We start from the raw sequence: 72,089 nt of genomic DNA, 5'->3' as shown, positions 1-72,089 counted from the left end.
CCGGCCCAGGTGTTTCCCATGTAGCTGACGACCCTCCCAACTCCGCCCACCGGCATCCTAATAAGGAAACAAGAGCAAAGAGAGAATACGGCAGACAGAGTGGGAGGGTCGTCACACCCCCCCCCCCCATAAGACCGGGGACCAACAAGGACCCCGGACCAACGTACCAGCCCCTGCGTCCCAACCCGACAAATTGTACATGTTCACACCTCCACTTGCCCCCCCCCCCCCATCATCCTCCTCTCCAGACCTCAGCAACCTTTACACAGGAAGCAACCTTTAAGAGGAAAGAAGAACACAAGACTAGGAAGGGACAAACAGGAAAGATTGAACATGACAAAATCAAACAATGGTCGGTCACATCAATATTCATGAACAGGGCGCACGAGAGAGCGCATCAGCAATCACGTTATTCAGTCCCCCGGATGTGCCGCACATCTAGATGGAAGGATTGTAAAAATAAACACCATCTCATTATCCTCTGATTAGGGCACCTCATGGACCTCAAAAAGGTGAGAGGGTTATGGTCGGTGTAGACCACAATAGGTACTACACCCGACCCAACATACACTTCAAAGTGTTGTAGCGCCCATATAAGTGCTAATGCTTCTTTTTCAATGACCGAATAGTTCAACTGATAATGGTTAAACTTTTTGGAAAAGAAACTAACAGGCCTCTCAACCCCAGCCACATCTGCTTGCAGCAAAACTGCACCCGCCCCCACATGACTAGCATCCACCTGCAAGGTAAATGACAAATCCACACGAGGAGCAGCCAGTACCGGAGTTGAAGTAAGCAACCTCTTTGCATCTTCGAAAGCCTGTTGACAATGAGAAGACCATACGTACACAGCCTTAGCTTTCAGCAAATCTGTCAAGGGAGCGACCACAGTAGAGAAGTTCCTACAAAAACCACGATAATACCCAATCATTCCCAAGAAACGCATCAGTTCCTTTTTAGTAGCTGGTAGTGGAAAAGCATCAATAGCTACCACTTTAGCCCGAACAGGACGCACTTCACCCTGCCCAACCACCTTTCCAAGGTATGTAACAGTCGCCTGAGCAAACTCACATTTAGCCAAATTTATCGTGAGGCGACCCGCAGCCAGACGTCCAAACAAGGCTTGAATACGGGACAGATGTTCCTCCCAAGTATCTGCATATATCACTACATCGTCCAGATAAACAGCGCACCCGGCCAGACCAGAGACAACCCTGTTCATAAGTCACTGAAAAGTGGCAGGCGCATTACGCAGTCCGAAACTCATAACCGAATACGAGTACAGACCAAAAGGTGTATTCAAGGCAGAGATTTCACGTGCCCTACTCGTCAGTGGCACCTGCCAATAGCCCTTTAACAGGTCAAATTTGCTCACAAACTTAGCTGCGCCGACTTGATCAACACAGTCCTCCATCCGAGGAAGAGGAAATGAATCCGGCTTAGTGACATCGTTTACCTTACGGTAGTCCGTACAAAATCTATTTGTTCCATCCGATTTACTGACCAAGATACAGGGAGAAGCCCAACTGGAGAAAGAAGGCTCTGCTATTTTACTCTCCAGCATGTACCGACCTCAGCATCCAGACAACGCAGTTTCTCTGAAGAAACTCTATAGAACCGTTGACGAATGGGGTCAGCATCTCCAATGTCAATATCATGTTCTATTAAGTTTGTACGTGTAGGTGTATCAGAAAACAACCCTGGAAATCTCCGAATCAAACCAACTATCTCTTTCCGCCCATCAACAGGTAGATGAGTAAGAAGGCTATCTAAAATCTCCAGTGTCTCTGAATTTTTCAATCTACCCTGCAGTATGCAATCGTCGGGACCAGAAACATCTTCCTGCTCCTGCACAGACCTAGCATGACCAGAACTCTTGGAATAAACAGTATCAGCCAAAAGAACAGCCTTACCGTCCTCTGTAGACTCCCACTGTTCAGTCTCAGAGGAACGTGCATAATAGGGTTTTAACAAATTTACATGGCACAGTTGGTGTGCTTTCCTCCGTTCTGGAGTGGCAACTAGATAATTTTGCTCAGTGTACTGGCGCACCACTGTATATGGACCTTGAAACTTGGCTTGAAAAGGAGAACCAACAATTGGCAGCAGAGCCAGAACCTGATCACCTGGACTAAACTGACGAGGCTCAGCTCGGCGATCATATATGCTCTTCATCCTGTCCTGTGAAGATGATAGCTTCTCTTTAGCCATTTCACCAGCGGCATACAAGCGTCGCCGAAAATCACCCACATATGATAACAGGGACTGAGGAGGCTCGGGAGACTTCCAGTCATCCTGGAGAACAGATAAAAGCCCACGCACCCGATGTCCAAACACTAGGTCATTTGGGCTAAAACCCGTGCTCTCCTGTGAAACCTCCCTAGCAGCTAACAATAACCAAGGCAACCCCTCCTCCCAATCCTTTTCCATCTCAGTACAATAAGCTCTCAACAAAGACTTAAGTGTTTGATGGAAACGTTCCAGTGCTCCTTGACTTTGGGCATGATAGGCGCTAGACAAGTTGTGTTTAATATGGAGTTGTTGGAGAACCTGACCAAAGAGATTAGAGGTGAAATTAGATCCTTGATCACTTTGAATGACCTTAGGGATTCCAAACAGTGAGAGAAACTGAGTCAAAGCTTTTAACACAGCCTTAGTCGTGATAGACCGGAGAGGATAGGCAGCAGGAAACCTAGTGGTCTGACACATCACAGTCAACAAATAATTACTACCCTTTCTAGAACGAGGCAGAGGACCAACACAATCAATAATCAAATACTCAAAAGGTTTACTGAGTACAGGAATAGGGAACAGTGGTACCGGCTTAATAGCTTGATTAGGTTTACCAGTTAATTGACAGGTGTGACAAGTTTTGATGAAATCAGAAACATCCCTCTTTAATCTTGGCCAAAAGAAATGTCGTAATATACGATTGTAGGTTTTTCTCACACCCATATGCCCAGCAACGTCATTGTGAGAAGTTGTTAGCACCAACTCACGAAGCTTAACTGGTACCACCACCTGACTAATCGCCTCCCCCAGAAAACAACTACCATGAGACATCCACTTTCTCATCAGGACCTCTTCTTGTAGAAAATAGCCCTGTGCGTCATCTCCCAACTGTTCCACAGGCACAATTTGGTCCCGCAACTCTTCTAATGTAGGGTCAGTCCGTTGCGCCTCGATTAAATCGGAGCGGGATATAGATAACGGGATAACAGGGAAAACAGTAACAGACTTCTTTGTGGTATTCTCGTTAGCCAGCTCCATGACCAGGTCGTCATGGATCATAGAACGCGTCACTGCACACGCAGAAAACACCTCTGGGAAATTCTGCACACTCATCAGGAATCCCTACAATTGACGGCTTAGTGGAAACCACTAAAGATGGAAACGCGATAGGCCACACACGCTCCCCAGCCAAGTTATTTCCAAGGATCACGTCAATACCCTCAATAGGCAATGAAGGACGCACCCCCACAACAACCTCACCTTTCACCAGTCCACAATCCAACATCAGTTTATGCAATGGAACTGACAGAGTGTTCAAACCTATTCCCCTAATTAGAACACTATTCCCCGAATCAGTCTCCGCAGAGAAGGGTAACACAGATTCCAACACAAATGATTCAGAGGCACCTGTGTCTCTTAGGATCTTTACTGGCACTAGGTTCTTACTTCCTACCATAGACACAAAACCCTCCGTAACGAAAGGTAAATAGTCGGGATCAATATAACCTTTCACCTGGCTCTGGGCATGAGACAATGCGTCAGGAGTGAACTGATGTGGAACAGGCGCTGCTAACGCTGCAGGCCTCGATTTACCATAAGCACCTGTACTGAATTTACCCCTAGACCTAAGAATCGGACATTCATTTTTCCAATGACCTAATTCTTGACAGTAGTGACACTCTTGACCAACGTCAGTTTTACCACGGGTATCAGGCTCAACTCTAGTTGAATGAAACTCTGCCCGGGAACCGAAGTATCTCGGCGAGCGAGGCCCAAATCTCTGCGAACGCCCCCACTCACTCCGAATACGGGGTTCTGCAAAAACATTTGTGAGTCAACACATATTCATCTGCCAAAACCGCAGCTTCAGCGACAGTCTTTATTTTTCGTTCGTTAATGTACGTCGCTATACGATCAGGGATTGTGTCCTTAAATTGTTCTAACATAATCAGATCACACAGCCCTTGGAAAGTCATAACTGCAGAGGCAGAACACCAGCGATTGAACTGTGAAGATAATATTTGCGCAAACTCAACATGAGTCTGCTGATCATCCCTTTTTAAAGTTCTAAATCGTTGGCGGTAAGCCTCAGGGACCAATTCATAACTCTGTAACACAGCCGTTTTAACCTTCTCATAACTAACACTGTCTGCTACACTAAGAGCTGAATATGCTTCTTGCGCTTTACCAGTCAGCACACACTGCAACATCAAAGTGCGATCAGAATCAGGCCAACTCCTAGCGTCAGCAACACGCTCAAACAACGAAAATAATGTCTCCGGGTCCTTTTCATTAAACTGGGGCAACAACCGTAAATTCCCAACAATATCAAATGTGTCTGGATTACGACCAAAAGAGGAACGACCCCTAGGTAACTCTGGGTCACCTTCCCAGAGCAAACTCTCCCCTGAGAGCTTTCCTTCCCTAACCAACTCTAGTCGCTCTTGTTGCAGCTTGATTTTAGCACGCTCCATATCCTGTTTAAATTCCAATTCCCTTTCATATTTTACACGATCATGCTCCATTTTAGCTCTTTGTCCATTTCGTTCATGCTCCATTTTAGCTTGTTCATGCTCCAGCTGTAACAGAAGCAGTTCTTTCTGCTGTTCAAAAAGAAGACTACTATGACTAACCGATGGAGCGGTCATTGTAACATATCGGGGAGACAACGTGTCCTCAGCAGAGGCTGCCCCAGTGGTAACATCCAGAATACCACTCTCCATCAAATTGGCCTTCAATATTAACCTAATAGAATTTTTTAGGCGTTTATCACTAATTTCAACCTTGTAGTGTTCAGCAACCTTCAACAGCTGTTCTTTAGTACATAATTCTAACAGTTCTTCTGATGGAAAGCGAATGAACTCGTCTACATTAGACGCCATAATCAGGAAGAAAAAAAAAATATATATATATATATCATAATAATCTTGCTCAACCCCTCTGCTGAGCACACCAGACACAAGAGAAATGACAATCACACCGAGCACCACAGAAGAGAGCTGGGATATGGAGCTTCCCCATAACCTACAATAACTCAACCCTAGTCTTCGTGTGGATTCGCGGTGGGTAATTACGCACTGTAGCCCGCTGGCAAGGAATTAAACCCCCAGCACGCTGGTAGATTCCACCAAGCCACGGATGTGCCCCCGAGACAACTGCTCAGTCCACAGACACCACACAAAAATAACAAACATTTAACCATGCCCAACATATCCCAAAACAAAACACGTCACTAAGCCTATCAGGGGAAAAAGCTATAGCTCCGGGTAGAAAATGTCACTACCCTACCCAATCTCCCACTGAGGTACACAGCCGATTGTACTCACCTCCTCAGACCGATGCCCCAACAGCGAGTAGAGCAAGAGTTTCCAGGCTGGGCAGGGACTGGAAACTAACCAATGTACTCTCTCCAACGCAGTACACAACCCAAAGAAAACCAATACTGGGCCTATCAAACTCAAACAAACTAACAAAATTTACACAAAAAAAACCTACAGAATTGAACATTAACTCCACGTTCTCCCAAACACAACCAGTTCAAGATCCCGGACGAGCCCCCACTTGTCACGAACCGGCTCAAGTTCGTAACAAAAGGGAGACACGTGGAGACAAGGAATACTTAAAGTATATATTTATTAACTAAAGTAAACTAACTCAAATAACAATGGGGTGTGTAATCAGTAGTGTAAGTGAGTGTTTGCTTGCATAAATGTAATATGGAAAAGTGTTGAGAGGTGCCAAAGCAAACAACCAAAAAGACCACCAAAAATACCACAACCAAAGTCAAAGTATCTGCCTGGAGAGAGTTTCCTTCATGAATGTGGAAGAGGTCCATTTATGCTGGGACACACCCGGCCCAGGTGTTTCCCATGTAGCTGACGACCCTCCCAACTCCGCCCACCGGCATCCTAATAAGGAAACAAGAGCAAAGAGAGAATACGGCAGACAGAGTGGGAGGGTCGTCACAGTATGCACTCACTAACTGTAAGTCGCTCTGGATAAGAGCGTCTGCTAAATGACTAAAATGTAAATGTAAAAGAAGGAAACCTGTACATGCATTGTGTTTGCAATAAGGCACTAAAGTAAAACTGCAAATAATGTGGCAAAGAAATTAACTTTATGTCCTGAATAAAGAAGTGTAATGTTTGGGGCAAATCCAACACAACACATCACTGAGTACCACTCTTCATATTTCCAAGCATGGTGGTGGCTGCATCATGTTATGGGTATGCATGTCATTGGCAAGGACTAGAGACTTTTTTAGGATAAAAAGAAACCGAATAGAGCTAAGTACAGTCAGAATCCTAGAGGAAAACCTGGTTCAGTCTGCTTTCCAACAGACACTGGGAGACAAATTCCCTCTTCAGCAGGACAATAACCTAAAACACAAGGCCAAATATTCACTGGAGTTGCTTACCAAGATGACATTGAATGTTCCTGAGTGGCTTAGTTACAGTTTTGACTTAATTCGGCTTGAAAACTTATGGCAAAAAAAAAAAAATGGCTGTCTATATAATGTATATTGCATATATTTTACAATCCAGTTGTGCAAAGCTCTTGGAGACTTACCCAGAAAGACACAGCTTTAATCGACTCAGGGGTGTGAATACTTATGTAAATGAGATATTTCTGTATTTCATTTCCAATACATTTGCAAAAATGTCAAAAACGTGTTTTCACTTTGTCATTATGGGGTATTGTATGTAGCTGTGTGAGAGAAAATATTATAATTGAATCCATTTTGAATTCAGGCTGTAAGAAAACAACATGTGGAATAAGTTAAGGGGTATGAATACTTTCTGAATGCACTGTATATCTGCAGGAAAATGATAAATATGTGAATGTTTGAAAGGGGGTCATATAAACATTGCCTTATTTATATTTTTACAGACAATATTAAGTGAATTCTGTCTGAATTAGTCTATAATGGGCATAGTTTCTCAGACCAAATTTCCATTCTGGCTGAAACAAAGCAATCTGATCATGCTCCAGTCAAATACAGCTATAGGGAATGCCTATACATTGTCCAATCTCCTTCCACACATTGATTTCATTCTTTGCATCTTTATTCAGAAACAAACAAACTTGAAATTAAGTGCTGTTTCAGTGTCTTGTTGCAGGTTGTGCAATGTTCAAAAGTGTGTGTGATATTAGCATTAACTTGTGTGTGTGGTGTCAAGTGTGGATGGTCCTATGTATGCAAATAGCCGAGATTGGATATTTCAGCACCATGGACAGCAGCGACATTGGGATAGCGAGATCTGTAATTCAGCAACACATGACACTGGATAGCGGCTGTCTCAGGTGAACTTGGCATTGGGAAAATCCCATCTAATAGGAAACGAGGCATAGGAGGCAAAAAGACTGAAGGAGAAGACTCCCACAGGAACTCTATGCTTAACTGTTCTGCCACATTCATTTCAAATGTTACATTTTTCGATTTGTAAATAAAAGGGAACACATCTGCAAATAATGTAAATTGACTTTTCTAACTACACTGTACAGCTTTAGTGTGTCTGTGTGTCATAGGTACAACTGCAAGCAATTCGCTTCTCAAATCCTTCTCAAATGTCTGTTTAATGTGAGAAACTAAATTAAAAACAACCGTTAGACTAATACAATGCGTACTGTCACAAATTATTACTATTCCCAACAAGACAACGAAGTGATGGTCTTTACCCACCATGGAGACTTATAAAGGCTACTTCCCCCCCACCAAAAGTTCCCACGCAGAGCGATGTTGTTTACTACATCATTATGCAGGCCAGAGCTTTAGAACAATCACACACCTTGGCTTTTTCTCTGGACTCAGTCTCCCACTTGGTGACTGCAGTCTGTTTCTCTTCCAGTAGATGACGCAGTTCGTTCAGCTTGTCCTCTCTGCGATCTTTGTCCTGTCACAGAAAGCAAGCAATGATCACTATTTTTCATTAGGACATTATGGACAGGTTTAACTTCAAGAGCCCTCTCCGTACACAAACACAGCGATAACCATGAATGATAAAGGTCAGTGATGGTAACACCTTTAGCTCCAGTCTCTGATGCTCCTCCTGCTCCTTCCTCTCTCTCTCCAGCCTCCCCTGCTCCTCTTTCTCAGCCAGGAGTCAAGCCTCTACACAGCAGAGGTGGAAAGGAGTCATGGGTCAAACATACAGTACATGCTATTGAAGTAGCCCCATGAATGTATCTGATGTCTTACTGATGTATCACTGTGCATACTATTGAAGCATCTCATAATACAAATGGCAGTTCAATAGCACAGATCAAACGGTACAAATGCACACACAGACATACAACCATTAGCATACAACAAAGGTTTTGTCATGGATTGAATGATAACGAGAAATGACAGTACCCTCTTCCTTTTGTCTTCTCTCATCCTCCTCTTTCTGAAGTTGCTCTTTTCCAGCCTTACTGAGCTTGCCTCCTTTCTAAATCAACAATTCAACTTAATGAACAAATGTAATCAATTGTGATCATAGACACATTTGCAAACTAATGAATTATTGCAAGTTGTGTGCATTACAAAAGTTGAGTGTGAAGGTAAAGAACATAGCTATCTAAAGAACTTAGACTCAGAGATTCTGGGGAGAAATTGAGAACATGCTATTATATTCAATTTAGCTAGCTATATCTACTAGGTCTAGCATGTTATATCTCTCATGAATCGATATTATGCTATTCATAACAGTAGTTAACAGAGTCACCTTTGCATCCTTGGGTGGCTAACAAGGAGAGAACATACAGAATAGAAAGTTAGGGGATATAGTATTTAGCTGTAGCAAGATAATGCTGAAAGAAACAAAAAGAGAAAAATACAGACTTGCAGCAGCATCATAATTGCAGTAGCACTTGCAGTAAAGAGAAAGCTGATTTGCAGTGACTTGCTTGCTAGCTAGCTAACGTTAGCTAGATTACTTAGCTAGCTAAACCAGAGTTAGCTAACTAGCTATGTAGCCAGTTTGTTACTTGCCAGAGCAAGTACTTATGCAACTAGCTGTATCTAGCAACTTAATATCTTAACAACCTAACCAGATATTTATTTTCTTACTCACTAGCTACATAATAAAGTAGCTACCATTTGTTTGAAAACTGCTCACCATCTTCTCTTGGTGGGATATCTATCAGCCGTCAACTCTTTTCGCTTCCAAGTTACCATGGAAACGGTAACGCACGCACAGTACTTCAATATTTTGGTTTGCGACATGTACAACGATTTATGGCGTTGTTTATGAACTCGTGTTAGATTTTGATTGTATGACTTCATTTGCCCTTTTTATATATAAAAAAGGGGTCATACAATCAAATTAAGTGATAAAATCAAAACAAATAAGAAAAAAAGGCTAATTAATTAATACAATCAAAATCTTGACACACAGGTCCATGTATGCACGTGTTCGAGAGGATCAAAACCATAATGTACTTTATCTTATTGTGCTTTCAAGACATCTGGGAACTCGGAAAAATACGAGGTCAAATCATGACGTCAGTGATCTTCAGGCCGCAAAGTGTAGCTATGGGCCCGTGTAGCTCAGTTGGTAGAGCATGGCGCTTGCAACGCCAGGGTTGTGGGTTCGATTCCCACGGGGGGACAGTATGAAAAAATAAAAATATGCACTCACTAACTGTAAGTCGCTTTGGATAAGAGCGTCTGCTAAAATGTAAAATGCAAAGTCTGCGCTCTAGAAAGAGGCCTGAGTTCCCGACATGGAATTCCGAGTGGGATCACCGTTCAAAACTATTTATCCAAGTTGGAGCTCGTTTTTTTCGAGTTCTCAGTTGTCTTCCATGCTGTCACAGTCACTAGCCCATTTAAGCTTAATATCCTTGTCATCTGTCGCCCTCCAGGTTCCCTTGGAGAGTTCATCAATGAGCTTGACGCCTTGATAAGTTCCTTTCCTGAGGATGGCTCACCCCTCACAGTTCTGGGGATTTCAACCTCCCTACGTCTACATTTGACTCATTTCTCTCTGCCTCCTTCTTTCCACTCCTCTCCTCTTTTGACCTCACCCTCTCACCGTCCCCCCTACTCACAAGGCAGGCAATACGCTTGACCTCATCTTTACTAGATGCTGTTCTTCTACTAATCTCACTGCAACTCCCCTCCATGTCTCCGACCACTACTTTGTATCCTTTTCTCTCTCCCTCTCCTCCAACACTACTCACTCTGCCCCTACCCTCTGCTCAATCCTTCTCCCTCCAATCTCCTGATTCTGCCTCCTCAACCCTCCTCTCCTCCCTTTCTGCATCCTTTGACTCTCTATGTCCCCTATCCTCCCGGCCGGCTCGGTCCTCCCCTCCAGCTCCGTGGCTTGATGACTCATTGCGAGCTCACAGAACAGAGCTCCGGGCAGCTGAGCGGAAATGGAAGAAAACTAGACTCCCTGCGGACCTGGCATCTTTTCACTCCCTCCTCTCTACATTTTCTTCATCTGTTTCTGCTGCTAAGGCCACTTTCTACCACTCTAAATTCCAAGCATCTGCCTCTAACCCTAGGAAGCTCTTTGCCACATTCTCCTCCTGCTGAATCCTCCCCCCCCCTCTCTGTGGATGACTTCGTCAACCATTTTGAAAAGAAGGTTGACGACATCCGATCCTCGTTTGTTAAGTCAAATGACACTGCTGGTCCTGCTCACACTGCCCTACCCTATGCTTTGACTTCTTTCTCCCCTCTCTCTCCAGATAAAATCTTGTGACTTGTGACGGCAGGCCGCCCAACAACCTGCCCACTTGACCCTATCCCCTCCTCTCTTCTCCAGACCATCTCCGGTGACCTTCTCCCTTACCTCACCTCGCTGATCAACTCATCCTTGACCGCTGGCTATGTCCCTTCCATCTTCAAGAGAGCGAGAGTTGCACCCCTTCTCAAAAAACCAACACTCGATCCCTCTGATGTCAACAACTACAGACCAGTATCCCTTCTTTCTTTTCTCTCCAAAACTATTGAGCGTGCCGTCTTTAGCCAACTCTCTTGCTATCTCTCTCAGAATGACCTTCTTGATCCAAACCAGTCAGGTTTCAAGACTGGTCATTCAACTGAGACTGCTCTTCTCTGTGTCACGGAGGCTCTCCGCACTGCTAAAGCTAACTCTCTCTCCTCTGCTCTTGTCCTTCTAGACCTGTCTGCTGCCTTTGATACTGTGAACCATCAGATCCTCCTCTCCACCCTCTCCGAGCTGGGCATCTCCGGCGCGGCTCAGTCTTGGATTGCGTCCTACCTGACCGGTCGCTCCTACCAAGTGGCGTGGCGAGAAGCTGTCTCCGCACCACGTGCTCTCACCACTGGTGTCCCCCAGGGCTCAGTTCTAGGCCCTCTCCTATTCTCGCTATACACCAAGTCACTTGGCTCTGTCATATCCTCACATGGCCTCTCCTATCATTGCTACGCTGACGACACACAACTAATCTTCTCCTTTCCCCCTTCTGATAACCAGGTGGCGAATCGCATCTCTGCATGTCTGGCAGACATATCAGTATGGATGACGGATCACCACCTCAAGCTGAACCTTGGCAAGACGGAGCTGCTCTTCCTCCCAGGGAAGGACTGCCTGTTCCATGATCTCGCCATCACGGTTGACAACTCCGTTGTGTCCTCCTCCCAGAGTGCGAAGAGCCTTGGCGTGACCCTGGACAACACCCTGTCGTTCTCCGCTAACATCAAGGCGGTGACCCGATCCTGTAGGTTCATGCTCTACAACATTCGGAGAGTACGACCCTGCCTTACACAGGAAGCGGCACAGGTCCTAATCCAGGCACTTGTCATCTCCCGTCTGGATTACTGCAACTCGCTGTTGGCTGGGCTCCCTGCCTGTGCCATTAAACCCCCTACAACTCATCCAGAATGCCGCAGCCCGTCTGGTGTTCAACCTTCCCAAGTTCTCTCACGTCACCCCGCTCCTCCGCACACTCCACTGGCTTCCAGTTGAAGCTCGCATCTGCTACAAGACCATGGTGCTTGCCTATGGAGCTGTGAGGGGAACGGCACCTCCGTACCGTCAGGCTCTGATCAGTCCCTACACCCAAACGAGGGCATTGCGTTCATCCACCTCTGGCCTGCTGGCTCCCCTACCTTTGCGGAAGCATAGTTCCCGCCCAGCCCAGTCAAAACTGTTTCGCTGCTCTGGCACCCCAATGGTGGAACAAGCTCCCTCACGACGCCAGGACAGCGGAGTCACTCACCACCTTCCGGAGACATTTGAAACCCCACCTCTTTAAGGAATACCTGGGATAGGATAAAGTAATCCCTCTACCCCCCCCCCCCCCCCTTACCCCAACCCCCTTTTTTGTAAGTCGCTCTGGATAAGAGCGTCTGCTAAATGACGTAAATGTAAATGTAATGTCTTAAATGCACTGAAGTCGGAAGTCGGAGTTTTCCAAGTTCCCAGTTGTTTTGAATAGGGCAATACATCGGGTGCATGTTGTCTCACGTCAGATCAGATGGCGTCACGGAGGAGTGACGCTCCTCGTGCTATCTAACGTAAGATATTGGCCGTGTTCGAGAAGATCAAAACCGTATCATGGGTAAACTGTGACTGACTGACTCACACTGATCTACAAATAATAAAGAGTCGTTATTTAGGATACAAGGTGATTTGTAGATCAGTCAGTCTCAACTGGCTGCAATGTCGAACGCGCCCATTATTTTACCCATTGATCAAAGTATGCGTTTTTGATTAGATACCTATGTATCATGGGTAAATTGTGACTGACTGACTGGGTGCATTCGACATTGCAGCCGGCTTTAAAGGCGAGTCGAGACTGACTGATCTACAAATCACCTTGCATCATAAATAACTACTCAATATTATTTGTAGATCAGTCGGTCAGTGAAAATGTACCCATGATACAACACCGTTTTATGCTCTCGAACAGGGCCACTGTCTGACTCTACAAATAATAATGGGCGCATTCGAGCCGATCACTTTTGTCAAGTCGGTGACCAAATTGTTGCATTATGGGGATAAAAATTGTCCGACTTGCGCCTACATGTCGACTGCATGAACTTGACAAAAATCATGTGATCATGAAGTTTTGACTGCAGTCGCCTGCAAGTTTCTGCAGTTGCTCTTCACCAACTTCATCCTGCAGCCATCGCCTGCATTGTACTGTATATTGTCAATTAATCATTAGTTGTTGTTTTTTTACTCATGCAAAAGTAACCAAAGACATAATCGAAACAGGAACCAACTTTGCCGTGATTCATGTATACAGTGGACAAATTAATGTGATGTTTGAGGCCCTCACACTAATTGATTGTACAATGTACGCACATATGATTTCAGTTTGTTAGTGTATGATATGGGGGTTGAAGACATGTTTTTTTCGACATTATAAAGAAAAACCTATAAACAATGGCAACACTGCCATATTAATCTGAGCATTGCTGTTGGAAAACCACATTTGTGTCTGACTTTCGTCTGTCGCAGATGCACCTCCCCCGACTTCACTCCTCGACTTTCCTCTACAGTCGGTTGCTTTAGCCTTACCACTCAAACGCGCCCAATGAGTAGTTATTTATGATGCACGGTTTTTTGTAGATCAGTCATGCCGCGTTCATGTGCTAGTTGGAACTAGGAAACTCAGAAATGTCCTACTTGCTAACTGGTTGTACTAATACACGTGCCGCATTCAACGAATCAGCAAGTCGGAAAAGTCAGAGTTTCTTAGTTCCGACTAACATGAGAACGGGCATCAGTCGGCAGTCGCCTGCACTGTCGGTTGCCTGCAACGTCGAACAAGCCCAATGTCTAATAGTCAGAACGTGTCACTCATATGCGACGCTCGTCCCTCCACCAGGTGTAAACGGGTCACTGCTAGAACATTTACATTTACATCATTTAGCAGATGCTCTTATCAAGAGCGACTTACAAATTGGTGCATTCAACATATGATAGCCAGTGGGACAACCACCTTCTTTTTTTTCTTTTTTATGGGGGGGTGAGGGAAGAAGGGATCCAACTTTTGTCCAATTAACGTAAAAATGTCATTTTTTAAACCTTAACCCAACTATCCTAACCTGCTGCTTAAATTATCCTAACCTGCTATGAAAAGGCAAAATTTGATGTTAATTTGACAAAAGCTGGATCCCTTCTAGCCGTGACCCTGGAATCGACGCGATGTTTGACGTAATGCTCCCATGTAGCCAGTTTTCAGCATGGTAGACAGCTTTCAACTCTGCACTGCGAGGATTTATCGATAAGGGAGCCTAGCTATAATGTAATGAAAGCTAAATTATATCGTGTGAATAAATCGATTAATCACAAAGCTAATTAATGTTTTTATAACCGAGGGTGTTTAGCCAATTACTATTATTAGCTAGCTAATCATTCGGTTTCCCAGAGTTTTGCTACCTAGCCGCAGACTTTGTACTGTTACCTAACCTACCAGCTAAGTGAACCAAGGTAAAATAAGCTAAAATGCACTATACATGACACATAGCTAGCTAAAGATTGTAAGGCTCACATGATATTTGATGTGACAACAATCAGACATAAGCATATTTCTTTCTGAGCTGTTGTTTTACATAATCGGCTGCTGAATAGTAATTAACCTGTTGTATCTTCTGACCTTTTCTTCCATCCCAGTAGTGAAAGCTGATACAGTCTCAGGCAGTGACATGGCCAACCCTCTGAGGAGAGAGGTTAGACAGCTGTACAAGAATGTAAGTTCAACACTGATTGACTGCTGTCAATGCACCCACGCTTTGTTGTTGTTACCCACACTTACTTTCAATATGATATTTGCTTCCACTCATGCAATCTTTTGCTGTCTGTCCAAAACAATCCCCAAAGCACTGGGATTATCACTGGTAACCTGCCTCCTTCCACTGACAGCTACTGTATCTAGGACGGGAATACCCCAAGGAGCAGACTACTTCAGGAAGCGTCTGAACAGTGCCTTTATGAAGAACAAAACAAATGTCTAGCCTATCTATGGGTAACAGGGTTGACATGATATGCTCGATGCACTCTCATTCTGATTGAATGAAATGAGAAGTCCTAGAGTACCCTCCTCCTTTTGTCTTCTCATCTTTCTGAAGTCGCTCCTTCTCAGCCTTAATGAGCTTGCCTCCTTTCTTTTTGGCAGACTTGAACCAAATCAACAATTCAACTTAATGAACATAAATGTGACCATAGACACATTTGCAAGCTACTGTATGCTTGCAATTTGTGGGCATTGCAAAAGTGAATGAAGGTAAAGAACATATCTAAAGACTCAGATGCTGGGGAGAAATTGAAACTTATATTATATTCAATTTAGCTAGCTAGGCCTATATCTACTAGGTCTAATATCTCTCATGAATCTAATATAGAGAGAGATGTTATGCTATTCATAACAAAAGTAACAAAGTTACCTTTGCATCCTTGGATGGCTTACAAGGAAATAACATAGAGAATAGAAACTTAGGAGATATAGTATTTAGTTGTAGTAAGATAAGGCTGAAAGAAGCAAAGGAGAAGCACAACTGAGACTTGCAGCATGCTTGCAGTAAAATGAAGCTGATTTGCAGTCACTTGTTCACCTTGAGTCCTATCTAGCTAGCTAAATGGTAATCTAACTTACTCTGGCTAGTAACAACTGGCTACTAATGCAACTAGCTACTTGGCTTGTAAACATGTTAAACTAACCACAATATTCATTTTCTAACTCTGGTTAGCTTGCTAAATAGGTAATGAAATAACATTTGTTGGAAAACTGGTAATCTTCTCTTGGTGGGCATATCTGTCAACTCTTTTCACGTCCAAGTAACGATGGAAATGCCACCGGAAGCACGCGCAGTAGGTCAATGTTTTGGTTTGCGACATGTAAAACGATTTACGGCGTTGTTTATGAACTCCTATTTGAACTTGTGTGGACGAAGGGCGAAGTAACCAGCTATCGACACTACTTAACTGCAAGAATTTATCGATAAGGGACCTTATAATGTAATGGAATCTTAATTATATCGTGTGAATTAATCACAATTAATGTTTTTATAACCGAGGGTGTTTAGCTAATTACAGTGGTGTAAAGTACTTAAGTAAAAATACTTTTAAGTACTACTTAAGTAGTGTTTTTGGGTATCTGTACATTACTTTACTATTTATATTTTTGACAACTTTTACTTTTACTCCACTACATTCCCAAAGAAAATAATGTACTTTTTACTCCATACATTTTCCCTGACACCAAAAAGTACTCGTTACATTTAGAATGCCCAAGCAGGACAGAATTATGGCACCTATCAATATAACGCTTTGTCATTCCTACTGCCTCAGATCTGGCGGACTCACAAAACACACTGTCACAAAACACAAATACTGTGTCTGTAAATGATGTCTGAGTGTTGGAATGTGCTCCCTGTCTGTTCGTAATTAAAAATAATACGAAAATTGTGTGCCATCTGGTTTGCTTAATATATGGAATTTGATGTATAGCTTTTACTTTGTACTTTAACTAAAGTATGACAATTGAGTACTTTTTCTACCACTTGTACCTAAGTACATTTAAAACCAGATACTTTTAGACTTTTACTCAAGTAGTATTTTACTGGGTAACTTTTACTTGAGTCATTTTCTGTTAAGGTATCTTTACTTTTTCTCAAGTATGACAATTGAGTACTTTTTCCACCACTGGCTAATTAGCTAGCTGCGATTCAACCAATAATTGTCTGTTGACGTTGTGCTGGGAGACAATGTCAAAAGACAATTATTGGATGAATTGCAGATGCCAATTAACTAGCCAGCTAGCTAATCAATCGCCAATCGCAAGCTTGCCCTTTTGTACTGTTACCTAACCTACATGCTAAGTGAACCAAGATAAAGCTAAAATGTATGCATGACACAGCTAAGATTGTGAGGCTCACAGGATATATGATGTGTGACAACAATCAGACATATGCACATTTCTGAGCTGTTTTACATAATCATCAGCTGCTGTATACTAAATCCCCTGTTGTATCTTCTGACCTTTTCTTCCATCCCAGTAGTGAAGGCTGATACGGTCTCAGGCAGTGACATGGCCAACCCTCTGAGGAGTGAGGTTAGACAGCTGTACAAGAATGTAAGTTCAACACTGACTACTGCCAGTGCACCCACCCACCCGTTGTTGTTACCCGCACTTACTTTCAGTATCTGAGATTTGCTTCCACTCATGCAATATTTAGCTGTCTTTCCAAAACAATCCCCAAAGCCTGGAATAATCATTGGTAACCTGTCTCCTTCCATTGACAGCTACTGTTTTTGGGACGGGAATACCCCGAAGGAGCAGACTACTTCAGGGAACGTCTGAAGAGTGCCTTTATGAAGAACAAAGATGTCACAGACCCTAAGGAGATCAAGACGCTAGTCGACCGTGGGGAGTTTGTGATAAAGGAACTGGAGGCCCTGTACTATCTAAGGAAGTACAGAGCCATGAAGAAGCGTTACTATGAAGAATAATTGTCCGCCATGCTGAATATAGGCAGACCAATAGACTGATAGCCTAGATATTTGGCAGCTGAATCTTCAGTATGCAAGTTTTAGTTTAGCCGTCCATGAAGAAGAGTGTTATTAGCAACACAAACGTCCTTAGACACAAATGTTAGCTATATATTACAGAAAAAAGTGTTATGAGCTACACTTGCCACTCTTACACACCTCGAGTTGTGGAATCAAGTCCGCCAAATGCCTACAGTTCTCTCATGTGTACATAATTGTAAATAATACATGATAGAATGTATTGATAACTTGTACAATGTAATTTAATTATATAAGTATAAATATGAGACACAGCTATTTCAAATGAATGTTTATTTTAAGTGTACAACACTGATAGCCCTATCTTAACATAAATGACAAACATTTCACATAAAAGTCAAGCAAAGATATTTTATTATTAACAATCCTAACTTTTCAAGTTGGTGATGTATGCTACATTCATAGAAATATGAGAATATAGATGAGCTATTGATACCATCTGTCAGGACATTCATGAGTCGTGAAAAACAGCAGCACTGGGGAGGGAGAAATATGAGAAGAAAGAGAAACTGTTAAGTCATGGTTTTATCAGCATGTTATGGAAGACTGCTCTTTGTGAAATCCAACTCGTGGACGTTGCCGAAGCCGGGGTTATTGTTTCCAAATTTCCTCTCTGTTCTTTGTGAGGTCCAGCTTTCCTGCTCGTCTCATGGCCTAGGTATGGATGAGAGCTAAATTAATACAGGAAAATGGTTGGAAGAGAGAACGTCTTGGAGGTTATTTATTGAAAACACACATATCACTTACCCTTTCTTTAAAGTGCTTGTAAAAGCAAAATAACATTGTATCTTCTTTCATCAAAGTCACCCTTGGTTCCAACTTCAGCTTCATACCCCTGGAAAGAGACACATTTTAGTGTAAAATAAATATGTTAATTAGACATGAAATATGGCAAGAAGAAACACTACCATTTGGGAAAGAGTACCTGAAAGTAGACTGACCACAAGTCCAACAGCCAGTGTTGTAAGTGTCCCAATAGGACTGAAGTAGAGATAGGACAGGGAGTACCAGGTATCAGCCAGGAAGGGTCTGTAGATGAGACACATAGTGGCATCCAACAGCTATAACGTTGCATATATTGTTTACAGCTGAAGCAGTTCGCTATTTTAACATGACAAGGCTCCTAACATACTTGTTCCCTACAGCAAAAGTGTGACCTGTCCTTAACCAAAGATACTGAAGCCCACAACTTACCTCTCTGCTATATTTTGCTGTAGTACCGTAGTGTATAGGCTTGGTTCTGTTAGGGATGCGGTCCAGTTGAACGCGTCAGCTGCGGTTGTGAAGTTACAACCATGTGTGGTCAGACCTAGAGGCCTGCTCTGCTCTAGTAGAGGAGGGTAAAACTGGGCCCCTATCCCCACCCACAGAGACATACCCAGCCCAGAGAGCAGACCAGCCAAGCCCCCTGCAGCACAGAACACACAGATAGAACACATCAACACTTCAACATCAACTTTCAGAGAGATTAGCTAATAGTTAGCTTGGTTGTATGCTTATAATCCTGCTTTTGTTAAAGAGACTGTACTGACTCTGGCATTAGCGTATGGATAGAGGATCCCCAGTGAGAAGAGACCCAGTAAAGGCCCTCCGATGATCCCAAAGATACTGATAGCTGCCTACAGGGGGAGACAGAGACATATTTTAGAGTTGCGTACCTCAAGACTGAACACATTTTATGTAGAAGTACATACTCCTTTTGTTGTATCGTATACCTGCAGCAGACCTCCCATTAGTGAGGCTATGCCAGCCATTCCAATACAGAGAGCCCCATACAGAAAGCCTAGAATGAATCATAGGGGTAGCAGATAAAATCATGATAAATCATGGTTTATTCATTTCTAATATCAGCAAGAATATATCAATAGGAAGATGAATATATCATTAAACTCTCTGAGCTCTGTGGTAAATGCAAAGACACCTATTGATATTAGACACTCACTGAGGCCTTTAGAGCTCCAGGACAGGTGTTTCTGACATGTGTGTGTACGGTTTGATCAGATCTTCAATAGTCACGGCAGCCAGAGCATTGACACTGGACGATACCGTACTGTGGACAAGAGAGAGCAAATATAGTGCCATTATTTACCTAGAAATATAACATGATGTAAAATAACATTACAAACATGAACAAAATCTGTATACAGTGTGTGTGAGTGCTATGGAAATAGTAATCTTTGTGTCCCACCTTAGGCTGAGAGAGTAAATATTAAGTCATAGTAGTGATATTATGAACTTTGAGATATTGCATACAGTACAAATAGTAACAAAAAGGGTACTTAATCTAGTAGACATATAACAATGTAACATACAAACATTATAAACAGTAGCAATGATCAAATTTAAGATAAAGTATTAGATGGGAATAGTAACCTTAGCGTCCCACTGAAGGCTGCAGCCACAAACAATCCTGGTACTCCAGGGTAGTCTCTCAGGATGTCCAGCACCATATATGGCATCAGCTGTATAGAGAAAGAGGGCTGGTCAGTGTCTGTCTGAGTGGTACCACTGGGTTTGGGTTATTTGGGATATTTTTCCTGGGAACAATCTGGACGTGTGGCCGACATGGGGAAAAAAACAGGTTAAGGTGGTTACACTTCTGTGAATGTTATCAGTTTAAACAAATATTTTAGAAAATATATCTGTAAAGTGGCAGTCTGGCAGAATAGTAATATTAACAGTGCCTGGTATTTATGCAGGTTAGCGTTTTTCGTCATGAATCTTGTTCTGGAGGCAGCTCTACAGAGTGGCCACTAGCTGGCACAGCCAAAAAATCTGTCATAAAATCTTAACCCTAACATTAACCACACTGCTAACCCTAATACCTAACCCTAACCTGGCCCATCTAGCAGAAATCGCTCAGTTCTGCCTCCAGGACAAGACTCATCCCAATAAACGTCAACCTGCGGTTTTTATTAAAGTGTTATTTCCTGGTTTGTGTCCTCAACCTGATCTGGAGCAGACACCATGCCTGCTGTCCAGGGGTCACAGTGCTTGTAGACGGAGTACAGACAAGCCCCGCAAACACAGAACACAGCATGATGACCCACAGTCCTAATAGGTTTATGTAAAAAGACCTGGAAAAAAATACAGAGAGAGACCAGAAAGAGAGAGAGAGAGAGAGAGAAGAGTGACAGAAAGAGGGGATAGAGAGAAAGAGAGAGAGAGAATGTGTTTTATCAGAAGGACGAGTAGGCTACACTTCCCCATCGTTTATCAATGCAAGTTCGACGGCCAACTAGCTGAAAAAGTTTGAGAGGGTTTATCTAATGTTCCTTTGTTAGATTTTAGCTCATCTTGTTCTGGCTAGCATCTTGTTGTTGTTGATGTGCATAACTGAGGGAGAGAGAGCCTACCTTCTCATGGTTGTTTGATCAATAGGACTATAAAGTTCCCAAATGTAAGAGGACTCCCGTGGTGTTTACATATTTGCAGAAATCCATTCAGGTGTATTTTGTGGCTTTTGGCGAATGCGTTCTAGTTAACAATCTAAAGTTGCGCTGTTACAACTGCCTGCAAACACCAATGATGTAAAGTACTTCGGCAAAAATACTTTAAAGTACTACTTAAGTAGTTTTTTGGGGGGTATCTGTACTTGAATATTTATATTTTTTGACTACTTTACTTTTACTTCAATACATTTTCCCTGACACGCAAAAGTACTCATTACATTTTGAATGCTTAGCAGGACAGGAAATGGTCCAATTCACATCCCAGGTCGTCCCTATTGGCTCTGATCTGGAGGACTCACTAAACACAAAGTATTTGTTTGTAAATTATGTGTGTTGGAGTGTGCCCCTGGCTATCGCTAAATTAAAAAATCAAGAAAATCGTACCGTCTGGTTAACTTTTGATACTTAAGTATATTTAAAACCAAATACTTTTTTACTTTTACTCAAGTAGGTTTTTACTCGGTTACTTTCACTTTTACTTGAGCCATTTTCTATTAAGGTATTTTTACTTTTACTCAAGTATGACAATTGGGTACTTTTTCCACCACTGGTACACACACAGTCTAGTTCAAAGTGAATGATGGCGGGCCCTTGTGGCAAATGGCTTGTTTGTATAAAGGCCTACTGTAGCTCTGATTGGATATTGCGCACCGGTCTGTGTAGACTCCGGTCTTGGACGAGACAGATGTTTTTATTAGATTTTATTTACTGCAGTGTCTATTAATTTTCACAAATGCCTTAGTATACGTAATTCCCAAACATTCTAAGAATTTATGAAAACGTTAAAATTGCTCGCTTGTCAGATTATTTTCCCGAAAGTGTCATGTTCTTCCTGGGGGTGTATTTGAACAGATTTTAATAAGATTTCATGTTACTAAAATGCTGTCAGTTCCACTTTAAACACTGGGGCTGAACAAGAAACAGATCTTCATGCTCTACTCTATCCTTCCATGAAGATGATGCCTCACATTTTGGCGTGAGTCATGGATTTGCAGGAGATGTATCTCTGCACCTGGGCTTGGTTGATCCCGTAGATACTGGTCCAGACAAACGTGCCTCCAAACGTGATTGTCCAGAAGGTGTGCCTCCTCAGTGGACTAGCATCAAAGCTACAAAGGAGAGCTAGAGAGAGAGAGAGAGACATTCAGTACGCCCTTTTGCAATGTCTTATGCTGTATTTTGCACCAAAATACTGCACAAAGTCCAGGTGCAGACTCTTCTCCTGCTCTTTTACATCTATAATCTACATGACAATCTATTCACTCCCAGAAGTTGAGTCGTCCTCCGAACTCTGCGTGGTTGAGGATGTTGGAGACTCCTCCCTGCAGGACCACGGCTCTGATGATGACAGATAGGAAGCCTGCCACCATGATGCCCACCTGGAACACGTCCGTCCACACCACCGCCTTCAGACCGCCCTGTCAGAATACACACCCAGCCGTGTTAAATATATGGGTCAAAGGTCACCACACAGTGCTACACAAATCATGTCTCAATCTAACCTCCATCTGTATTTCCCTTACATCAGGGGATAAATGTTAATAAAATAAATGTTTATAGCATTATTTATTGACATCACTGTCTGTCCAGTACCATAGTGCAGTAAAAGGTGCAGACCACTCCTGTTGAAATGACAGCACCCCAGAGATCCATCCCAGTCACTGGAGAGAGACGGAAAAAGAGAGATGCAGAAAGGAAAAGCTAGAGAGATTGACATTAGCAGAGGAGTGGTTTCAAGTGCACTCAATGCCGATGGGGCATGAAATTAAAATATTTTATGAATTATAGAGACTACTGCACCTTGGTTTAATGCCAGAGCTGGAGCATAAATGACTATACCCGTGTAGAGTATCTGTGAGACAGAGAGACATAAGATGTGGCTCTTATAATCACCTGTAGTACAAGGGTTGTTCTCATGTTCATGTAATTCATAATATGGAGGGGAGAGTGTTGTGATAAGGTACTCACAGTCTGAACAATGAACATCACTGTCCCTAACAGACGTGTGGCTCTGTTGAACCGTATCTCCAGATACTGCAGAATGATGACAATGAAGAGAAAGAAATAAGAAATAATGAAATATGACACATTTCCCATGGAAAGGACAATTACATTAGTTCATGTGTGAAGCCCAAAAGACAAAGCAAGAGTATATTCAGCCAGAGGATAAGATGACACGACTGTGCCAGGATTGTTTCAGTCAGCTGATGAAGATAAAATACTGACTCATATTTGAGCTGTATGAATCATAATCATAATCTAATCATCAGCATCTCAACAAGACTAAGGAATGGACATGTGCAGAGATATTAAGTAATGGAACCGTGACTACTATGACTTTTACCTGAAACAGCAATCTGTTTGTTTTATAGAAAGATTACAAAATTTGGTCAGTATTTTATTTCCTGAATAGATTGCGTTGGTCAATTGGTCACTTTGAACAAAACTTTATGACCCCCAAGATATTTATTTCAGGGATTTAGAATTGCTTAGAATTTGCATTGCAATTACTCTGGCTAATCTCTACCAAACATGTTATACTATTTCTGTTGAATAGAACATAACTCAACTCAACAGAGTGGATTGATTCTCACCTCATATGTACTTGTGATGCCCAGCCTGTAGAAGACAGGGAGGAAGACCTCTGAGCTGACCACCACCACCAGCACATAGGAGAGGCTGAAGAGGCCGTAGCTTGCCCCGTATTGGTACACTTCGGCTGGGGTGGCCAGCACTGTGATAGCCGACATGAAGCTGGCAGTCAGGGACAAAGCCACAGGTACGGCTGTCATACTCTGGCCCCCCCCATCAGAAACTCTCTGGAGCTGCTCTGGCCCCTTCCGACGATGGCATAGTACACCCCGATGGCTGCAGACACCAGCAGCATCAGAGCAAAGACAGCATAGTCCCCAGCCACAAAGGATCCAACCACTGGAGAGGCTGCCATTGTAGCCTTCTGATTGTGAGGTATAGGCTACTCTACTCACTGGAAGAATGTCCTATTCCTGAACTTGTAGTCCCTTGTGGTTTCTGTTATTGGAATGCAATGAACTGCAGAGAATTAGTATTTCTCTATGACATCTATGGTAGCTTACAGTAGGCTGCTGTGCTTTCAGATAGAATGATGTCCTTGTCCATATGTCCTTGTCACAGACAGGATATGAGCTGAAACAGGATAGCAGTGAGCTCTGAAGTCTTCACTGTGCCTGTGTGTTTCTCAAAGACATTACTGGCAGGTAGCAGTGAGTGACTGTGTTGTTCTTGGGTACTGACTCACAAAAGTAAGAATAAACAGATTGGATATCATCATCAGTGGAGGAAAAATAAGAATGCCCCCACATTGCCCTCCTCAGAACGGAGGCTTTCTAGTTTTCCTGAGACCTGCCAGTCTGTCCACATCCAGGGTTCTGTCGCTGCCCAGCCTCACTACAGTCAAAGCTCTTGTGGCCCGGAGAAAAGCACTTGACGACAGCTGGTGCATCTGACAGTGAGCTTTGGTCCAGTGATTAGTGCTTCCACAGACAGCGCACTCATGCTGACGTTTGTGGAACTGTTTACGGGGCCCTCTACATTTAACATGTTTAAGTCATTTAGCAGACGCTCTTATCCAGAGCGACTTACAGTTAGTGCATACGTTACTTTTTTTTTTTCACACCCCCGATGGGAATCGAACCCACAACCCTGGCGTTGCAAACACCATGCTCTACGAACTGAGCCGGCCATTCCCTCCACTACCCTAGGCGACGCTGGTCCAATTGTGCGCCGCCCCATGGGTCTCCCGGTCGCGGCTGGCTACGACAGAGCCTGGATTCGAACCAGGATCTCTAGTGGCACAGCTAGCACTGCGATGCAGTGCCTTAGACCACTGCGCCACTCACAGACTGAGTATTGCTGAGTATTGCTGACCAGAGCCTTCTCTAACAAAGTCAAAACTTTCTTTAATGTCCCACCCTCAGATACAGATGGTGCCTGGTCTGGTTCACGGCCACATTGAGAAAAAGATGACACATTAGGTCTTTTCACAGGACCCACTCCCTCCTGAGGGCAGTCAAAAACAGCAGCAACCTGCTGTGAAAGTTGTGTTCTACATGCTTTACGTTCCCTTAACAGTTCATCCAACCGATCCTGTACCTCACTGGCTGTCCAGTCACGAATGGGTTTGCTCTTGAACACTTGGGCCAACTCTTTATCAGGACAGTTGCGTACAAACATGACTGCCAACTCTGAGCACTGATTGGGTAAGGTCCTGCCCTCACTCACAAGGTACTGTTCGGCTGCCTCTGCAGCTTTGTTAAGCCTAATCCAGAAATCTATTGGACCCTCATTAGCATATGGTTTGATTGAATAGAAATCAGCTAATGCCATACCTGAGCAGACAGTATCCCCAAAGTGTTGCTTGAAAACACTGAACACCGCCTTAACATCTGTGACAACAAGGTTGTTACGCTTCCAGACTTTGGTCACATCCCGTGCCCTCCCCATGAGCCTAGACATCACCTCCCCAACATTCCCAGACCCAATGGAACCCATCTTCTCTAGGTAGACTTCCATTAACTCCTCCCACTCCAGGACAGAGTACTTATCTGAGCCATCACCCCTAAAAAGAGGTGGAGCACTAACATCTGACTTCACAACCAGATTCACCTTGGACGCATCAATAAAGGTTGACCCACACTGCTCAGGCAGGGGAAACTGCTGGGGTTGGTGAGGGGGACGGGCAGGAGAAAGACTTGAAACCCCAGGCTGCAGTAAACTCGCTCTGATAGATTCTCCTATCTCTGAACCAATCTGCTTAATAAGGTCACTAAGCTGACTCGGAGGCGTCCCATTATCACCGAGTACTGTGGATGATGGTACATCAAAAGACAGAGGTGGGATACCCTGGTCAGGTGGAACAAACAGCCTACCCCTCCCAGTGCTTGCAAACTCAGGACTAGCAAACGCTCTACTCCCAGGAGCTGACTGTACAATTGGTGTAAATGGAAGGACACCCCTCCCTCTACCCACACTAAAATCCCCAGCATAACATGTCTTATGGATTTGAGAATCTTCCATGGCTCAACAGAGCACTAAAATACAATGTAATTTAGTGCATTCAAATACCAAAAAAAATAAATGCAAAAAACAAATTCATCCAAAACATACAAATAAGCACGAATACCTGTATCTAATGAATATGCTACATTCACTTTCACTGTTTACAGTATATATTCACTTACAGTAAACCATCAACAAATTCACATGCGCAGGTCGTGCACCTCATCCACATAAACAGCTCCAGCGGTCAGTCGGCAGGTCACGTAATTAGGACACTGCCACAACTGGAATTCTGATGGTTGGATCATTTTTATTCGACCTGCACACGAAGAGACAACACACAATATGTTAGCTCTTGGTGCAGCCACAGCTCTCGGGCACCTTGCTAGTTGAAGGTCAGGCAAAGAGAACAGGTGCTGCATGCACACATTCAGTGCCTAACAACACACTATCCAATACAAGTAAAATGATATACAACATAATTCTGACAAAATAAAAGACATACCTGCACACCACGAGACAACACACAATAGGTTAGCCCTTGGTGCAGCCACAGCTCTCGGGCACCTGCGTGAGCACATAGAAACTCACTCAAACACTGCCCCAAATACTCCCGAGTTACAATAGGTACACTAATTAGCGAGCTCGGTGAAAGTTGTTAACATACATCTTTATATTGTCCACATTGTAACAAAACCTGTAGTTGCGTAACAGCACTTTGTGTAACTTTACCACAGTTTTATATTGACAAATTACGGCGCCAAGGACAACATACCTTGCTAGTTGAAGGTCAGGCAAAAGAGAACAATAAGAGGGTACATAAATACAGATAACCCGCGATGGACCAAACCAAAATATACACAACTTTTACAATTAGGTGTATTTGCAATATAGATACATAAAAATGTTTGTACACCAAAAAATAACATTAGCTATGCAGCTGTAATTAAATAAAGAAACCACATTGAATTATTATTATTATTAACTTATTAACATCCCCTCTTGACCTGGCCTACTTGAACTGTCCTTGTGTGCAATTTGGTGCATAACCTAGGGGAACAACATCACACTACTACACATATAATTCAAGTCATACCTTTATTGTCATTCATGCTCTTATTTTTAACCTAGTAGTTTTGCAAAAGTGTAACCTGCGTCAATTCTAGGAAATATTGGAATAACGTGCTTAAGAGGAGCCCTGACACGCACAACAGGATAACACAACTACCACATTTTCAATTGACAATCATTGATTTAAATGGATGTGGTCAATAGATTTGTATAGGCAGAAATACTAATTTAATTTAACTTGTAAGCCAAGGTTGGATTAGTAGGTCTATGCAACATGCACCTGGATAACCGCGTCATGAATCGGAACGGGCTCCAACGTCCTCATATACACATTATGACAAAATAAAGATCTTAATATTTCACGAAATAAAGACATAGAAGAAAACAGGTTCTAGAAACTCAATTTCTCCATGGCAATAGAATGTAAACATGTAAATTGCGCCAAACATATCCAAATATCGCCTACAACTCAATTCTCAGCGCAGCATATTGGACGACTCCACAGGCATTGATCATTCGCGACTTTAAGTCATTCCTGTTATCTCTAGAGCATCCCGTATATTTATAGCGCTGCATTTCGTCCCCCTCTGACCATGGATAGGATTGGGAGCATTCCTGAGTTCACTTATGGTCCCACTAAGGTAATCTTAGGAGATATTCCTTTTGGCATACTGTAAATGCCTGTGCATAATGTACCTAATAAAGCATAATTATTTTAATTATCTTCAAAGGAATTCTGTAGAAGCAGCCTTTATTTTCAGACTCTGCAGGCCTGCTGGGAGGAAGCATATTACAATAAACAGGTAAGATTCATCCCACAAAAACAGTAACCACAGAAAAAAAGAGATAGATTTAATCCCAAAACAAGAGTTTTATTTCAAGACAGTTTAGAGAAGATGGTCATAAGAGTTTTTAATATCACTTGCAAATTGTGAGACATGAGCAGTTGTGAAATGTTGCGAGAGGCCCTTCTGAAAGCACATTATATGGTCTTTAGTGGCACGGTCTCACACCTTACCTCATCTTGCAGAAGAAGCTCATGGTCCACTATCTGCTGCTCCAGAGTCGAGGCCAGGTCTCGCCCCATGTCACCATGGAGCACATGAGCGACTGGCTGGTGTCTCAGGGCAAAAAAATCCCTTAGGGAGAGGTGAGTACCACGTCAGCTCTCACCTTCACTGCCATTCTCTGTCACCAGCAGCACTCCAGGAGGTGTGGGTAAAATAAACAACAGATAAATAGGAAGCCAGGAAAGTTTAAATGCTTTGTGTTTTATTTGAAGGGTGTGGAAGGGAAACCCTGGAGGAGGGGAACGAACTCGCTCGGCTGGTAAGAGAATGAGAGTTAGAGACTTAGACTATCAGTCAGTGAGCTCCTTTCTAGCCTTTCAACAACTAGTCAGTACAGCAGAATATATCTGTTGTGAAATTACACTAATGGGACTTCCTGTTTCCTACGGCAGACCTGGGAAGTAAACACCTGCCTAAAAATGATTGACATGGAGCACATGGCTGTCTGCAAGCTCCGCCGCTCTATGCACACCACCTCTCCAGCTGGCATTGACATGTGAGTTCCATGTACTACCCTGCATACAGCTTGCTCCATTCATCTACACATCTGGAGCTATGCAGAAAATAACTAGGGCAGTGTTCTCTGTGTGAACATTGCACATCGTTTAGCTTTCTCTGCTGCTTTTTGTTGATTTCAGCGACCCCAAGGTCCACATCATCGTGGAGAGAGCTGTGAGGAGCATTCTGGACAAGCTGTCCAATAAGCCCTGTAGCAACCTGCTCAGCCCATCCCAGGTGGTGGTGGAGCTGGTGCCCAGGATCCTCCTGGCCCTGTGGCTTCAGCCAGAGGAAGGCCATTCAGATCACCCCATCCTCCTAAGCGGGATGGCTGTGAGTATGGTGGTGGCCGTGGGGAGAAGCTCTCCAACACGTTGAAGGCCTCTTCTCCTCACACCCCTTTCTCCCGGGCTGCTGCTTTTGACTCTGTGAGGTCGATCCTCGGGAGAATCAGCCAGTCCTTCTCCCTGGATGACCTCAAGACCCCTTTTTTATGAGCTCTGTCTGTGCCTTTGTGGCGGACGAGGTGAAAAGCTACTTCCAGCCTACTGCAGACACCCTGCGAGTTCCCCCTGTCCTAGTGGTGGCCTTCTCCGCCACACTACCAGCTGATATCCAAGCAGGTGAGTAGCACTCATAGAAAGCACTCTGACAGATGCCTTTTGTCATGACATCCTGGTGCCTTGTAGTAGTAGAGCCAATCAGGATTTTAATTGTCACCCCTAACACAGATGCAGACCAGGCTTCTTCCCACCTGGAGGTTGTGGAAATCCCCCATAACACAGAGGCAGAACCAGCTTCTTCCCACCCGGAGGTTGTGGACATCACCCTAACACAGAGTTTGACCCAGCTTCTCCCCACCTAGATGTTGTTGACATCACCCGTAGCAGAGAGGAAGACCCGGCTTCTTCCCACATAGTGGTTTTGGACATCACCCCCTAACACAGAGGCACACCTGGCTTCTTCCCACCTGGAGGTTGCTGACAAAACCCGTAGCACAGAGGCAGACCCGGTATCTTCCCACCTGGAAGTTGAGGACATCACCCCCTAACACAGAGGCACACCTGGCTTCTTCCCATCAGGAGCTTGTGGACATCACCCCAAACACAGAGGCAGACCCGGCTTCTTCCCACCTAGAGATTGCGGACATCAACCCTAACAAAGAGGCACACATGGCTTCTTCCCACCTGGAGGTTGTGAACGTCACCCCTAACACAGAGGCTGAGACGGCTTCTACCCACCTGAAGTTTGTGGACATCACCCTAACACAGAGTCAGCCCCTGCTTCTTCCCACCGTATGGTTGTTGACATCACCCATAACTCAGAGGCAGACCCAGCATCTTCGCACCTGGAGGTTGTGGACATCACCCCTAACACAGAGGCAGACCCGGCTTCTTCTCACCTGGAGGTTGTGGACATCACCCCTAACAAAGAGGCACACCTTGCTTCTTCCCACCTGGAGGTTGTGGACATCACCCCTAACAAAGAGGCACACCTGGCTTCTTCCCACAAGGAGCTTGTGGACATCACCCCTAACACAGAGGCTGAGACGGCTTCTACCCACCTGAAGTTTGTGGTCATCACCCCTAACACAGAGTTAGACCCGGCTTCTTCCTATCAGGAGGTTGTGGAAACCACCCTAACACAGAGACAGACCCGGCTTCTTCCCACCTGGAGCTTGTGGACATCACCCCAAACACAGAGGCACACCGGCTTCTTCCCACCTGGAGGTTGTGAACATCACCCCCTAACAAAGAGGCAGACCCGGCTTCTTCCCACCTGAAGGTTGTGGACATCAACCCTAACACAGAGGCAGAGCCAGCTTCTTCCCACCTGGAGGTTGTGGACATCATCACTAACACAGAGGCAGACCCAGCATCTGCCCACCTGGAGGTTGTGGACATCACCCCTAACACAGAGGCAGACCCGGCTTCTTCCCACCTGGAGCTTGTGGACATCACCCCAAACACAGAGGCAGATCCTGCTTCTTCCCACCTGGAGTTTGTGGACATCACCCCTAACACAGATGCAGACCCGGCTTCTTCCCACCTAGAGGTTGTGGACATCACCCCAAACACAGAGGCAGATCCTGCTTCTTCCCACCTGAGCTTGTGGACCTCACCCCTAACACAGATGCATACCCTGCTTCTTCACTCTTGGAGGTTGTGGACGTCACACCTGAAGAAAAGCCTCTCATGGTGGCCGTCTACGCCACTCTGCCATCTGACATCCAAGCAGGTGAGTAAGACTTATAGAAAGCACTCTGACAGGTGCCGTTCATCATGATAACATGTAAAGTGTTGGTCCCATGTTTCATGAGCTGAAATAAAAGATCCCATTCAACTGGCCAGTGTTTAGAACCTACGGTTTGCATTTATTTACATTCTGTCCCGTTTTTGTCCCTTTCCAGAGGATGTTGCTGTGGTCACCCTGGACGTCACCCTGGACGTCACCAAGGACGTGACCCTGGATGTTCCATGCAGGGCGAGGAAAGGGGCAGTCCAGCGTTTTTTTTGCAGGCTTTGGAGGGCAGTGTGCTGCTGCGCTTGCCACAAGGAAGAGGAGGAACAATATTAATTATTCATTAGACCAGAAACAGGATTGAACCATAGACCATTAAATTCTTTGCATTATAGTTGCCTTCAATTCTGATTTTCTTCTGTTTAATTCTTAATTAATTTCAGAACATTTCTCTAAACTTTGTGGAGTAGGTTGTATAAATAAGTGGGAAACATCCCAATCCCAATTTTAATGCTTTCAACAATTAACTTATTACATTTTTTTTAGATGTATTATTTGACAAAAAAGTGGAGGGCGCGACAAAAAAACTTTAATCATCATAGAAAACTCTTGCTCACTATTAAAAATGCATTGTTTTATTTAAGCAAGGTTAAAAGATTAACGTTTCGGCCTAGTCTATGACGATATGCAAGTTGTGTTTGCCCAGTTAAAGGGGGACCCAGACTCACCCTGGTTCTTGAGGGTTGCAGACACTGAATAATTATCATTTGAAATAAATGGCACTTTTCAAGTCTTGACTAAAAATCTTTAATGAATATGAATTTAAATACAATTGACTTGAGGATCAAAGCAGGCAGGCTGACTGGCTTGCCCTGAAGGCCAAGAGGTTGTATGGGTTGTCTGTCTCTCTCTGGGTGTGAATCACTATCACTATGACCTCTCGGTCCGCCTGCCCGTTGGCCTGATTAGAAGGCTTCCCCTCTCATTCCTTGTTCACAGGAGCAGGGGTGATGGCATCCGGGGTAACCTCCTCCTCTCCTGTATCTAACCCATCTTTCTGGCTGTGAGTTCGACTGAGGTCACTCGTTCTCTCTCCCAGGGTGTTGGATAGTTTCTCCTCCTCTGTGTCTTGTGTATTTTCTACATTGTAGAATAATAGTGAAGACATCAAAACTATTAAATAACACATATGGCATCATGTAGTAACCAAAAACGTGTTACACATATCAAAATATATTTCAGATTTGAGATTCTTCAAAGTAGCCACCCTTTGCCTTGATCACAGCTTTGTACATACAGAATAATACGAAATGTTCTGAGACCAGGTTGCGCTTTCACCTCCCCCGGTAAGAGGGGAATAAGGCAACCTCAGAGTTACATTCAAGGATACTTTATTGACACACACGGATGAAATGGACATGGAAAGGTAGTGGAATCATAGTGGTCCTGTAATGGACAGATAATAGGGGTAATGAATATGCACAATAACTGATAGCACAAGTAGAGCAACAACGCTATTAACAAAGGAAGGGCTGTATTAATGGCATAATGCTACCTGCGGAGTATTACACAACACAGTAAAACACAGAGAGGCAACTTACAATAGGCAATAGTAGTAAATATAAAGAACAACAAGTAAGAATGATATACATGTTACAAACTCACTTTGTGCACGTACACTATCCCACGGTATATCTGTGCATTCAAATTGTCATCGATAAAATGCAATTGTGTTCATTGTCCGTAGCTTATGCCTGCCCTATACCATAACCCCACTGCCACCATGGAGCATTCACAACGTTGACATCAGCCAACAGCTCGCCCATACGCTGCTTTACAAGTGGTCTGAAGTCGTGAGGCCAGTTAGAAGTACTGCCAAATTCTCTAAAGCCGCCATGGCTTATGGCTGAGAAATTAACATAAACGTATCTGTTAACAGCTCTGGTGGACATTCCTGCAGTCCGTAAGCCAATTGCACGCTGCCTCAAAACTTGAAACATCTGTGCATTGTGTTGTGTGACAAAACTGCACATTTTAGAGTGGCATTTTATTGTCCTCAGCACAAGGTGCACCTGTGTAATTATCATGCTGTTTAATCAGCTTCTTGATATGCCATATTTGTCAGGTGGATGGATTATCTTGGCAAAGGAGAAATGCTCGCTTACGGGATGTAAACAAATTTGTGTACACAATTTGAGAGAAATAAGCTTTTTGTGTGAATGGAACATTTCTGGGATTTTTATTTCAGCTCATGAAACATGGGACCAACACTTTACATGTTGCGTTTATATTTTTGTTCAGTGTAGTTATTAGGTTGGGAGATTGGGATCCTATCTGGGCTAGCTAAAGCCATCTTCATGGTTAGTAGTATGAGAGAGAAAATATAACAAGACAAATTTAAACATCACAAATCTGAGGGGGCAAGTGACCCTGTGCCCCCTTTGGGCATGACGTCTCTGCTATCAACCACATCATTCTGTCTCCGTGAATATTCAAAACAGACACATTCATTCAGGTCTGGTACTGGTCCTACCATATAGATCAGGGATGGACAATTCCAGTCCTTGGGAGTCGGAGGGTGTCACACTTTTTCCCCCATCCCTAGCAAACACAGATGATTAAACTTATTGCATTCCTAAACTGAAACCCATGAGTACTTGATTATTAGAGTCAAACGTGTTAGCTGGGGCTGGGGAAAAAGTGTAACACCAATCAGGTCCCGAGGACTGGAGTTGCCCATCCCTAATATAGATGCTCTGTTTGCACGCATCGAGGGATGTGGTGAGTGACAGTGGAGACAAGGGAGCACACAGAAACAGCTTTGTCCGTTTAGAAAGTCGTCATAATCCTTAAATAAATATGATATGTATGCAAGAAATGCAGAGCCACTTCCAAAAACATATTGACAGAGTCTAGTATCTAGTAATCTAATCAATTAGTTTTCAACCCCTTTGTTATGGCAAGCCTAAATAAGCTCAGGAGTAAAAATGTAGCTAACAAGTCACATAATCAGTTAGATGGACTCACTATGTGTGCAATAATAGTGATTTTTGAACGACTACATAATCTCTGTACCCCACACATGCAATTATCTATCAGGTCCCTCAGTCGACCAGTGAATTTCGAACATAGATTCAACCATGAAGACCAGGAGGTTTTCCAATGCCTCGCAAAGAAGGGCACCTTTTGGTAGATGGGTACAAAAAAGCAGACATTGAATATTCCTTTGAGCATGGTGAAGGTATTAATTACGCTTTGGATGGTGTATCAATACACCCAGTCACCACAAAATACAGGTGTCCATCCTAACTCAGCTGCCAGAGAGGAAGGAAAACGCTCAGGGATTTCACCATGAGGCCAATGGTGACTTTAAAACAGCTGCTTTGATAGGAGAAAACTGAGGATGAATCATCAACATTGTAGTTACTCCACAATACTAACCTAATTGTGTTAGGCTATGGTTAAACCCAGCACTCAGAGAAACAAAACACGACTAAGTGAGTGGAAGAAACAAAAATGCTTTTAATAAAAATTCAATTTGTCTTAGTCCAAAAAACAACTGAAGAAAAGGAACAGAGTGGGCTAGTCGGCTCCAGAGGAAGGAGAGGCTGAGGCAGGCAGGCAGGCAGGCAGGCAGGCAGGCAGGCAGGCAGGAAGGTATGTCTGAACTGAAGACCAAACAAACGACAGGTTAAGGTGAGTAAAGAGCCAGGCTGAAGACAAAGACAATTAAACTCTACTGGTGAGCTAAGTTACCGCTCTAGTAAGAACAACGATCTGGCGCCGGTGGAGAGCCATGCCCAGGAATTAGTAGTGCAGGTTGATGAGAGAATAGGATGCAGCTGCGTAGGCAGGAATCACTGGAAACAACCCGCAGCTGCACAGGAGAGGCAGATCCTGAGCACGCCCCCGATCCACTCCAGACACACACCGGCAGACGCACCAACATAATGGGGACAAACCCACATACAGATACGACAGACAAAGAGGGGACAAAACAAGGAGGAAGGGAAACAGAAAAGGGAGAGACAAGCTGCCCACATAACAGTACCCCCTCAATGGTCGCCACCTGGCGACCCACCAGGCCTGTCAGGGTTGTCGTGATGGAAGTCCGTGATCAACTGAGGATCCAACACAAAACGCTTAGGGACCCAAGACCTCTCCTCAGGTCCATAACCTTCCCAATTGACTAGGTATTCGAGACCCCTACCCCGACTCCGAGAGTCCAGGAGCCTACTGACGGTGTAGGCCGGATGGTCGTCAATGAGGCGAACAGGTGGAGGTGGATCTGCCGGCGGGGAGACGTGGAAAGTAGGGTGTATCTTCATGGCTGAAGGCAACTTCAAACGAACCGCAGCGGGGTTAACGATGGACTCCACCACAAACGGACCCAGGTACCGAGGAGACAGCTTGCGTGATTTGGTACGAAGAGGTACGTTCCTTGATGACAGCCAAACTTCTTGACCAGGATGAAACACAGGTGCGGGAGTCCTGCTCCTATCCGCTGTCGTCTTGTTCCTGTCGGTGGTCCGAGCTAACGCTTCGAGCGTCGCTCCACACTCTCTGGCAGCGGCGGAGGTTCTCCTGAACCGAAGGAACAGCCAATTCCTTCTCCTGAGCAGGAAACAGAGGGGGTTGATAACCCATGGTTACTTCGAAGGGTGAAAGGCCGGTGGCAGAGGTGGTGAGGGAGTTGTGGGCGTACTCTATCCAAGGCAGATGTTTGGCCCAGGATGATGGATGTTGAGCAGCCACACAACGAAGGGTTGCTTCGAGGTCTTGATTGGCTCTTTCTGTTTGACTGTTGGTCTGGGGATGAAACCCTGAGGACAGACTAACGGAAGCACCCAAAGCAGAACAGAAAACCTTCCAAACACGGGAAGTAAACTGTGGGCCTCTATCAGATACGATGTCCACAGGTATTCTATGGGGACGGAATACATGTTGGACTAGGAGGTCCGCTGTCTCACTGGCAGACGGTAATTTTGGTAATGCTATATAGTGAACAGATTTAGAGAATCTGTCCACAATGGTAAGTATAGTATCATTACCTTCAGACTTGGGTAGGCCGGTGACAAAATCCATGGCTATGTGGGACCAGGGACGGCTGGGAACTGGGAGGGGTAGCAGCAGCCCCGAAGGGGCCTCGATGGGGAGGCTTTGCCCCGAGCACAGGTTGAACAGGCTGCCACAAAAGCCCGAACGTCAGTTTCCATTGAAGGCCACCAAAAATGTATCTTAAGCAGCGTCAACGTGCGTCTCATCCCAGGGTGACCAGCAAACGGGAGGTGTGAATCCACTGCAACACCTGAGACCGGACCGTCTCGGGAACAAAGAGTAGGTTGGGAGGTCCATCACCCGGTCCCGGGTCCGTGGCAAGTGCAGTCTTCACAAGAGACTCGATCTCCCACTGTACTGCCGCCACAACGCATGAGGAAGGTAGGACTGCCTCAGGCTCGCTGGTCTCCGAAGGGTCAGCAAACTGGCGGGACAAAGCATCTGGTTTAACATCTCTTGACCCCGGTCTGTATGTAAGAATAAAGTTAAACCTACTAAAAACAGGGCCCATCTGGCTTGGCGTGAGTTGAGTCTCTTAGTGGCTTGGATGTAAGCCACGTTTTTGTGGTCTGTCCAGACCACAAACGGCAGTTCAGCTCCATCCAGCCAGTGCCGCCATTCTTCCAGTGCAAGCTTGACCGCCAGCAGTTCCCGGTTTCCAACGTCGTAATTCCGTTCTGTGGGTGACAATTTCTTGGAGAAAAAGCACAGGGGTGAAGCTTTTGGTCAGTGGGGGAGCGCTGGGAGAGGACTGCTCCCACACCTGAGTCAGACGCGTCCCACCTCCACAATAAACTGCAGAGAGGTATTGGGGTGTATCAACACGGGGGAGGTGGAAAACAGTTCCTTCAAAACCCCCTACCGCCTGCTCCGCCTCAGGGGACCACAGAAAAGGGACTTTTGGGGATGTGAGTCTAGTAAGGGGGTGCCACCACTTTACTAAAACCCTTAATGAATCTACGGTAGAAGTTAGCAAAGCCCAAAAATCGTTGAAGTTGCTTACGGGTGGTGGGTGTGGGCCATTCCGTCACTGCCCGGATCTTCTCGGGGTCCGCCTTCACCTGCCCGCTCTCAATGATGAAACCAAGGAACGATGTAGACCGTTTGTGGAACTCACACTTTTCTGCTTTGACGTACAGCTTATTCTCCAAGAGCCGTTGAAGGACTTGACGGACGTGTGACTCATGCTCCTCGGGTGACTTGGAAAAAATAAGAATATCATCCAGGTATACAAAGACAAAACTGTTCAAAAAATCCCTAAGAACATCGTTCACCATGGCTTGGAATACAGCAGGGCGTTAGAGAGCCCAAAGGGCATGACCAAATACTCAAAATGCCCCAGTGGAGTGTTGAAAGCGGTTTTCCACTCATCTCCCTTTCGGATTCTGACAAGGTGATAAGCGTTCCTGAGGTCGAGCTTGGAGAAAACCGTGGCGCCATGCAGAGGTTCAAAAGCTGAGTTGATGAGTGGAAGGGGATACTTGTTTTTAACAGTTATGTTGTTTAAACCCCTGAAATCGATACAGGGGCGTAACGACTTGTCTTTCTTTTCAACGAAAAAGAAACCTGCACCCAAAGGAGACGACGAGGGACGGATTATGCCCGAGGCCAGAGAATCACCAATATACTGCTCCATTGCCTCTCTTTCCCGGTCGGGACAGATTGTATAAGCGACTAGAGGGCAAGGGAGCACCAGGAAGCAGTTCAATAGGGCAATCATAAGGCCTATGTGGTGGTAGAGACAGAGCCTTGTCCTTACTGAAAACCTCCCGCTAAGTCATGGTATTCCTTGGGGACAGACGACAGATCGGGAGGAGCTGAGGGATGAGTTGGGTTACACTTAGTGGGGGGAACCGCTGACCTAAGGCACTCCGAATGGCAGTTAGTGCTCCAACTGAGAATGGTGTGACGTGTCCAATCCATTTGTGGGTTGTGAAGAGCCAACCAGGGGAAACCAAGGATAAGGGGGGTAGCTGAGCCAGACATAACTCTTAACTGAATGCTTTCACAATGATTGCCAGAAATCACTAGGGAAACGGGGGTGGTTTGATGAGTTATCTCCGCGAGGAGGCGCCCATCAAGGGCTGTGACTCGAATGGGGGTAGGTAGTGGCTCCACGGGGATACGAGCTTGTGTAACGAACTGGTGGCTAATAAAGTTGTCTTCTGCACCTGAGTCTATGAGAGCTGAGAGAGGCAGGGAATTACTCTGGAAACGTAAGGTTACAGGTACTTGTAATCGGGGAATGATGGGTTCAGGATCTAACTCTGGGCTCGCAAGTAGGGTCACCGTTACGAGCGAGCCTTGTCTTTTGGTCGCTTAGGGCATATAGCCAGAATGTGTGTGGCGTCTCCACAGTACAGGCACTCACCCGCCTGGAGGCGCCGTTGCCGCTCTGCTGGAGGTAGTCGAGCTCGATCCACATGCATTGGTTCCTCCTCTGTGCTCTGGATGGGATCAGGAACAAGAAGCTGCCGGCTCCGGGGAGGCGAGACTCGAGTGGTTGAAGGCTGGGGAACTTGTCCTCCTAGATGTGGCCGACCGCCTCTCTCCCGACGCCTCTCCCGCAACCGGTTGTCTAGCTTACTGGACAGGGAAACGAAAGAATGTAAATCATGTGGCTCGTCACGAGCAGCCAGTTCATCCTATGGCTTCATTCAAACCGTTTAGAAATGCTCCTTGAAGTGCCACATTGTTCCACTTGGAGTCCGCTGCCAAAGTCCAGAACTCAATAGAGTACTCAGCCACACTGTTAGAACCCTGCCTCAAATTAAAAAGTATCTTGGAGGAATTACCCACATGGTCAGGATGGTCAAAAACAGTCTTCAAATTAGCAGAAAAATCAGCAAAAGTCAATCCAGTCAAAGTTTGATTTGAGCACACAGCCTCAGCCCAAACCAGAGCTCTCCCTCTTAACAGCCCCAGAACATAATGTACCTTAGAGGAATCAGTAGAAAACGACAGTGGTCTCTGCCGAAAAATCAAGTCACACTGAAGCAAAAATCCCCGGCACTTGTCCAATTCTCCATTGAACGGTTCAGGCGATGTGACAGGGGGTTCCCGATGGAACGAGGCCTGCATCATGTCCGAGGAACCAACTTGGGGTGCATCAAACTGGGGGTCAGAGAGAGATGGAGAACTGATAACAGACAATTTAGAGACTTGTGTAGTTAACTGAGTCACCTGGTTCAGCAGTTGATGATTATTTTCCAAAAGAGTCCGAATCAATTGGTCATGCTGTCCTAGCAACGTTCCTTGAGCCTGGATAGCTTGTTGGAAGCTGTCTTCGTTTGCCCCCGTGCTGTTTCTCTGTTGGGTCCATGGCCAGATCGTTCTGTTAGGCTATGGTTAAACCCAGCACTCAGAGAAACAAAACACGACTAAGGGAGTGGAAGAAACAAAAATGCTTTTAATAAAAATTCAATTTGTCTTAGTCCAAAAAACAACTGAAGAAAAGGAACAGAGTGGGCTAGTCGGCTCCAGAGGAAGGAGAGGCTGAGGCAGGCAGGCAGGCAGGCAGGCAGGCAGGAAGGTTGAGAGAATAGGATGCAGCTGCGTAGGCAGGAATCACTGGAAACAAACCGCAGCTGCACAGGAGAGGCAGATCCTGAGCACGCCCCCCGATCCACTCCAGACACACACCGGCAGACGCACCAACATAATGGGGACAAACCCACATACAGATACGACAGACAAAGAGGGGACAAAACAAGGAGGAAGGGAAACAGAAAAGGGAGAGACAAGCTGCCCACATAACAAATTGACAGAGTATGCACTCACTAACTGTAAGTCGCTCTGGATAAGAGCGTCTGCTAAATGACTAAAATGTAAATGTAAAAGAAGGAAACCTGTACATGCATTGTGTTTGCAATCAGGCACTAAAGTAAAACTGCAAATAATGTGGCAAAGAAATGAACTTTTATGCCCTGAATACAAAGCGTAATGTTTTGGGCAAATCCAACACAACACATCACTGAGTACCACTCTTCATATTTCCAAGCATGGTGGTGGCTGCATCATGTTATGGGTATGCATGTCATTGGCAAGGACTAGATACTTTTTAGGATAAAAAATAAACGGCATAGAGCTAAGTACAGGCAGATTCCTAGAGGAAAACCTGGTTCAGTCTGCTTTCCAACAGACACTGGGAGACAAATTCCCTCTTCAGCAGGACAGTTGCTTACCAAGACGACATTGAATGTTTCTGAGTGGCTTAGTTACATTTTTGACTTATTTCGGCTTGAAAACCTATGGCAAAAAAAAATGGCTGTCTATATAATGTATATTGCATATATTTTACAATCCAGTTGTGCAAAAGCTCTTGGAGATTTACCCAGAAAGACACAGCTTTAATCGACTCAGGGGTGGGAATACTTATGTAAATGAGATATTTCTGTATGTCATTTCCAATACATTTGCAAAAATTTCAAAAGCGTGTTTTCACTTTGTCATTATGGGGTATTGTGTGTAGCTGCGTGAGAGAAAATATTATAATTGAATCCATTTTGAATTCAGGCTGTAAGAAAACAACATGGAATAAGTTAAGGGGTATGAATACTTTCTGAATGCACTGTATATCTGCAAGAAAGTGATAAATAAGTGACTGTTTGAAAGGGGGTCATATAAACATTGCCTTATTTATATTTTTACATATAACATAAAGTTAATTCTGTCTGAAATAGTCATGCTATAATGGGCGTCGTTTCTCAGACCAAATTTCCATTCTGGCTCAAACAAAGCAATCTGATCATGCTCCAGTCAAAAACAGCTATAGGGAATGCCTATACATTGTCCAATCTCCTTCCACACATTGATTTCATCTTTATTCAGAAAGAAACAAACTTGAAATTAAGTGTTGTTTCAGTGTCTTGTTGCAGGTTGTGCAATGTTCAAAAAGTGTGTGAGAGAAAAAGCATTAACTTGTGTGTGTGGTGTCAAGTGTGGATGGTCCTATGTATGCAAATAGCCGAGATTGGATATTTCAGCACCATGGACAGCAGCGACATTGGGATAGCGAGATCTGTAATTCAGCAACACATGACACTGGATAGTGGCTGTCTCAGGTGAAGTTGGCATTGGGAAAATCCCATCTAATGGGAAACGAGGCATAGGAGGCAAAAAGACTGAAGGAGAAGACTCCCACAGGAACTCTTGGCTTAACTGTTCTGCCACATTCATTTCAAATGTTACATTTTTCGATTTGTAAATAAAAGGGAACACATCTGCAAATAATTTAAACTGACTTTTCTAACTACACTGTACAGCTTTAGTGTGTCTGTGCGTCATAGGTACAACTGCAAGCAATTCGCTTCTCAAATCCTTCTCAAATGTCTGTTTAATGTGAGAAATAAAATGAAAAACAACTGTTAGACTATTACAATGCGTACTGTCATGAATTATTACTATTCCCAACAAGACAACGAAGTGATGGTCTTTACCCGCCATGGAGACTTATAAAGGCTACTTTCCCCCCACCAAAAGTTCCCACGCTGAGCAATATTGTTTCTACATCATTATGCATATAATTCAAGTCATACCTTTATTGTCATTCATGCTCTTATTTCTAACCGAGTAGCTTTGCAAAAGTGTAACCTGCGTCAATTCAGAGCTAGGAAATATTGAAATAACGTGCTTAAGAGGACCACACCCGTCGCTATGGGCGGGCCATAGGGGGCCGGGCCCGCCTCAAAAATGCTTGGCACCCCCCACTTGAGGCACAGATCTCTTAAAAAGTGAGGTGGAACTTTCTGAGGTGGAAGTTGGGAGAGTTATATTTCAGTGAAACGTAAGTGAAGGAGGCCCCGCTCTCTCGCTTTCCCAGATGTTTAGTTCATTTCATTCCGATCTCCTTGCATTATTGTAGCCATTTTCTGTAGCCTGTCAACTATGCGTCTGTCTATCCCTGTTCTCTCCTCTCTGCACAGGCTATACAAACGCCTCACACCGGTGGCTGCTGCCACTCTAACCTGGTGGTCCTGCGCGCACGACCCACGTGGAGTTCCAGGTCTCCGGCAGCATCTGGAACTGCCGCTCTGCGGCCAACAAGGCAGAGTTCATCTCAGCCTATGCTACCCTCCAGTCCCTCGACTTCTTGGCGCTGACGGAAACATGGATTACCACTGAAAACACTGCTACTCCTACTGCTCTCTCCTCGTCTGACCATGTGTTCTTGCATACCCCGAGAGCATCTGGTCAGCGGGGTGGTGGCACAGGAATCCTCATCTCTGCCAAGTGGACATTCTCTCTTTTTCCCCTGACCCATCTGTCTATCTCCTCATTTGAATTCCATGCTGTCACAGTCACTAGCCCATTCAAGCTTAACATCCTTATCATTTATCGCCTTCCAGGTTCCCTTGGAAAGTTCATCAATGAGCTTGACGCCTTGATAAGTTCCTTTCCTGAGGATGGCTCACCCCTCACAGTTCTGGGTGACTTTAACCTCCCTACGTAAACCTTTGACGCATTTCTCTCTGCCTCCTTCTTTCCACTCCTCTCCTCTTTTGACCTCACCCTCTCACCGTCCCCCTACTCACAAGGCAGGCAATACGCTTGACCTCATCTTTACTAGATGCTGTTCTTCTACTAATCTCACTGCAACTCCCCTCCATGTCTCCGACCACTACTTTGTATCCTTTTCTCTCTCGCTCTCCTCCAACACTACTCACTCTGCCCCTACTCAGATGGTAATGCGCCGTACGCAACCTTCGCTCTCTCTCTCCGCTACTCTCTCCTCCTCCATCCTATCATCTCTTCCCTCTGCTCAATCCTTCTCCTCCAATCTCCTGATTCTGCCTCCTCAACCCTCCTCTCCTCCCTTTCTGCATCCTTTGACTCTCTATGTCCCCTATCCTCCCGGCCGGCTCGGTCCTCCCCTCCTGCTGACCTACCTCTGCGGAAGCACAGTTCCCGCTCAGCCCAGTCAAAACTGTTCGCTGCTCTGGCACCCCAATGGTGGAACAAGCTCCCTCACGACGCCAGGACGGCGGAGTCACTCACCACCTTCCGGAGACACTTGAAACCCCACCTCTTTAAGGAATACCTGGGATAGGATAAAGTAATCCTTCTACCCCCCCTTACCTCACCCCACAAAAAAAATAAAAAATAAAAAAATTGTTGTAAAGTGGTTATCCACTGGCTGTAAGGTGAATGCACCAATTTTGTAAGTCGCTCTGGATAAGAGCATCTGCTAAATGACGTAAATGTAAATGTGAAAAAAATAATATATATATATATATATTATAATAGTTGCTAATTTTGTGTTGCATTAATGTTGCATTCTTTATCATTAAAACATTAAAAATATAAAGAAACAATGGTGTGATTTTGTTTGATTGATGGGAATCTACACTGCAACAGCCTATCACGGCCTTAATAAAAAAAAAGTTAGGCTACGTACGTGACGTAGCCTACGTCAGTGTAGCCGCTCAACAGTTACCGCGCATTTTTGAAAGCTGGATGAGTTTTCGCCGGCTTACTCGCTTCAGTTCGTCATATATATCCGTAAGTGGTTGAAAAGCCCACCAACAGTCTCCTCTGCCAAATTGGATACGACACCGACGCCTCCTGATGTTGTAGTTGGAGAAGGAGACCCTGGACGACAGTCTGAGCCTGATGCTAGTAGCTCCGTGGAGTCCGGGGCAGCATTTGGGCCACAACTGCCTGTTGAATCAGTGGGTATGAGTGACCTCGGCATGGACAAACCCAAACAGGTTGTGTTGAGGAAATATTCAGTCAAAATGTTTGGTTAAAAAAAAACGATCATTTTCCTCTAGCTGGTATTTGAACAGGGACTGGCTTGAGTACTCGGTGGAAAAGTACTCCGCATTTTGTTATGCGTGCAGGAAATTCAAATCTGTATCATCGGACGCGAACTTCTCAATTAAGGGATGTAATGTTTGGAAGCATGCAATTGGAACAGGCAAGGGCTTAAATAAGCATGCAGCTTCAAAAGAACATTTAGCCTGTGAAGCAATGTGGAGAGATTCAGAAAAACGTAGAGAGACAGGAAAAGAGATTTCCACTCTTAAATTTAGAGCAACTGGCTCGCAACAGATACTACATGTCAGCTGTAATTGATATGCTGGAGTTTTTAGTGGTGAATCAATTGCCGTTACGTGGAGATAATGCTGGTTTTGCCAGTGTGCTAGATGATAATAGCTCAATGGGGCTGTTTTTGTCTCTCTTTGAGTACACCATGCGCAAAGATCCTGAACTGACAAGGATTACAAAAACAATCCCACAGAATGCACGCTTTACCAGCCCACAGATACAAAACGAGATTCTCGAAATGATGAGCAAACCCGTGACAGAGGAGATAGTGAGACAAGTCGGCGATAGCTGGTATTCAATTAAAGTGGATGGCACACGGGATCCTTTAAGCCAAGAAAACATATCTGTAGTTGTGCGTTTTGTTGACAAAAAGTATGGTCTGTGTGAGCGCCTCTTGGTAATGGCCACATCTGAGAAAAGTGATGCAGAGGCTCTGACAGGTGTCATCATTGATGAGCTCACCAGCGCCGGACTCAGCACGGACAAAATCCTGAGTCAAGTTTATGATGGCGCATCACTCATGTCTGGCAGGCATGGTGGTGTGCAGAAATTGCTCCAAAACAAGCTGGATCGTAACATACCATATATTCACTGCTTTAATCACCAACTTCATCTGGTTGTGATTCATGCCATGTCCAGTGAAGCAGCTGTCGATGATTTTTTTGGAGTATGCAACATGCTGTACAACTTCATCAGGAAGCCAACCGTGGCTATTCTGTACAAAGGCGATACCCTGAAACGTCTCTTGAACCAGAGATGGACTGGCCACTTGGCAACGGTCAAAGTTGTGGTGAAGAGTTTTCACGACATATCCACATTACTGACCGAGGTGGAAAACACACGAGGCCTTGGAGCGGAGGTGCGCGTCGAGGCTACGGGGCTGCTTCGTGCCATTACGCAGCGCAGTTTTCTTTTCATTGCGCACCTTGTTATGAAACTGTTGTCACTTTTCGAGCCGCCTAACAGACTACTACAGGCCGAAGATATGGACTTGTTCACTGCGGTGACACTTGTGAACAGCGCTTCTGACTGCGTGAAGACAATGCGCGCAGAAAACGAGTTTTCTGCACTGTGGGATCTCTGCGCTCCTCCAGCATCGGCCACCGAGGCTGTGCCGGTGACCGACCCTGGTCCAAGCAAGAGAAGACGCACAATTAATGAGAACCTCCGCGGATTTGCAGTTGAAGAAACAGTTGGTCAGCCACAAAGTGACATAGATGAAAAGACTGAGTTCATGAGATTGTTTTACAGTGTTGTCGATGCTGTGCAAGGAGAGATGAAAGCGCGTTTTGGAGAGCGCAGTAGCGAGCTCATTGGCGCACTGGCTGCTTTGAACCCAGAGGCCGAGGATAATTTCCTGGACCCATCAAAGTTAACCCCTCTCCTGGTATTAGCTGGAACTGATGTGGTTGAATCTGAATATACTGTGGCTCGTTAGTGCCTGGTGAAGAAAATGACTGACACCCCGGTTACCCCCGAAGATGGAAAATGGACAATAGCCAACATCCTCAGCACATTCAACTGTGCACTCCAGGCTATGTCGACTGTTTTCACAGCCTACACACTTGCCCTAACCTTAGGAGCTTCCACAGCAATGTGTGAAAACTCATTTTCCACGCTCAAAAGCGTCTTCTCAGAGCATCGGCGCAGTATGCTGCACTGACGCAAGGCCCAGCTGATTCAGCTTGCTTTTGAAAAGGACCTCACTCACAAGTTTAAGTCCTAGTGGAAGGATACTTTGATGAGGAGGTTCTGCTCGGAGAAACACCGCCTCCCTCTGTACTGACAGGAGGGACTGGAGAGAGGACAGCGCTGCCTCCACTCAAAGTACCGGTAGGTTCAAAGTCTCTGTGTGTGTGTGTATATGCGTGTGTGTGTGTCTCATGGCAATGCATATCCCTCTGTTGACTGCTTTAAAATGCAATGTTTGAGAGATGCTTCTGGTGTTACATCTAATATGCTGCATAGTCAAGTGTTTTATGGATATTCATAATATTGCTTCTATGTAATGTGGTGTAGGCTATAGGCTACCTGGTCATATTGCTTTTGGTTATGTTTAATGTGATGATTAGGTGTTGCGCAAATAGAGTATACGATTATTATAAATATATGTACTGTAGGCTAATAATAATTGTGCCCTGCCCTCCCATGCATTTCATATGCCCCCCTTAAGACTGAGGTCTGGCCGGGTCTGAAGAGGACCCCTGACACGCACAACAGGATAACACAACAACCACATTTTCAATTGAAAATCATTGATTTAAATGGATGTGGTCAATAGATTTGTATAGGCATATATACTCATTTAATTTAACTTGTAAGCCAAGGTTGGATTAGTAGGTCTATGCAACATGCACCTGGATAACCGCGTCATGAATCGGAACGGGCTCCAACGTCCTCATATACACATTATGACAAAATAAAGAGCTTAATCTTTCACGAAATAAAGACATAGAAGAAAACATGGAGAAACTCAATTTCTCCATGGCAATAGAATGTAAACATGTATATTGCGCCAAACATAACCAAATATCGCCTACAACTCAATTCTCAGCGCCGCATATTGGACGACTCCACAGGCATTGATCATTCGCGACTTTAAGTAATTCCTGTTATCTCTAGAGCATCCCGTATATCTATAGCGCTGCATTTTGTCCCCCTCTGACCATGGATAGGGTTGGGAGCATTCCTGAGTTCACTTATGGTCCCACTAAGGTAATCTTAGGAGATATTCCTTTTAGCATACTGTAAATGCCTGTGCATAATGTACCTAATAAAGCATAATTATTTTAATTATCTTCAAAGGAATTCTGTAGAAGCAGCCTTTATTTTCAGACTCTGCAGGCCTGCTGGGAGGAAGTATATTACAATAAACAGGTAAGATTCATCCCACAAAAACAGTAACCACAGAAAAAAAGAGAGATTTAATCCCAAAACAAGAGTTTTATTTCAAGACAGTTTAGAGAAGATGGTCATAAGAGTTCTTAATATCACTTGCAAATTGTGAGACATGAGCAGTTGTGAAATTTTGCGAGAGGCCCTTCTGAAAGCACATTATATGGTCTTTAGTGGCACGGTCTCACACCTTACCTCATCTTGCAGAAGAAGCTCATGGTCCACTATCTGCTGCTCCAGAGTCGAGGCCAGGTCTCGCCCCATGTCACCATGGAGCACATGAGCGACTGGCTGGTGTCTCAGGGCAAAAAATCCCTTAGGGAGAGGTGAGTACCACGTCAGCTCTCACCTTCACTGCCATTCTCTGTCACCAGCAGCACTCCAGGAGGTGTGGGTAAAATAAACAACAAAAAAAAGGAAGCCAGGAAAGTTGAAATGCTTTGTGTTTTATTTGAAGGGTGTGGAAGGAAACCCTGGAGGAGGGGAACGAACTCGCTCGGCTGGTAAGAGAATGAGAGTTAGAGACTTAGACTATCAGTCAGTGAGCTCTTTTCTAGCCTTTCAACAACTAGTTAGTACAGCAGAATATATCTGTTGTGAAATTACACTAATGGGACTTCCTGTTTCCTACGGCAGACCTGGGAAGTAAACACCTGCCTAAAAATGATTGACATGGAGCACGAGGCTGTCTGCAAGCTCCGCCGCTCTATGCACCCCACCTCACCAGCTGGCGCTGACATGTGAGTTCCATGTACTGCCCTGCATACAGCTTGCTCCATTCATCTACACATCTGGAGCTATGCAGAAAGAAACTAGGGCAGTGTTCTCTGTGTGAACATTGCACATCGTTTAGCTTTCTCTGCTGCTTTTTGTTGATTACAGCGACCCTAAGGTCCACAGCATCGGGGAGAGAGCTGTGAGGAGCATTCTGGACAAGCTGTCCAATAAGCCCTGTAGCAACCTGCTCAGCCCATGCCAGGTGGTGGTGGAGCTGGTGCCCAGGATCCTCCTGGCCCTGTGGCTTCAGCCAGAGGAAGGCCATTCAGATCACCCCATCCTCCTAAGCGGGATGGCTGTGAGTATGGTGGTGGCCGTAGGGGAGAAGCTCTCCAGCATGTTGAAGGCCTCTTCTCCTCACACCCCTTTCTCCCGGGCTGCTGCTTTTGACTCTGTGAGGTCGATCCTCGGGAGAATCAGCCAGTCCTTCTCCCTGGATGACCTCACAACCCCTTTTTTTATGAGCTCTGTCTGTGCCTTTGTGGCGGACGAGGTGAAAAGCTACTTCCAGCCTACTGCAGACACCCTGCCAGTTCCCCCTGTCCTAGTGGTGGCCGTCTCCGCCACACTACCAGCTGACATCCAAGCAGGTGAGTAGCACTCCTAGAGAGCACTCTGACAGATGCCTTTTGTCATGACATCCTGGTGCCTTGTAGTAGTAAAGCCAATCAGGATTTTTATTGTCACCCCAAACACAGATGCAGACCAGGCTTCTTCCCACATAGAGGTTGTGGACATCACCCCAAACACAGAGGCAGATCCTGCTTCTTCCCACCTGGAGCTTGTGGACATCACCCCTAATATAGAGGTAGAACCCGTCTCTTCCCACTTGGAAGTTGTGGACATCACACCTTACACAGAGGCAGACCCGGCTTCTACCCACCTGGAGCTTGTGGACATCACCCCTAATATAGAGGTAGAACCCGTCTCTTCCCACTTGGAAGTTGTGGACATCACCCGTAACACAGAGGCAGACCCGGCTTGTTCTCAGCTGGAGGTTTTGGACCTCTCCCCTAACACAAATGCATATCCGGCTTCTTCACTCTTGGAGGTTGTGGACGTCACACCTGAAGAAAAGCCTCTCATGGTGGCCGTCTCCGCCACTCTGCCATCTGACATCCAAGCAGGTGAGTAAGACTTATAGAAAGCACTCTGACAGGTGCCATTTGTCATGATAACATGTAAAGTGTTGGTCCCATGTTTCATGAGCTGAAATTAAAGATCCCATTCAACTGGCCAGTGTTTAGAACCTACGGTTTGCATTTATTTACGTTCTGTCCCGCTTTTGTCCTTTTTCAGAGGATGTTGCTGTGGTCACCCCGGACGTCACCCCACATGTCACCAAGGACATGACCCTGGATGTTCCATGCAGGGCGAGGAAAGGGGCAGTCCGGCGTTTTTTTTGCAGGCTTTGGAGGGCAGTGTGCTGCTGCGCTTGCCACAAGGAAGAGGAGGAACAATATTAACTATTCATTAGACCAGAAACAGGATTGAACCATAGACCATTAAATTATTTGCATTATAGTTGCCTTCAATTCTGATCTTCTTCTGTTTAATTCTTAATTAATTTCAGAACATTTCTCTAAACGTTGTGGAGTAGGTTGTATAAATAAGTGGGAAACATCCCAATCCCAATTTTAATGCTTTTAATAATTTACCTATGACATTTTTTTTAGATGTATTATTTGACGAAAAAGTGGAGGGCGCTCAACCAACGTTGAGTCGAGGTGCAACCAAAAACCTTAATCATAATCTAAAAGGAAAAGCGCAACTCTTTCTCACTATTAAAAATGCATTGTTTTATTCAAGCAAGGTTAAAAGATTAACGTTTAGGCCTAGTCTATGACGATATGCAAGTTGTGTTTGCCCAGTTAAAGGGGGGACCCAGACTCACCCTGGTTCTTGAGGGTTGCAGACACTGAATAATTATCATTTGAAATAAATTGCACTTTTCAAGTCTTGACTAAATATCTTTAATGAATATGAATTAAACATTTTATTTCATTTTTTTATTTAACCTTTATTTAACCAGGTAGGCCAGTTTAGAACAAGTTCTCATTTACAACTGCGACCTGGCCAAGATAAAGCAAAGTAGTGCGATTAAAAACAGCAGCAACACAGAGTTACACATGAGATAAACAAAACATCCAGTCAATAACACAATAGAAAATCTATATACAGTGTTTGCAAATGTAATAAGTTATGGCAATAAATAGGCCATAGTGCAAAATAATTACAATTTAGTATTAACACTGGAGTGATAGATGTGCAGAAGATGATGTACAAATAGAGATACTGCGGTGCAAAATAAATAACAATATGGGGATGAGGTAGTTGGGTGGGCTAATTACAGATGGGCTGTGTACAGGTGCAGTGATCGGTAAGCTGCTCTGACAACTGATGCTTAAAGTTAGTGAGGGAGATAAGAGTCTCCAGCTTCAGAGATTTTTGCAGTTCTTTCCAGTCATTAGCAGCAGAGAACTGGAAGGAATGGTGGCCAAAGGAGGTGTGATATACCTGCTGGAGCGCATACCACGGGTGGGTGTTGCTATGGTGACCAATGACTTCAGATAAGGTGGGGATTGATGACCTGGAGCCAGTGGGATTGGCGACAAATTTTTACATTTTAGTCATTTAGCAGACGCTCTTATCCAGAGCAACTTACAGTTAGTGAATACATTTTTGTGCCTTAGACCACTGCACCACTCAAGAGAATATGTAGTGAGGGCCAACCAACGAAAGCGTACAGGTCACAATGGTGGGTAGTATATGGGGCTTTGGTGACAAAACGGATGGCACTGTGATAGACTACATCCAATTTGCTGAGTAGAGTGTTGGAGGCTATTTTGTAAATGACATCGCCAAAGTCAAGGATCGGTAGGATAGTCAGTTTTACGAGGGCATGTTTGGCAGCATGAGTGAAGGAGGCTTTGTTGTGAAATAAGAAGTCGATTCTAGATTTAACATTGGATTGGAGATGCTTAATGTGAGTCTGGAAGGAGAATTTACAGTCTAACCAGACACCTAGGTATTTGTAGTTGTCCACATATTCTAAGTCAGACCTGCCGAGAGTAGTGATTCTAGTTGGGCGGGCTGGTGCATGCAGCGTTCGATTGAAGAGCATGCATTTAGTTTTAATAGTGTTTAAGAGCAGTTGGAGGCTACGGAAGGAGTGTTGTATGGCATTGAAGCTCGTTTGGAGGTTTGTTAACACAGTGTCCAATGAAGGGCCAGATGTATACAAAATGGTGTCGACTGCGTAGAGGTGGATCTGAGAGTCACCAGCAGCAAGAGCGACATCATTGATATACACAGAGGACAGAGTCGGCCGAGAATTGAACCCTGTGGCACCCCCATAGAGACTGCCAGAGGTCCAGACAACAGGCCCTCCGATTTGACTCATTGAACTCTATCTGAGAAGTAGTTGTTGAACCAGGCGAGGCAGTCATTTGAGAAACCAAGGCTATTTGTCTGCCAATAAGAATGCGGTGATTGACAGAGTCGAAAGCCTTGGCCAGGTCGATAAAAGACAGTACTGTCTTTTATCGATCGCGGTTATAATATCGTTTAGGACATTGAGCGTGGCTGAGGTGCACCCATGACCAGCTCGGAAACCAGATTGCATAGCGGAGAAGGTACGGTGCGATTCGAAATGGTCGGTGATCTGTTTGTTAACTTGGCTTTCAAATACTTTCGAAAGACAGGGCAGGATGGATATAGGTCTGTAACAGTTTGGATCTAGAGTGTCACCCCCTTTGAAGAGGGGGATGACTGCGGCAGCTTTCCAATCTCTGGGGATCTCAGATGATACGAAAGAGAGGTTGAACAGGCTAGTAACAGGGGTTGCTACAATTTCGGCGGCTAATTTTAGAAAGAAAGGGTCCAGATTGTCTAGCCCAGCTGATTTGTAGGAGTCCATATTTTGGGGGGGATTCATGAGCAAGTTGCAGAGCTGGTGGCCAGGGTAGGGATAGCCAGGTGGACAGCATGGCCAGCCGTAGAAAAATTCTTATTGAATTTCTCGATTATCGTAGATTATCATGCTGTTTAATCAGCTTCTTGATATGCCACATTTGTCAGGTGGATGGATTATCTTGGCAAAGGAGAAATGCTCGCTTACAGGGATGTAAACAAATTTGTGCACACAATTTGAGAGAAATAAGCTTTTTGTGCGAACGAAATATTTCACGCTTTTATTTCAGCTCATGAAACATGGGACCAACACTTTACATATTGCGTTAATATTTTTGTTCAGTGTAGTTATTAGGTTGGGAGAATGGGATCCTACCTGGGCTAGCTAAAGCCAACTTCATGGTTAGTAGTATGACAGAGAAAAAATAACAAGACACATTTAAACATCACAAATCTGAGGTGTCTCTGCTATCAACCACATCATTCTGTCTCCGTGAATATTCAAAACAGACACATTCATTCAGGTCTGGTACTGCTCCTACCATATAGATCAGGGATGGACAATTCCAGTCCTTGGGGGCCGGAGTGGTGTCACACTTTTTGCGCACACTCTAGGAGCTCAGATGCAATAATTTAATAACCTAATAACCAACGTTTCGACAAACAAGCTGTCTTCATCAGGGTATCCTGACGTTGGTTATTAGGTTATTAAATTATTGCTTCTGAGCTCCTAGAGTGTGCGGCTCTCCTTTTCTTTTTCAAGTGTTCTACTCCGATAGCCAGCACCTCGCCTAAATAGGTGTGCGTTTCTTTCGCCTCCATATTAATCTGGTACTGTTCCTACCATATAGATCAGGGTTGGACAATTCCAGTCCTTGGGGGTCGGAGTGGTGTCCCACATTTTTCCCCATCCCTAGCAAACACAGCTGATTAAACGTATTGCATTCTAAACTAAAGCCCATGAGTATTTGATTATTAGAGTCAAATGTGTTAGCTGGGGCTGGGGAAAAAGTGTAACACCAATCAGGTCCCGAGGACTGGAGTTGCCCATCCCTGATATAGATGCTCTGTTTGCACACATCGAGGGATGTGGAGACAAGGGAACACACATAAACAGCTTTGTCCTTTTTAGAAGATCGTCATAATCCTTACATAAATATGATGTGTATGCAAGAAATGCAGAGCTACTTCCAAAAACATATTGACAGAGTCTAGTATCTAGTAATCTAATCAATTAGTTTTCAACCCCTTTGTTATGACAAGCTTAAATAAGCTCAGGAGTAAAAATGTGTTTAAAAAGTCACATAATCAGTTAGATGGACTCACTATGTGTGCAATAATAGTGATTTTCAAACGACTACATAATCTCTGTACCCCACACATACAATTATCTATAAGGTCCCTCAGTCCAGCCGTGAATTTGAAACATAGATTCAACCACAAAGACCAGGGAGGTTTTCCAATGCCTCGCAAAGTAGGGCACCTTTTGGTAGATGGGTACAAATAAAGCAGACATTGAATATTCCTTTGAGCATGGTGAAGGTATTAATTACGCTTTGGATGGTGTATTAATACACCCAGTCACTACAAAAATACAGGCGTCCTTCCTAACTCAGCTGCCGGAGAGGAAGGAAAACGATCAGGGATTTCACCATGAGGCCAATGGTGGCTTTAAAACAGTTAGAAAGTTTAATGGCTTTGATAGGAGAAAACTGAGGATGAATCATCAACATTGTAGTTACTCCACAATACTAACCTAATTGACAGAGTATGCACTCACTAACTGTAAGTCGCTCTGGATAAGAGCGTCTGCAAAATGACTAAAATGTAAATGTAAAAGAAGGAAACCTGTACATGCTTAGTGTTTGCAATAAGGCACTAAAGTAAAACTGCAAATAATGTGGCAAAGAAATGAACTTTATGTCCTGAATACAAAGCGTAATGTTTAGGGGAAATCCAACACATCACTGAGTACTACTCTTCATATTTCCAAGCATGGTGGTGGCTGCATCATGTTATGGGTATGCATGTCATTGGCAAGGACTAGAGACTTTTTTAGGATAAAAATAAACGGAATAGAGCTAAGTACAGTCAGAATCCTAGAGGAAAACCTGGTTCAGTCTGCTTTCCAACAGACACTGGGAGACAAATTCCCTCTTCAGCAGGACAATAACCTAAAACACAAGGCCAAATATTCACTGGAGTTGCTTACCAAGATGACATTGAATGTTCCTGAGTGGCTTAGTTACAGTTTTGACTTAATTCGGCTTGAAAACCTATGGCAAAAAAAAATGGCTGTCTATATAATGTATATTGCATATATTTTACAATCCAGTTGTGCAAAGCTCTTGGAGACTTACCCAGAAAGACACAGCTTTAATCGACTCAGAGGTGTGAATACTTATGTAAATGAGATATTTCTGTATTTCATTTCCAATACATTTGCAAAAATTTCAAAAACGTGTTTTCACTTTGTCATTATGGGGTATTGTGTGTAGCTGCATGAGATAAAATATTATAATTGAATCCATTTTGAATTCAGGCTGTAAGAAAACAACATGTGGAATAAGTTAAGGGGTATGAATACTTTCTGAATGCACTGTATATCTGCAAGAAAGTGATAAATAAGTGAATGTTTGAAAGGGGGGTCATATAAACATTGCCTTATTTATATTTTTACAGACAATATTAAGTGAATTCTGTCTGAAATAGTCATGCTATAATGGGCATAGTTTCTCAGACCAAATTTCCATTCTGGCTGAAACAAAGCAATCTGATCATGCTCCAGTCAAATACAGCTATAGGGAATGCCTATACATTGTCCAATCTCCTTCCACACATTGATTTCATTCTTCGCATCTTTATTCAGAAACAAACAAACTTGAAATTAAGTGCTGTTTCAGTGTCTTGTTGCAGGTTGTGCAATGTTCAAAAGTGTGTGTGATATTAGCATTAACTTGTGTGTGTGGTGTCAAGTGTGGATGGTCCTATGTATGCAAATAGCCGAGATTGGATATTTCAGCACCATGGACAGCAGCGACATTGGGATAGCGAGATCTGTAATTCAGCAACACATGACACTGGATAGCGGCTGTCTCAGGTGAACTTGGCATTGGGAAAATCCCATCTAATAGGAAACGAGGCATAGGAGGCAAAAAGACTGAAGGAGAAGACTCCCACAGGAACTCTATGCTTAACTGTTCTGCCACATTCATTTCAAATGTTACATTTTTCGATTTGTAAATAAAAGGGAACACATCTGCAAATAATGTAAATTGACTTTTCTAACTACACTGTACAGCTTTAGTGTGTCTGTGTGTCATAGGTACAACTGCAAGCAATTCGCTTCTCAAATCCTTCTCAAATGTCTGTTTAATGTGAGAAACAAAATTAAAAACAACCGTTAGACTAATACAATGCGTACTGTCACAAATTATTACTATTCCCAACAAGACAACGAAGTGATGGTCTTTACCCACCATGGAGACTTATAAATGCTACTTCCCCCCCACCAAAAGTTCCCACGCAGAGCGATGTTGTTTACTACATCATTATGCATATGTAGCGTGGTTCGTTCTGCGTTGTGTACTTTTAATTAGGACACTGCCACAACTGGAATTCTGATGGTTGGATAATTTTTATTCGACCTGCACACGAAGAGAAAAAAAAAAGATGTTAGCCCTTGGTACAGCCACAGCTCTCGGGCACCTTGCTAGTTGAAGGTCAGGCAAAAAGAGAACAGGTGCTGCATGCACACATTCATTGCCTAACAACACACTATACAATACAAGTAAAATGATATACAACATAATTCTGACAAAATAAAAGACATACCTGCTCACGAAGAGACAACACACAATATGTTAGCCCTTGGTGCAGCCACAGCTCTCGGGCACCTGCGTGAGCACATAGAAACTCACTCAAACACTGACCCAAATACTCCCGAGTTACAATAGGTACCCAAATTAGCGAGCTTGGTGAAAGTTGTTAACATAAATCTTTATATTGTCCACATTGTAACAAAACCTATAGTTGCGTAACAGCACTTTGTGTAACTTTACCACAGTTTTATATTGACAAATTGCGGTGCCAAGGACAACATACCTTGCTAGTTGAAGGTCAGGCAAAAGAGAACAATAAGAGGGTACATAAATACAGATAACCCGCGATGGACCAAACCAAAATATACAAAACTTGTACAATTACGTGTATTTACAATATAGATACATACAAATGTTTGTACACCAAAAAATAACATTAGCTATGCAGCTGTAATTAAATAAAGAAACCACATTGAAGTATTATTATTATTATTATTATTATTAACTTATTAACATCCCCTCTTGACCTGGCCTAGATGAACTGTCCTTGTGTGCAACTTGGTGCATAATCTAGGGGAACAACATCACACTACTACATTCACCCCTACTGTTTTACACTAGATTATAAACACAAAACAAAACACATTACCTCGAAGGTAACAAAGCAAAGAAAGAAAAAAACATTTCACACCCACAGGGCGACAGAGTAACCCAGTGTAGTCCCTTAATTCTAGACCCACAAATGGTCGATCAGCTGGAAAGCTATCCCGTGAAGGATTAGGAAAAATAAGAGGTAGCTAATCCCTTATTCAACCCTATACAAAAAATGCCAAATACATTTTATGCTGATGAACTACACACAAAGTTACATGAATCGTCAAAAATATTAGACAAACCCACAAATCACTCTAAGACCCAGTTAGATTACCACATACACACAACAAAGAAAAGGTAGGCAATATCCTACCGTCACTGAGAAACCAAGAATTGTTTCATTTCCTGTGTAGACATAGTTTGGATTAGCCTATTCACTGGCTTAATAAATCTACCTCGTCTAGTCCGAACACCCTCACCCAAAAACCTAGCAGGAATGTCACGGACAGCACCAACCGTGCTCAAAGGTCTAACCTCAGGTTGGGGAGTACTACAGATCGGCATATCCGGAGCCAGCACACTTTCAATTTCCGACTCAACGCTAGTAGTGTCAGACGACTGATCAGAATCCTGGTAGATTGTCACAGACCAGACTGACAAAGCATCTTCAACCAAGTTAACAACATCAGGCACAGCACCATCCCAGCTGAGTGGAGTTTCACTATCAGAATTCTTGTAGGCTTTGGGGATCTCAGCCCCGAAACCTGAAGGATCTGGAGAAGGTCTGTATGGAGGAGCGGGCCAAAATCCCTGCTGCAGTGTGTGCAAACCTGGTCAAGACCTACAGGAAACGTATGATCTCTGTAATTGCAAACAAAGGTTTCTGTACCAAATAATAAGTTCTGCTTTTCTGATGTATCAAATACTTATGTCATGCAATAAAATGCAAATTAATTACTTAAAAATCATACAATGTGATTTTCTGGATTTTTGTTTTACATTCCGTCTCTCACAGTTGAAGTGTACGTATGATAAAAATTACAGACCTCTACATGCTTTGTAAGTAGGAAAACCTGCAAAATCGGCAGTGTATCAAATACTTGTTCTCCCCACTGTATGTACTGGATATCATTTTTATTTGACATTTTTAGTCATTTAGCAGACGCTCTTATCCAGAGCGACTTACAGTTAGTGAGTGCATACATCATTTTTATTTTTCATACTGGCCCCCCGTGGGAATCGAACCCACAACCCTGGCGTTGCAAACACCATGCTCTACCAACTGAGCAACATCCCTGCCGGCCATTCCCTCCCCTACCCTGGACGACGCTGGGCCAATTGTGCGGCGCCCCATGGGTCTCCCGGTCGCGGCCGGCTACGACAGAGCCTGGATTCAAACCAGAATCTCTAGTGGCACAGCTAGCACTGCGATGCAGTGCCTTAGACCACTGCGCCACTCAAAGGGTGCCAGCTTTGCAACCCATCTCTGCTCGCATGCATCGTCTCGGCTTTGTAAGAATATATTTGAGTGGATTGTTGTCGGTCCACACAGTAAACTTATGCCCTCGCAGCCAATGGCTGAATTTATCATGAATGGCCCATTTCATGGCTAGAAATTCCAGCCGGTGAGCAGGATACTTGGATTGTGCATGATTAAGAGATTTACTAGCAAAAGCTATCGGCCTGGCTATGTCCTTCCCATCTTGCACTTGTGATATTACAGCTCCCAAACCACTAGTAGATGCATCCATGGAAAGTAGAAATGGCTGAGAAAAATCTGGATGAACCAGCAGTGCCTGGTCAACTAGTGCTGATTTCAAAGCTTCAAAAGCGAGTGAACATTCGGCAGTCCAGTCTGCAGCAGTGAGCCTGCGAGGGGGACCAGGCCTCTTTTTACCCTTGCCTCTCCTAGGCTTCTTCTGACCTGTAGTTAGCTGAAACAATGGCCTAGCAATCATGGAACAATTCTCAATGTAGTGCTGATAGTATACTACCATACCAAGGAAATAACCTATTTTGATAGGAGACGGTGTGACGCCATCAGCTTCCATTATCTCACTCTCAGTCACATTCAAAATGGTTTGAACTTTAGCAGGGTCAGTGGCTACACCCTCCTGAGAAATGATGTGGCCCAAAAACTTAACAGACCTCCTCAGAAACTTGCACTTAGACGGAGACAGTTTAAGGTTGTGCTCCTGCAACTGCTGAAAAACCATCTCAAGTCTCTGCAGACTCTCTTCCTCCGTCTTAGCAAAAACCATCAGATCATCCAAGTAACAAAGGAGACTTAGAACGTTTTGGTCACCAAAGATGGTCAGCATCATTCTCATAAAAGTAGCCGGGCTGTTGAAGTAACCGATTGTACTCGTGCAGACCTAAAGGGGAGGAAAAGGCAGTGTATTTCTTGTCCTTTTCATGCAGTGGCACGTTGTAATACCCTGACGTCAAATCCATTGTGCTGAAGAAGGCATTACCTCCCAGCGCGGCCAGTACATCAGCCTGATGAGGCAGGGGATGAGCATCCTTTACTGTGCGGGCATTTAACCACCTGAAGTCAGTACATAGGCGCAAGTCCCCATTCTTTTTCCATACCAGCACCAATGGTGAGGCATACTCGCTGCTGGATTTTCTGACGATTTGCTATTCCTCCATATCATCCAGTGTTTCCCTGAGTTTTTGGTAATGAGCTGGAGACAGCCTACGATAAGGTAATCGAAATGGGCGGTCATCAGTCAGCCGTATGCGATGGCAGAACTCCTTTGCCTCGCCACAATCTAGGCTATGTCTAGAGAACACTGTGTCATACTTCCCAATTAAGTTGACAAGTTTATCTTTCCAGAACTGTGAAACTGGACACTCCTCAACAGACAGGCCTTGAAGTCCAAGATTGCTCAGTGTACTGTTGCCATTAACTACACTGCCACCAACTGAACTCTTAGCTGTCAGACTGCCATGTGATCTGTCACATTGAGCCTTTGCCACATTCTGATAAGCTGCTTGCTGCTTGACATCATCAAAATCCTCCAAAGCAATGTAAGGGTACACATCCGCCACGTTAGCATTTCGTCTCAGGGTAACTGGCGATGTTGTTGGATTCACAATTTTCACAGGGAGCCATCCATCCCCCCCACAGAGGCGTAACTACTCTCCCCCACTAGTATGTGTCGATTCACACAACGACACGTGCTGGGCTCGACAACAACAGTACTGCCCACAGAGAGTTTTGTCTTTAGGGGTAGGCGGCCCCACACCAGATGCTCACTCATTGGTTGGAGCGTTACTGCTCTCTTCAACTTAATGGTGCCCACTTTATCTGGGATGGAGTCTCCTCTCCATCTCTCCAGATTTGACATCACACTGGCTAGAGGAACCTGGTGTACCCGCCACCCGCCAGTAGCTGTCATTTGATTTGAACTGTCTAATCAGAGACTTCAACATATTAGTGCACACAATGAGTTCATCAACCTGCCCATCAACAATAAGCACTGGGACTACATAACTGAAGCCATAAAGCTGAATTTTTAAGTCACACATGCCCACTGGGCTAGTTTGCTTCCCACCACAACCCACCAGGATGATGTCTGAAGGAGCTAGAAAGTTGCCCTCTACCACTCCTGCCTCCCTCAACCGAGGTACAATATCTGCACGCAGAGTAGTAGCCATGGACCCACTATCTAACATCCCCTTCAGCTCAACTTTATCCTGTACTAGCACGGTGGTGTAAAACAAACTGTCATTCTGAGTAACTCTCATTGTGTTCTGAAAAATTACTGTGTTGTTCTTGGGTACTGACTCACAAAAGTAAGAATAAACAGATTGGATATCATCATCAGTGGAGGAAAAATAAGAATGCCCCACATTGCCCTCCTCAGAATGGAGGCTTTCTAGTTTTCCTGAGACCTGCCAGTCTGTCCACATCCAGGGCTCTGTCGCTGCCCAGCCTCACTACAGTCAAAGCTCATGTGGCCCGGAGAGAAGCACTTGAAGCACAGCTGGTGCATCTGACAGTGAGCTTTGGTCCAGTGATTAGTGCTTCCACAGACAGCGCACTCACGCTGACGTTTGTGGAACTGTTTACGGGGCCCTCTACATTTAACATTTTTAAGTCATTTAGCAGACGCTCTTATCCAGAGCGACTTACAGTTAGCGCATACATTACTTTTTCTTTTTTTTCATACCCCCCATGGGAATCGAACCCACAACCCTGGCGTTGCAAACGCCATGCTCTACGAACTGAGCTACATCCCCTGCCAGCCATTCCCTCCCCTACCCTAGACGACGCTGGGCCAATTGTGCGCCGCCCCATGGGTCTCCCGGCTACGACAGAGCCTGGATTCGAACCAGGATCTCTAGTGGCACAGCCTTAGACCACTGTGCCACTCACAGACTGAGTATTGCTGAGTATTGCTGACCAGAGCCTTCTCTAACAAAGTCAAAACTTTCTTTAATGTCCCACCCTCAGATACAGATGGTGCCTGGTCTGGTTCACGGCCACATTGAGAAAAAGATGACACATTAGGTATTTTCACAGGACTCACTCCCTCCTGAGGGCAGTCAAAAACGGCAGCCACCTGCTGTGAAAGTTGTGTTCTACATGCTTTACGTTCCCTTAACAGTTCATCCAACCGATCCTGTACCTCACTGGCTGTCCAGTCACGAATGGGTTTGCTCTTGAACACTTGGGCCAACTCTTTATCAGGACAGTTGCGTACAAACATGACTGCCAACTCTGAGCACTGATTGGGTAAGGTCCTGCCCTCACTCACAAGGTACTGTTCGGCTGCCTCTGCAGCTTTGTTAAGCCTAATCCAGAAATCTATTGGACATTCATTAGCATATGGTTTGATTGAATAGAAATCAGCTAATGGCATACCTGAGCAGACAGTATCCCCAAAGTGTTGCTTGAAAACACTGAACACCGCCTTAACATCTGTGACAACAAGGTTGTTACGCATCCAGACTTTGGTCACATCCCGTGCCCTCCCCATGAGCCTAGACATCACCTCCCCAACATTCCCAGACCCAGTGTAACCCCTCTTCTCTAGGTAGACTCCCATTAACTCCTCCCACTCCAGGACAGAGTACTTATCTGAGCCATCACCCCTAAAAAGAGGTGGAGCACTAACATCTGACTTCACAACCAGATTCAGCTTGGACGCATCAATAAAGGTTGACCCACACTGCCCAGGCAGGGGAAACTGGTGGGGTTGGTGAGGGGGACGGGGAGGAGAAAGACTGGAAACCCCAGGCTGCAGTAAACTCGCTCTGATAGATTCTGCTATCTCTGAACCAATCTGCTTAATAAGGTCACTAAGCTGACTCGGAGGCGTCCCATTATCACCGAGTACTGTGGATGATGGTACATCAAAAGACAGAGGTGGGATACCCTGGTCAGGTGGAATAAACAGCCTACCCCTCCCAGTGCTTGCAAACTCAGGACTAGCAAACGCTCTACTCCCAGGAGCTGACTGTACAATTGGTGTAAATGGAAGGACACCCCTCCCTCTACCCACACTAAAATCCCCAGCATAACACATCTTATGGACTAAAGAATCTTCCATGGCTCAACAGAGCACTAAAATACAATGTAATTTAGTGCATTCAAAGACCCCCCAAAAAAAATTATGGCAATAAACAAATTCATTCAAAACATACAAATAATCACGAATACCTGTATCTAATGAATTTGCTACATTCACTTTCACTGTTTACAGTATATATTAACTTACAGTAAACCATCAACAAATTCGCATGCGCAGGTCCTGCACCTCATCCACATGCACAGCTCCGGCGGTCGGCTTGAGCTGACCAGTCGGCAGGTCACTGCACCAGTTTGTAGCGTGGTTCGTTCTGCGTTGTGTACTTTTAATTAGGACACTGCCACAACTGGAATTCTGACGGTTGGATAATTTTTATTCGACCTGCACACGAAGAGACAACACACAATATGTTAGCTCTTGGTGCAGCCACAGCTCTCGGGCATCTTGCTAGTTGAAGGTCAGGCAAAAGAGAACAGGTGCTGCATGCACACATTCAGTGCCTAACAACACACTATACAATAGAAGTAAAATGATATCCAACATAATTCTGACAAAATAAAAGACATACCTGCACACGAAGAGACAACACACAATAGCTTAGCCCTTGGTGCAGCCACAGCTCTCGGGCACCTGCGTGAGCACATAGAAACTCACTCAAACACTGCCCCAAATACTCCCGTAACAAAACCTATAGTTGCGTAACAGCACTTTGTGTAACTTTACCATAGTTTTATATTAACAAATTACGGCGCCAAGGACAACATACCTTGCTAGTTGAAGGTCAGGCAAAAGAGAACAATAAGAGGGTACATAAATACAGATAACCCGCGATGGACCAAACCAAAATATAGAAAACTTTTACAATTAGGTGTATTTACAATATAGATAGATAAAAATGTTTGTACACCAAAAAATAACATTAGCAATGCAGCTGTATTTAAATAAAGAAACCACATTGAATTATTATTATTATTATTATTATTATTATTATTATTAACTTATTAACATCCCCTCTTGACATGGCCTACTTGAACTGTCCTTGTGTGCAATTTGGTGCATAATATAGGGGAACAACATCACACTACTACACATTTATTCAAGTCATACCTTTATTGTCATTCATGCTCTTGTTTTTAACCGAGTAGTTTTGCAAAAGTGTAACCTGCGTCAATTCAGAGCTAGGAAATATTGGAATAACGTGCTTAAGAGGACCCCTGACACGCACAACAGGATAACACAACAACCACATTTTCAATTGACAATCATTGATTTAAATGGATGTGGTCAATAGATTTGTATAGGCATATATACTAATTTAATTTAACTTGTAAGCCAAGGATGGATTAGTAGGTCTATGCAACATGCACCTTGATAACCGCGTCATGAATCGGAACGGGCTCCAACGTCCTCATATACACATTATGACAAAATAAAGAGCTTAATCTTTCACGAAATAAAGACATAGAAGAAAACAGGTTCTAGAAACTCAGTTTCTCCATGGCAATAGAATGTAAACATGTATATTGCGCCAAACATAACCAAATATCGCCTACAACTCAATTCTCAGCTCAGCATATTGGACGACTCCACAGGCATTGATCATTCGCGACTTTAAGTAATTCCTGTTATCTCTAGAGCATCCCGTATATCTATAGCGCTGCATTTCGTCCCCCCTCTGACCATGGATAGGGTTGGGAGCATTCCTGAGTTCACTTATGGTCCCACTAAGGTAATCTTAGGAGATATTCCTTTTAGCATACTGTAAATGCCTGTGCATAATGTACCTAATAAAGCATAATTATTTTAATTATCTTCAAAGGAATTCTGTAGAAGCAGCCTTTATTTTCAGACTCTGCAGGCCTGCTGGGAGGAAGTATATTACAATAAACAGGTAAGATTCATTCCACAAAAACAGTAACCAAAGAAAAAAATTGATAGATTTAATCCCAAAACAAGAGTTTTCTTTCAAGACAGTTTAGAGAAGATGGTCATAAGAGTTTTTAATATCACTTGCAAATTGTGAGACATGAGCAGTTGTGAAATGTTGCGAGAGGCCCTTCTGAAAGCACATTATATGGTCTTTAGTGGCACGGTCTCACACCTTACCTCATCTTGCAGAAGAAGCTCATGGTCCACTATCTGCTGCTCCAGAGTCGAGGCCAGGTCTCGCCCCATGTCACCATGGAGCACATGAGCGACTGGCTGGTGTCTCAGGGCAAAAAATCCCTTAGGGAGAGGTGAGTACCACGTCAGCTCTCACCTTCACTGCCATTCTCTGTCACCAGCAGCACTCCAGGAGGTGTGGGTAAAATAAAAAATAAAAAAAAGGAAGCCAGGAAAGTTGAAATGCTTTGTGTTTTATTTGAAGGGTGTGGAAGGAAACCCTGGAGGAGGGGAACGAACTCGCTCGGCTGGTAAGAGAATGAGAGTTAGAGACATAGACTATCAGTCAGTGAGCTCTTTTCTAGCCTTTCAACAACTAGTTAGTACAGCCGAATATATCTGTTGTGAAATTACACTAATGGGACTTCCTGTTTCCTACGGCAGACCTGGGAAGTAAACACCTGCCTAAAAATGATTGACATGGAGCACAAGGCTGTCTGCAAGCTCCGCCGCTCTATGCACCCCACCTCACCAGCTGGCGCTGACATGTGAGTTCCATGTACTGCCCTGTATACGGCTTGCTCCATTCATCTACACATCTGGAGCTATGCAGAAAGAAACTAGGGCACTGTTTTCTGTGTGAACATTGCACATTGTTTAGCTTTCTCTGCTGCTTTTTGTTGATTTCAGCGACCCTAAGGTCCACAGTATCGTGGAGAGAGCTGTGAGGAGCATTCTGGAAAAGCTGTCCAATGAGCCCTGTAGCAACCTGCTCAGCCCATCCCAGGTGGTGGTGGAGCTGGTGCCCAGGATCCTCCTGGCCCTGTGGCTTCAGCCAGAGGAAGGCCATTCAGATCACCCCATCCTCCTAAGCGGGATGGCTGTGAGTGTGGTGGTGGCCGTAGGGGAGAAGCTCTCCAGCATGTTGAAGGCCTCTTCTCCTCACACCCCTTTCTCCCGGGCTGCTGCTTTTGACTCTGTGAGGTCGATCCTCGGGAGAATCAGCCAGTCCTTCTCCCTGGATGACATCAATACCCCTTTTTTTATGAGCTCTGTCTGTGCCTTTGTGGCGGACGAGGTGAAGAGCTACTTCCAGCCTACTGCAGACACCCTGCCAGTTCCCCCTGTCCTAGTGGTGGCCGTCTCCGCCACACTACCAGCTGACATCCAAGCAGGTGAGTAGCACTCATAGAGAGCACTCTGACAGATGCCTTTTGTCATGGCATCCTGGTGCCTTGTAGTAGTAGAGCCAATCAGGATTTTAATTGTCACCCCTAACACAGATGCAGACCAGGCTTCTTCCCACCTGGAGGTTGTGGAAATCCCCCATAACACAGAGGCAGACCCAGCTTCTTCTCACCTGGAGGTTGTGGACATCACCCCTAACACAGAGGCAGACTCAGCTTCTTCTCACCTGGAGGTTGTGGACATCCCCCCTAACACAGAGGCAGACCCGGTATCTTACCACCTGGATGTTGAGGACATCACCCCTAACACAGAGGCAGATCCGTCTTCTTCTCACCTGGAGGTTGTGGACATCACCCCTAACACAGAGGCAGACTCAGCTTCTTCTCACCTGGAGGTTGTGGACATCCCCCCTAACACAGAGGCAGACCCGGTATCTTACCACCTGGATGTTGAGGACATCACCCCTAACACAGAGGCAGACCCGACTTCTTCTCACCTAGAGGTTGTGGACATCAACCCTAACAAAGAGGCTCACCTGGCTTCTTCCCACCTGGAGGTTGTGGACATCACCCCTAACAAAGAGGCAGAGCCAGCTTCTTCCCACCTGGAGGTTGTGGACATCATCCCTAACACAGAGGCAGACCCGGCTTCTTTCCACCTGGAGCTTGTGGACATGTCCCCTATCACAGAGGCAGACCCAGCAACTTCCTACCTGGAGGTTGTGGACATCACCCCTAACACAGAGGCAGACCCATCTTCTTCCCACCTGGAGGTTATGGAAATCATCCCTAACACAGAGAAAGACCTGGCTTCTGCACACCTGGAGGTTGAGGGAATCACCCCTAACACAGAGTTTGACCCAGCTTCTCCCCACCTAGAGGTTGTTGACATCACCCGTAGCAGAGAGGCAGTCCTGGCTTCTTCCCACATAGTGGTTATGGACATCACCCCTATCACAGAGGCACACCCGGATTCTTCCCACCTGATGGTTGTGGACATCACCCTTAACACAGAGTCAGACCTGGCATCTTCTCACCTAGTGGTTGTGGACATCACACCTAACACAGAGGCACACCCGGCTTCTTCCCACCTAGTGGTTGTGGACATCACCCCTAAAACAGAGGCAGATCCGGCTTCTTCTCACCTGGAGGTTGTGGACTTCACCCTTAACACAGAGGCAGACTCGGCTTCTTCTCACCTGGAGGTTGTGGACATCACCCCTAATACAGAGACAGACTCGGCTTCTTCTCACCTGGAGGTTGTGGACATCACCCCTAACACAGAGGCAGACCCGGCTTCTTTCCACCTAGAGGTTGTGGACATCACCCCTAACACAGAGGCAGACCTGGCTTCTTCCCACCTGGAGGTTGTTTACAAAAGCCGTAGCACAGAGGCAGACCCGGTATCTTACCACCTGGAGGTTGACGACATCACCCCTAACACAGAGGCAGACCCGGCTTCTTCTCACCTGGAGGTGTTGGACCTCACCCCTAACAAAGAGGCAAACCCATCTTCTTCCCACCGTAAGGTTGTGGACATCACCCCTAATACAGAGGTAGACCCGGCTTCTTCTCACCTGGAGGTTGTGGAAATCACCCCTAACAAAGTGGCAGAACCCGTCTCTTCCCACTTGGAAGTTGTGGACATCACCCCTTACACAGAGGCAGACCCGGCTTCTACCCACCTGAAGGTTGTGGACATCACCCCTAACACAGATGCAGACCCAGCTTGTTCTCAGCTGGAGGTTTTGGACCTCACCCCTAACACAGATGCATATCCGGCTTCTTCACACTTGGAGGTTGTGGACGTCACACCTGAAGAAAAGCCTCTCATGGTGGCCGTCTCCGCCACTCTGCCATCTGACATCCAAGCAGGTGAGCAAGACTTATAGAAAGCACTCTGACAGGTGCCATTTGTCATGGTAACATGTAAAGTGTTGGTCCCATGTTTCATGAGCTGAAATAAAAGATCCAATTCAACTGGCCAGTGTTTAGAACCTTCGGATTGCATTTATTTACATTCTGTCCCGCTTTTGTCCCTTTCCAGAGGATGTTGCTGTGGTCACCCTGGACGTCACCCCACACGTCACCAAGGACGTGACCCTAGATGTTCCATGCAGGGCGAGGAAAGGGGCAGTCCGGCGTTTTTTTTGCAGGCTTTGGAGGGCAGTGTGCTGCTGCGCTTGCCACAAGGAAGAGGAGGAACAATATTCATTATTCATTAGACCAGAAACAGGATTGAACCATTAAAATTAATTTCTTTGCATTATAGTTGCCTTCAATTCTGATTTTCTTCTGTTTAATTCTTAATTAATTTCAGAACATTTCTCTAAACTTTGTGGAGTACGTTGTGTAAATAAGTGGGAAACATCCCAATCCCAATTTTAATGCTTTTAATAATTTACTTATTACATTTTTTTTTAATGTGTTATTTGACAAAAAAGTGGAGGGCTCTCAACCAACTTTGAGTCGAGGTGCAACCAAAAACCTTAATCATAATATAAAAGGAAAAGCGCAACTCTTTCTCACTATTAAAAATGCATTGTTTTATTTAAGCAAGGTTAAAAGATTAACGTTTTGGCCTAGTCTATGACCATATGCAAGTTGTGTTTGCCCAGTAAAATGGGGAGCCAGACTCACCCTGGTTCTTGAGGGTTGCAGACACTGAATAATTATCATTTGAAATAAATGGCACTTTTCAAGTCTTGACTAAATATCTTTAATGAATATGAATTAAACATTTTGTTTTATTTTTTTATTTCAACTTTATATAACCAGGTAGGCCAGTTGAGAACAAGTTCTCATTTACAACTGCGACCTGGCCAAGATAAAGCAAAGCAGTGCGATAAAAACAACAACAACACAGAGTTACACATGAGATAAACAAAACATACAGTCAATAACACAATAGAAAATCTATATACAGTGTTTGCAAATGTAATAAGTTATGGAGGTAAGGCAATACATTTAGTATTAACACTGGAGTGATAGATGTGCAGAAGATGATGTTCAAGTAGAGATACTGGGGTGCAAATTAGCAAAATAAATAACAATATGGGGATGAGGTAGTTGGGTGGGCTAATTACAGATGGGCTGTGTACAGGTGCAGTGATCGGTAAGCTGCTCTGACAACTGATGCTTAAAGTTAGTGAGGGAGATAAGAGTCTCCAGCTTCAGAGATTTTTGCAGTTCTTTCCAGTCATTAGCAGGAGAGAACTGGAAGGAATGGTGGCCAAAGGAGGTGTGATATACCTGCAGGAGCGCATACCACGGGTGGGTGTTGCTATGGTGACCAATGACTTCAGATAAGGCGGGGATAGATGACCTGGAGCCAGTGGGATTGGCGACAAATATGTAGTGAGGGCCAACCAACGAAAGCGTACAGGTCACAATGGTAGGTAGTATATTGGGCTTTGTTGACAAAATGGATGGCACTGTGATAGACTACATCCAATTAGCTGAGTAGAGTGTTGGAGGCTATTTTGTAAATAATATCGCCGAAGTCAAGGATCGTTAGGATAGTCAGTTTACGAGGGCATGTTTGGCAGCATGAGTGAAGGAGGCTTTGTTGTGAAATAAGAAGCCACTTCTAGATTTAACTTTGGATTGGAGATGCGTAATGTGAGTCTAGAAGGAGAATTTACGGTCTAACTAGACACCTAGGTATTTGTAGTTGTCCACATATTCTAAGTCAGACCTGCCGAGAGTAGTGATTCTAGTTGGGCGGGCGGGTGCAAGCAGCGTTCGATTGAAGAGCATGCATTAAGTTTTAATAGCGTTTAAGAGCAGTTGGAGGATACGGAAGGAGTATTGTATGGCATTGAAGATCATTTGGAGGTTTGTTAACACAGTGTCCAATGAAGGGCCATATGTATACAAAATGGTGTCGTCTGCGTAGTGGTGGATCTGAGAGTCACCAGTAGCAAGAGCGACATCATTGATATACACAGAGGACAGAGTCGGCCGAGAATTGAACCCTGTGGCACCCCCATAGAGACTGCCAGAGGTCCAGACAACAGGCCCTCCGATTTGACTCATTGAACTCTATCTGAGAAGTAGTAGTTGAACCAGGCGAGGCAGTCATTTGAGAAACCAAGGCTATTTGTCTGCCAATAAGAATGCGGTGATTGACAGAGTCGAAAGCCTTGGCCAGGTCGATGAAGAATGCTGCACAGTACTGTCTTTTATCGATCACGGTTATAATATCATTTAGGACCTTGAGCTTGGCTGAGGTTCACCCATGACCAGCTCGGAAACCAGATTGCATAGCGGAGAAGGTACGGTGGGATTCGAAATGGTCGGTGATCTGTTTGTTAACTTGGCTTTCAAATACTTTCGAAAGACAGGGCAGGATGGATGTAGGTTTGTAACAGTTTGGATGTAGAGTGTCACCCCCTTTGAAGAGGGGGATGACTGCGGCAGCTTTCCAATCTCTGGGGATCTCAGAAGATACGAAAGAGAGTTTGAACAGGCTAGTAACAGGGGTTGCTACAATTTCTGCGTCTAATTTTAGAAAGAAAGGGTCTAGATTGTCTAGCCCAGCTGATTTGTAGGGGTCCAGATTTTGCAACTCTTTCAGAACATCAGCTATCTGAATTTCAGTAAAGGAGAAGCCGGGGGGGTGGGGGGGGGCATGGGAAGTTGCAGCGGAGGGTGCAGAGCTGGTGGCTGGGTTAGGGGTAGCCAGTTGGAAAGCATGGCCAGCCGTAGCAAAATGCTTATTGAAATTCTCGATTATAGTAGATTTATCGGTGGTGACAGTGTTTCCTAGCCTCAGTGCAGTGGGTAGCTGGGAGGAGGTGCTCTTATTCTCCATGGACTTTAGTGTCCCAAATTTTTTTGGAGTTAGTGCTACATGATGCAAATTTCTGTTTGAAAAAGCTAGCCTTTTGCTTTCCTAACTGATTGTGTATATTTGTTCCTGACTTCCCTGAAAAGTTGCATATCGCGGGGGCTGTTCGATGCTAATGCAGTACGCCACAGGATGTTTTTGTGCTGGTCAAGGGCAGTCAAGTCTGGGGTGAACCAGGGGCTATATCTGTTCTTAGTTCCGAATGTTTTGAATGGGGCATGCTTATTTAAGATGGAGAGGAACGCACTTTTAAAAAACAACCAGGCATCCTCTACTGACGGAATGAGGTCAACTACAATTGACTTGAGGATCAGAGCAGGAAGGCTGACTGGCTAGCCCTGAAGGCCCTCTGCCTCCACCTCTGTGTGGTTAATCTCAGCCAAGAGGTTGTATGGGTTTTCTATCTCTCTCTGGGTGTGAATCACTATCACTATGACCTCTTGCTCAGCTCTCATTCCTTGCTCACAGGAGCAGGTGTGATGGCATCCAGGGTAACTCTTCCTCTCCTGTATCTAACCCATCTTTCTGGCTGTGAGTTCGATTGAGGTCACTCGTTCTCTCTCCCAGGGTGTTGGATAGTTTCTCCTCCTCTGTGTCTTGTGTATTTTCTACATTGTAGAATAATAGTGAAGAAATCAAAACTATTAAATAACACATATGGCATCATGAAGTAACCAAAAACGTGTAACACATATCAAAATATATTTGAGATTTGAGATTCTTCAAAGTAGCCACCCTTTGACTTGATCACAGCTTTGTACATACATAATAATACGAAATGTTCTGAGACCAGGTTGCGCTTTCACCTCCCCCGGTAAGAGGGGAATAAGGTAACCTCAGAGTTACATTCAAGGATACTTTATTGACACACACGGATGAAATGGACATGGAAAGGTAGTGGAATGATAGTGGTCCTGTAATGGACAGATAACAGGGGTAATGAATATGCACAAAAACTGATAGCACAAGTAGAGCAACAACGCTATTAACAAAGGAAGGGCTGTATTAATGGCATAATGCTACCTGCGGAGTATTACACAACACAGTAAACACAGAGAGGCAACTTACAATAGGCAATGGTAGTAACTATAAAGAACAACAAGCAAGAATGATATACATGTTACAAACTCACTTTGTGCATGTACACTATCCCACGGTATCTCTGTGCATTCAAATTGTCATCGATAAAATGCAATTGTGTTCATTGTCCGTAGCTTATGCCTGCCCATACCATAACCCCACTGCCACCATGGAGCATTCACAACATTGACATCAGCCAACAGCTCGCCCATACGCTGCTTTACAAGTGGTCTGAAGTCGTGAGGCCAGTTAGAAGTACTGCCAAATTCTCTAAAGCCGCCTTGGCTTATGGTTGAGAAATAAACATAAACGTATCTGGCAACAGCTCTGGTGGACATTCCTGCAGTCCGTAAGCCAATTGCACGCTGCCTCAAAACTTGAAACATCTGTGCATTGTGTTGTGTGACAAAACTGCACATTTTAGAGTGGCATTTTATTGTCCTCAGCACAAGGTGCACCTGTGTAATTATCATGCTGTTTAATCAGCTTCTTGATATGCCATATTTGTCAGGTGGATGGATTATCTTGGCAAAGGAGAAATGCTCGCTTACAGGGATGTAAACAAATTTGTGTACACAATTTGAGAGAAATAAGCTTTTTGTGTGCGAATGGAACATTTCTGGGATTTTTATTTCAGCTGATGAAACATGGGACAAACACTTTACATGTTGCGTTTATATTGTTGTTCAGTGTAGTTATTAGCTGGGGAGATTGGGATCCTATCTGGGCTAGCTAAAGCCAACCTCATGGTTAGTAGTATGACAGAGAAAAAATAACAAGACACATTTAAACATCACAAATCTGAGGGGGCAAGTGACCCTGTGCCCCCTTTGGGCATGACGTCTCTGCTATCAACCACATCATTCTGTCTCTGAATATTCAAAACAGACACATTCATTCAGGTCTGTTACTGGTCCTACCATATAGATCAGGGATGGACAATTCCAGTCCTTGGGGGTCGGAGGGGTGTCACACTTTTTCCCCATCCCTAGCAAACACAGATGATTAAACTTATTGCATTCTAAACTGAAACCCATGAGTACTTGATTATTAGAGTGAAACGTGTTAGCTGGGGCTGGGGAAAAAGTGTAACACCAATCAGGTCCCGAGGACTGGAGTTGCC

General features: G+C 44.5%; 1 protein-coding gene, 2 long non-coding RNA genes and 1 pseudogene across 10 annotated transcripts; 1 reads left to right on the top strand and 3 right to left on the bottom strand.

The window, feature by feature from the left end:
• Window positions 1-6,099: 6,099 nt before the first annotated feature.
• On the bottom strand, window positions 6,100-9,376 carry LOC121576062. 3 transcript variants are annotated; one of them, XR_006002424.1, is made up of 6 exons: window positions 9,333-9,375; window positions 8,940-8,957; window positions 8,588-8,663; window positions 8,256-8,344; window positions 8,022-8,126; window positions 6,100-6,140 (listed from the first exon to the last, which is right to left on the bottom strand). It is a non-coding gene; the product is annotated as an uncharacterized LOC121576062 (long non-coding RNA). The 3 variants fall into 3 exon arrangements; XR_006002423.2 differs by lacking the exon at window positions 6,100-6,140 and having other exon boundaries at window positions 7,918-8,126; XR_006002425.2 differs by lacking the exons at window positions 6,100-6,140; window positions 8,940-8,957 and having other exon boundaries at window positions 7,918-8,126; window positions 9,333-9,376.
• A 4,769-nt stretch (window positions 9,377-14,145) lies between these two features.
• LOC121575692 (electron transfer flavoprotein regulatory factor 1-like) lies at window positions 14,146-17,987 on the top strand. Of its 6 annotated transcripts, none has more exons than XM_045219578.1 (4): window positions 14,622-14,633; window positions 14,817-14,893; window positions 17,201-17,274; window positions 17,445-17,987. In XM_045219578.1, the coding sequence occupies exons 3-4, from the start codon at window positions 17,230-17,232 to the stop codon at window positions 17,649-17,651; spliced, it is 252 nt and encodes an 83-aa protein (XP_045075513.1). In that variant the 5' UTR covers window positions 14,622-14,633; window positions 14,817-14,893; window positions 17,201-17,229; the 3' UTR covers window positions 17,652-17,987. The 6 variants fall into 6 exon arrangements, with proteins under 6 accessions (XP_045075515.1, XP_045075511.1, XP_045075513.1 ...); XM_045219575.1 differs by having other exon boundaries at window positions 17,198-17,274; XM_045219580.1 differs by lacking the exons at window positions 14,622-14,633; window positions 17,201-17,274 and adding an exon at window positions 14,146-14,448.
• A 79-nt stretch (window positions 17,988-18,066) lies between these two features.
• Window positions 18,067-18,570, bottom strand: LOC121575691. Its single transcript, XR_006660300.1, has 2 exons — window positions 18,477-18,570; window positions 18,067-18,383 (listed from the first exon to the last, which is right to left on the bottom strand). It is a non-coding gene; the product is annotated as an uncharacterized LOC121575691 (long non-coding RNA).
• A 569-nt stretch (window positions 18,571-19,139) lies between these two features.
• LOC121575689 lies at window positions 19,140-24,491 on the bottom strand (annotated as a pseudogene).
• Window positions 24,492-72,089: the final 47,598 nt, after the last annotated feature.

Source organism: Coregonus clupeaformis, unplaced genomic scaffold, assembly GCF_020615455.1.
Source record: "Coregonus clupeaformis isolate EN_2021a unplaced genomic scaffold, ASM2061545v1 scaf2501, whole genome shotgun sequence".
NCBI lineage: Eukaryota > Metazoa > Chordata > Actinopteri > Salmoniformes > Salmonidae > Coregonus > Coregonus clupeaformis.
The sequence above is the reverse complement of the archived record's forward strand: the minus strand, read 5'-3'. Positions and strand labels throughout refer to the sequence as shown.

Coding starts and splice junctions, on each gene's coding strand:
- LOC121575692 (XM_045219580.1), top strand. CDS start 14,849: ATGGCCAACCCTCTGAGGAGAGAGGTTAGACAGCTGTACAAGAAT. Junction 14,894..17,444: donor TTAGACAGCTGTACAAGAAT/GTAAGTTCAACA, acceptor TTCCATTGACAG/CTACTGTTTTTGGGACGGGA.